Consider the following 69,477-nt stretch of genomic DNA (forward strand, 5'->3'; position numbering starts at 1 on the left):
TGGCCTCGAACTTGCAATCCTGCCTCAGCCTCCCGAATCACTGGGACTGAGATTGCAGGCTGTGCTACCACACCTGACTTTTTTTTTTTTAGTACTGGGGATTGAACCCGGGGTGCTTCACGACTGAGCTACATCTCCAGTCCCTTTTATTTTGAGACAGTCTTGCTAAATTGCTGAGGCTGGCCTTGAATTTGTGGACTTCCTACTCAGCCTCCAGGGTCGCTGGGATTATAATCTGAAAGGGTTCCTAAGGCTGCTTCTCCCCCTGGGCTCCAACTTCCAGACAGGACCAGGAGGCAGTGGGGCAGGACACAGGGAAGCCCCTGCACTGGGGAGGGTATGGCCAGAAGAGGTGGATGCAACCGAGGGATTTGGCCTCCTAGACTTAGGACTTGTTGGGGAAGGATAGCCTCCAGGGTGAGTTGAGGACAAGGTGTTCCCTCCCCCTTTTCACAGTTCCCACAAACCCCTCCCTTGGAGTCCTGCTGTGACCTGGGAGGTGGATGCCTCAGACAATGGGGTGTGTATGTATTGGGGCTCACACCAACAGGCACCTCCACCTGGCCCAGCACCCCGTCTCAGGCCCAGGCCCAGGCCCAGGCCCAGCACTCGCCAAGCTTTTTGGCACTGGCTGGCTTCTGTCCAGCAACACCTGGAGGAGTGACAGGGCTACTGTCTTACAGCAGCAGGAATGCCCAAACATGGAGAGGGGGAGACAGGAGATGGGTAGCTTCAGGGGAGTCAAGCATGAGACAGGGAAAGAGGCAGGCTTTACAGGCTGCTCCTGCCAACAACGGAGCCCTTTGAGGTTATTTGTTTCTGCCTCCTCCAGCTTCCCAGAGGGGCAGAATGAAACCAGAGAGGGAAAGCCACCAGCCAGGAGCTGCAGGAGGCTCTCCACCAGGGAGCCATGGCTACGGTGGGGACTGGGATGGGGAGAATGGGCAGTAAAGGGCTCTCAGACTCTCGATGGTGGTCTCTACACCCAGGGTTGAAGGTGTTCTTCCTCCTGCTTGAGGGCTGAGCTGCCTATCCCTGACAGGTTCTGAACTTCAGTTTATAAAGAAAGGCTTAGAGGGAAATTGTCTGAGGCCCCTCAGCTGAGATGTGCTTGTCTGCAGAGTGGGTAGGTATCTCTGCGCCCATCCCTGCTTCATCTCTGGAAGGCAAGTCCCTGAAGGCTAGCAGGGTTTGGGGGGAAGGGGAGCCTCAGAGGACCAGTTGCCGCTAAATTAGGAGATCAGGCCCTGCCTACCCTGGGGGTGCCACCAGCCATCTTGTTTTGAGAACATAGCACCCAGGTCTCCAAAGCACTTCCCCACCCTTTGATGGCCAATTCTATCCTGTCTCCTGAGGCCAAGTTCTGGGGGAGCCCCAGGGATGAGACAAAACAGGGAAAGCCAGCAGGCTTCCCCCAGCCAGTCCCCAGCCTGGGTGGCCTGTGTGCCCAGCTGTCTCCTGTCCATCTCCCACAGGACACAAGGCCCAGAATAGCAAGGTCATGAGCATGGGTAGGGCCTCCTGGAGATGGGGCAGAGTCTGGGGGCTGAGAGGTGGTGCTGGGGTGGGAGTGAGAGACATGGTAGGAGACGGGGAGAGGGCTGAGCACAGAGGTGGGATTCTCCAGAACCTGAGTGTCCCCTTGTTGGCACCCATCACTCCAGCATTGCAAAGTCCAGGGGTGCCCTCTGTTGGAGGGCACAGCTGTAGCAGAGAAGATCAATCCAGAAAGCTGAGTTTAAAAATGGGGGCACTACAAGAAGAGAGGCCTCCTTAGCTCCATGCCCTCAGGCCAGGCCTGTAGGTGCAGGCAACGAGCTGGAGGGATGTGGCAGATGTGGAGTCTGGACCCACTCGACTGGATCTTCTGACTTTCAAGGGAAGCCAGTAATCTGAACGTGTTTGTGACACTCAAATGGAAACATTATCCAGACCAAACAAATCGCTTCAGCAGCATGACTGAGATGAAACCTCATCTTGGTTAAGGATACCAGGGCCCAGAGCAGGAATACCTGGCTCCCAGGGCACACAGCAAATGAGAAAAGAGCCAGGGCTGGAAGCCAGTGCTCCACCATTCAGCTTGCCCGCGTCCCTCTGCCCATTAGCTCTCTGCCTGCTTTCTCCTCAGGCAGGAAGGGCCTTTAACAATCACCAAAGTCCTGTCCCATTAGGAGACCTTATTGGAGACCCCAAGAAGCACTGCTGAGCTTAGCACTCACCAAGTCAGACAGGTGGAAAGCGACAGAGACCCTGGCTCTCCAGTCGCCCAGCTCTGGAGCTCACAACAGTGAGTGAGTGGCCTTCCTGACTCACCTGTCCTGCTCCCCGCCACAAACACTAGCCACAGCCATCACGGTGGAACTGAGATAAACCCTTTTATTTATTTATGCTTCTCCATTTTGTTTAAAACAACAACAACAACCACCTTAATATAACTGACAGCCCTTCCCCCCATCACCCTTGCTTGGGCTGGGGGGTAGTTGATGGGGAAATGGCCCCCAGGGATGGGGCTGACCATAAGAGCCCCTCAGGGAGGTAATGGAGCCCAAATCCCCTGCCTAGGGGATGGGCGCCTGTAGTGTACGAACTAGGGAGTTGACAGGGCTCTCGAACCTCTGCTTGTACCAGCACATATGCCCTTGACTGACAAGGTCAGGAAGCCTGTGGGAAGGGGACTCCCAAGTCTCCTCTATGTCCCTACCCAGCCCACCTCACGACCCGAGGACTGAAGAGCAAGAAGAGTGGAGAGAGGGTAGGGTGGGGTGTCTCACACCAAGGAGTACTGGTTGTTAATGGCTCTGGGATGACCCCCTTCTTCTCCGTTGCCCCCTAGTGGTAACTGCTGGAGCTGCACAATTGGGGTCACCCCAATGTCCCCACCAGAGCCAGCACCACCCTGGGCCTCCATGCCTGGTGCTATGGCCTCTTCCAATTCGACCACGGGGACCAGCTCAACCACGGGGACCAGCTCTTCCTGGACCCCTCCACTGCCCGTTTTCTCTTTCTCTTGCCTCTCTTTGGCTGCTGGGGCTGCTGCTGCCGCCACTTCTGGCGCCCCCGACGCCTCTTCTGCCCCAGGATGTGGGGAATCTGTCCATGAAGGGGGTTCAGGGGGCTGGGGTAGGTCATGGGAGGTGTTCGGTTCTGGATAGGAATGGTAAGAAGACAGACTGATGGCTCCTGCAGGACCTGCCCCTCGTTCATCTCCCCAGGAGCCATGTGCTATCTCCCCCCAGCCCATCTCCTGAGCACCCCCCCATGGAAGATGGATCATGGGCGGAGGTGAGAGGAGGACCACACTTACACACAGTCACTCGCTCCGAAGGGCATGAGGGTGGAGGAGGCATCGGGGTAGCATCGATCTCCCTCGCACACCCCTGCATGGCTCCCAGCCTGCTCCCGGCCTGGGGGGGAGGGGCAACGTGGGGACAGATGGGACATTGGGGTGGGGGAGAGGGAGAGATCAGACAGGGACATCAGACATCAAGGGAGGAGGGAGGGGGATCAGACCAAGCATCCCCCAGAAGGGCAGGCCCAAGGCAAGGTAGTGACGAGGGGCAAAGACAGGGCTGGGAGGATGGACCAGGAGACAGACGGACGATGGAACGGAGGAGTCCGATGGAATGGGGATGCACCAGCCCAGCTCTCCGCTGCCACCCGGCCCTGGCGAGGAGCCCTCCTTCCTACGCTCTAGCAGCCTTCCTCTGTCCCTTCCAGACCCCTGGCAAGGAGCCTCTGATGCCCTGTCTCCCCAACAGCCTCTCCTCACATCCCCCCGCCCCGGCTTTCTGGCACACACACCTCACTTCTTGGGTGCACGGGCACCTCCTCCCCTGCAGACCTGCTCTGCTCACCCTGCTGCCGCTGGGAGGGCACATAGCTGACAAGGACAACATCACTGGAGCCTCCAGACTCCAGAGGGATGGGGTGCACCCGGAAGTGCTCGAGCATGTCGAAAATGGACTGGAACCACAGGTGCTGGACCCGGCACTGGCCCTCCTCGTTCAGTGACAAGCGCAGGTGCTGAGGGCCGGATGAGCAAGTGAGGTGGGAGCCGAGGCCCCTGCTGCCACAAAACCCTCCTCCCCTGGACAGCGGTGTCCCCCAAGCTCCCCAGTCTGCATAGGACAGAGCCTGTGCCTCAGGGGCGCTCACCTTGGCCTTGCCCTGGAAGTTGAAAGTGAGGACATATTCACCCCGCCTCGTTTCGCTCTGACGTACCAGGAAGACACCGTGGGAGCCGGTGCCTCCTTCCAGCACTAGCTGGGCGGCCTTGAGTCGAGAGAGCATCCCGTGGAACCAAGGATATCCTGAGAGGGGCTGGTCCCCCTCACCTCCCTCTGACTCCCCCTGGAACAGGAAGGACCCTTCAGGGAGGAGAGAGGAGGGAAGCCTGGGTGTCAGGGAAGCTTCCCCATCCTGGAGGAAAAAGCCTTGCCGCCGCTTGTAGTGCCTCCTCCCCTCATGTGCCACTCCTTCCTCCAGGGTCACATCCCTTGGAATCCCACGACAGGAACGTCAGGAAGGCAGGCAAGTGCCCTGGAGAGACACCCACGCACCCCTCTGGTACCTGTGGCTGTTTCCGGAGTGTCCAAGGGAGGGTAGGGGGTTGAGAGGGGATGAACTGTTCCTGCAGGGGGGCCCTCCTCAATGGGGATGCGGGGGGGCAGCTCTGGGGGAAGCAGTTCCATGGAGTCAAAATGGGAGGCAGCAATGGAGGCCGAACTAGGGGAGATGGATGCTGAGGGCCGGTCTGAGAGGCCCCCATATGCCCCTGGAAAAAAATAGGAGGGCAAAGTTGAGAACCGGAGAAGAGTTTGTTCTGCAGGCCTGGCCTCCTGCCCGTTCCCCACCAGCAATCTACCCAGACCCCTCTGAGGCAGTGACCCCTGCTGATTTCTAACTGATGGCTCCTGACTTCCACTTTCTGCACTGTCTCAGGGACTGCAGTTGTTGTAAGAAGGTCCTAGAATCCAAATGTGCCTATAGCTTTTCTGAATCAATAGCTGAAAATTGCTGCAGAGGTGTGGGGATAGACTCTCTCAAAAATTCTCACATAAAAAAGGAGTCCTTTTTTTGGAATATAGGACAAAGTCCCCAACTCTCAGAGGCATCAAAAAGCCTCCTTCTAGCTGGTATGGTGCCACATGCCTGTAATCCCAGCACTTGTGAGGCTGAGGCAGGAGGATTGCACATTTGAGGTGAGCCAGGGCAACTTAGTGAGACTCTGTCTCAAAATACAAAGGGCTGGGGGTGTAGCTCAGTGGTAGAGCACCCTTGAGTTCACTCTCCAGAATCTCAGCAAAAATTAAGACTCTGCCTACTTCATCTTTACCTTAATTTTCATCCATGTGGCTTTCACTTCAGCCTATCCAATTTTTCGAAGTATCCTGAGCCCTCCCCACCTCAGGTCTCTGCACTGGCCTTCACCTGCTCCGAGTCATGTTCTCTTGCCTCACCTTCTCTGTGTAGCACTCCGTCTACTCCACCTTCCCTGTGCTCTTCCTCCTGAGCTCCTAAGGACTTCCTGCTTGTGCTGTTCAGAGGATACTAAGCAGACACTGTTTTGGGACCTGCTTTTTCTCAGGAGTGATGTCGTGCCAACCCATGGAGGGCAAAGAGCTCATCTCAGACATCTGAGTTGCCCCATCCATCCTGCCCCAGGGCCCTGTATGGACTAGGGCCTGCCTGAATGTCTGCCGAGTGGCAGGCCTGGGCCATGCTGAGAAGCCAGGCAGGTGTGGCGAGGAGGGCTGGGGCTCAGGAATGAAGATGATGTAGCCCATCTTTATCAGTGACTCTCAGGTGACCTCAGAAAAGCCACTCCCTCTCTCTGATCTCCGCTACTTGAGTTCTGATGCTGTGTGAATCCATTCTAGCTCCAAGAGTCTATGATTTCTTTGTTCATTTGCTGAATAGAGCCGTGTGCTAGGTACTGTCACATTGAAACCCAGAACAGCGGCCAGAAGAAAAGGGTAGAGTGGAAGTCAAGTCTAGAAAGGCGAGCGGGCTAGGCAGACACGTGTCTTTGTGTTTGGTCAAGCCAAAAGATACAGAGACAAGAGAAAATTTGGCGACCTCAACATATACAGAGTAAGAACAAAACAGAAACGTCTACAAAGTGTTTTGGAAGCTTGGAGAAGAGAACCATTATCTCCAGTAAGAGTAGTGGCCTGTGGGAGACTTAGGGAAAAAGTGACAAGGCTGGGCACAGAAGTTGACAGGGAGTTTCCTTGGTGCCTGTGTGGGATGGTAACAGTGGTGGTGCTAAATGGCAAGCTGTGGCTTAAGAGTGCTTGGCATGTTTGGAGACAAAAGACAAGCAATTGGAAGGGCAGTTGGGGGAGAGGATGGGGTGCCCAGGAGAACCTGGAAAGAGGGTGTGGGGCCTGACAGCAGGAGCCTTGCACAGAAGCTCCAAGGCTCCCAGGTCCGAAGGCCCCACCTTACCTTGTGAAAGGCGATCATTGCTCTCACTGGGTCCCAGAAGCAGATCCTGGCTGGGCAGACTCTCTGAATGGTTCAGGCAGGGCAGCTCCAGGCCATCTGTGTTCTCTTTTGTGAGGAAGGAGGTCCCAGGAGCCAGAGGGAGGGTCATGGGGCGGGGACTGGTAGCAGGGCAGGGTCTGCAGAAACAGGAAAAATGGTGTTGGAGAGAAAGTCACCAGCAGAGAGGCATAAGGCTGCTCCCCACCCCCACCCCCAGGTCTCCTCAGCGACAGACAGAGGCAGGTCCTCACCCTGGGCTCAGGCATTCTTGAATGTCAGACACCCAGGCCTTCACATGGAGAGCATCAGTTGTCTCCAGGATGTACTCCGAGGGGCCTTCCACCTGTGGGGTCAAGGGGAGGACCTCAGCCTGGGCAGGGGCCAGGGACGTAGTCCCAAGGCCACATCCACCCCTAATGAAAACATCTCCCACTCTAACATCTCCTAGGGAAGCCACAGTCCTGCAGACACACTCCTGAGGCACCTGACATATAAATACCTCTTGCAGACAACGATGCTTGCTCAAAAGTGCTGAGAGCTTTCTCCCGGCATAAGCACTGCCGAGAGGCGGGGTGGAAGGCTCGGAGCACCTACCTTGACCACAAACGTGTTTTCTCGGTCAGGCATCTCCAGGGCTGTGGTTGTCCGAACATCCGTGATAGTAGAGCAGGGAATGCTGAGCCGGGGCCTAGAGGCCTAGGTGAGAGGGAATGAGATCCAGCCTTCCAGTGTGCAGAGGCCGATTCTCCCCTCCCTCCAGACATGCATCTTTTCTTCCTCAAGCCTTTCTAAGGCAGTTGGGCAAAAGGCAGGAACACTGCTGTCTCAGTCCTGCCCACAGCTACTATCAGAGACTCAAGCCCACTTTGAAAACAGTCGTGAAGCCATGATTGTGGGCCAGCAGAGCCTGGGCTTATGTGCAGGGCTGAGTAAAGACTCTGGCTGCTCCATCAGTGCTCCCAGGGGCCCACCCTTCTGGTGCCTCACCTTGGGTGGTACAAAGAACTCCAGGCGACTTCCTCCTCCTCCTTCGCCTTCACTCCGGAGCAATAAGCGACACTTCTGCCACTGGGGCTGCCCTCCTCCCCCTGAGGTAGGCCCAGCTGCCCCTCCTCCCCGGCCTGCTCCGGCAGGGTCAGGGGCCGCCTCTTCGGCCCCCATGAAACTCAGCAGCTCTTCCCTCTGCACCACCCCTGCTCCATCCTTCAAGGTCCCCCCTCCCCGACTTAGTCTCAGCCTCTCAAATCGGTGAGTCCATCTTTCCCCCGGGGACGTGCCATCACTAACCAGTCCCCGACCAACAGTCCCAGCCCCACCAGAGGAGTTGGAGTTGCTGTTTCCACCCAGGACTGGGGGGCCCGATGAGGTCTCCAGGGGACTCGCTGGGGAGGGAGGGTCAACAGTTCCCCGCCACTGCAGGATGCCACGGACAGAACCTCGGACCGAGCGACCGACTGAGCGGAGGGAGAAGCGTTTCTTGAGCTTCGGCTTCGAGGAGGTCGTAGAAGAGGAAGAGACTGAGGTGGGGAGGGGGCCGGCCAGGTCCTCGGATGATCGAGAGGGGCCCAGCACAGCCAGGGGCCCGCCCACCCTGCAGCTCTCGAGGGACAAGTCATGTGGCGGAGGGATTTCCACACCGGGACTCAGGGGAGCTATAACTGGTGGTGAGAGGGAGCCGGAGGCCCGGGCCACCTCAGCTTCAAAGTGCTGCAGGAAGAGCTCAGCGAAGCGGCGAGAGAAGGCAGCCTCCGCCCCAGGCCCCGCGTACTGGGGGTGGGAGGCCAGGTAGAGGCGAAAACGGCGGGCAAAATCCAGGGCTGCAGCTCGGGCGTGGGACTCACAGAACTCCCGCCAACTTGGGGGAGGGGGTGGTGGCAGGGGGGGAGGGGAGGGGGAGGCCCCATCCTCTGGGGAGGGGGCGCCATTCATGATGGGCCCCAGGAGGTGGAGAGGGGGAGCCTGTGGGGAGGGGCAACAAAGAGGGAAGCGGCCAGAAGACACGGGGTGAGCGGCAGCAGCTGCAGGAGAAGAGAGAGGTACATACATGGAGTCACTGCAGAGGTGGGACTGGGGGGCATGTCCCACCCCAAGCCAGGGACTCCTTACTCTGGTTCAGACTCCTCAGAGGGCAAGGGTGGAGAGAACCAAACTGCCTCCCTTTCCTCTCCCAGATTTGCATGCTCCCCATGCCCCAGGGTAGTGGTTTCCCGATGTCTAGCCTGAATCTCTCCTGCTGCCTTTCAGGCCATTCTCCCTGTGTGGGATCCAGGAGCAAGAGGACCATGGAGCACCTTCCTCCACAAAAGACGTTCCCCATCACCATTATCCCTTCTCTAAGATGGATCCTCCACCATCTACAGCACAGTCCTCGTGAGCCATGCGAGAGGTTTCCATGGGGTCATCTTACCTTTCCCTGTGAGAGAATTTAATAACCTCTCCAACAGATGAGGAAACCGAAGCTCAGATAACTTTCAGAACTCGGAGTCTACTGTTTTCCCACTGTATAGTCCTTGTTCCCAGAGACTGGCTGGACCAGCCTCAGGGTCAGCTCCTTACTACCCCAGCTCTCAGGGGGCCAATGGGGTGCTTAGAGCTTAGAGATCCTGCCTCCTGCACCCTAGGGTCCAGCTCTGAGGAGGGAGTTCACACGTTCAGAACCATGGATGGACAATGAATTCAAACAATTGTTTTGGAAGTTGACTCCAGAGCCCAGCACCTAAGCACTGCATGAAGGAGACTTGGCATGGCTAGCACCCACTTGAGCTCCCCATCAGTCTAGGGGCACAGCAGCAGCAGCACCACCGGAGGAAGAGATGGTGGGTTGCGTCAGGGTAAGTCTTTGCTGGCCACAAAACAAAACATTACAGAGCACTGGGTCCTAGGATCTGCCTCCCTTTTCTCTTCCAGGGGAGTGTGCCATGAAGGCTGGTTAGCCTAATGGTTAAGGCCAGGGTTCTGGAGTAAACAGATTACACATCCTCTCTGAGCTGTGAAACAGCTAATGATCTCTACTCCCTACAGTCCTTCGGAAAATGGAATGGAACATGTCAGTGCTTGACACAAAATAAGCACGTGAGAAATGACTGCCGTTACTGCTATCTTTATGAGGGAGAGTTCTGGGGTTCCAAGTTTTTAAAAGAGAAATTGGAGAAAGGAAGAGGCTTCTCAAAAGTCTCACCACTACAAAGTGGCAGAGCTGGTGAGGAATTTACAACCCTTGGATCTTTGGTTAGTGCTCCTCCCCCATGCCACACTGGAAATGACTGGCCCCAGGTCTGGGCCAAGGCAGCTCAGGAAGTGTCCCTGATCCATCAGCAACCCCATACTCCTGCTCAAATCCACAGCCAGGCTGCAAGTCTGCGACCCTCCCCTTCCCCTATGGCCTAGGCCTTACATACTCAGATGGACCCCAAAACAGGGACTACTCCAAACCCATGAAAAGCGGCCAGGAGATGCGGGAGTCATGGAGCACAGGGGAACCGAGCCAAGAGGTGCAGACAAAGCAGAGACGGGTCCCCAGCCAGAGGCCACCTAGGCTCCTACAGGCCCACCCAGTCCTCTGCACCAGGCAGACCCAGCCCCCTCAGGCCTGCTGACCCTGTGGCTCCTGAGCGGGTGGCTCAGTTTCTCTTCTGCCAAGCAGGACTCAGAAACATTTTCCCGGTGCACCTGCCTCTTGGCTCAGTTCTGACATTTCCCGAAGGGCGGGTGGTGGAGGGTGCAGTCTCCGCTCTCGGCTCGGACCCTCCGGGCCCCGTGGTCAATCCACTCCGACCCGACCCGACTCGCTGGACACCCCCTCACGCGCATTCCCCCGGGCCGCAGTCTCCTGGGGACCAGCCCAGTCGGCTGCATTCCCCGGGGCAAAGTGCCCCTCCTGCCCCCGGGTCCCCACGCCCACCCCCACCCTGGGCTCTTCTCAGGCTCCGGAGTCGGGTCGCGGAGAGGGAAGAGGCACTTGAAGGGGGGGTTCCGGTTCCGGTCCCACCTGCATCTCGGTCCCCGCGGTTAGCTCCGGCGGTGGCGGCGGCTCCCGCTCCCTGCGCGCCCCCCCTCCCCGCTCCGCGACGAGAGCCCAGCCCGGTGCTGCGCAGGCGCCAGGACCCCTTTTCCCGTCGCTGAAGGAAGCGACCATAGAGAAGAGCGGCGAGAAGGAAGGGCAGCTTCTTACTCACTTCCGCCATCCTCCTACTCGGTGCGGACCCCTCGGGAGCGAAAAGCGGGTGGAAAGGGTTGCAGGGACTTCTCCGGTTGCATCTAAAAGGGGCCGCAGAGGCAGCCGTGGGGAGGCCTTGGGTTCCACCAGAGCGTCCTCTCGGAGGAAATTCCGGACAAAGGAGAAAAGTCAACCATAGAGAAGCCACCTTAGGGGATAGAGTCTCGAGTCACTGCTGAAGGCTAGAGTAGCCGCCGAGTCCTGGAAACCAGAGAGATGCCAAGGCTCTCAGGAGGTCCCGCCGCAGCCTAGAGCGCCTGGCCCTGCAGCTGAGGGACGTGGACATCGCCCCCAAGGAGCTGGGCGAGGGAAGAAGCAGGTGACCTTGGGGAGGCCCCGCGAGGAGGCGGATCCCGAACTTAATTTGGCTGCTTCTGTGAGGAAAGGGGCAGGTGGTCCAGGAGATGACGTCCCAGACTGGGGGGGGGGGGGGAACGGGGCCCAGAAATAATGAGGTGTGTTTGAGGACATCAGGAGGTATAAAATCTATGGCTCAAATAATTGAAAAGTCCAGAGTGGGCCAGGATGGGCTGAATGCAGGGGCCAAAAGATATGAGGAACCTGTGGCTCACTATCCCTAGTTCAGTTTTCCCATGCATTTAGATTCACCCTCAGGCAGGGTATCCTCTCTTGGTGGCAAGATGGCTTTCCCTATCTCCAGACGTAATTCCCAACAGCTTAGCAACTTGGTAGAAGGAGCACACTTTTTTTTTTTTTTTTTTTTTTCCCTGAGATTTCCAATAAAATTTCCAGAACTAACTGATTGGATCAAGTGCCCATCCTGGAACACAGAGGTAAGTAACCCAAGAGATGGAGATAAATGCTCTGATTCGCATAAGACTGAGGGCAGCCAGATGGGGCTGGAAGAACTTACTGCGAAAAAGTAACTTCTGACCTAGCCAATCTGCTGGCTCTAACCAAGCTATCATCATGTCAGAGACGCCTTTGTTAGGTTCTTCATCATCAGCTTTGTCTACCCTGCTTCAGAGAGAGATGCTAATGGGAGGGAATCTCTATCTGTGATCTACCCCTGCATATCTTTATACACCTTCTGTAGTTGGGCCATCCACCTGGGAGAGACACAGCTGAGGAATACAGAAGGGCAAAAGGCTGTTGGTGAGTTAGGTTTGGAAGTGTTGTGTCTAAACTGCCCAGGAAAGTGTGTGTGTGTGTGTGTGTGTGTGTGTGTGTGTGTATGTATGCTGGGAATTGAACCCAGGGCCCAAGCACTCTACTGCTGACCTACATTCCCAGCCCCCAATAAAACCTTGAGATTACTGAAATATTCTACATTAACATTTTGTATTGCAGCCATGACCACATATGGCTATTAAGCACTTGAAATGTGGCAAGGATGACTAAGGAACTTCAGTTTTAATTTTTTAAAATAGTCACATGTAATGAGTGTCTACTGTATTAGATGCATCAGGAGGTGTTCTTGAAGAGCTAGGTGGAGCTGTCCAGCAGAGATGAATTTACAGTCTGAACTGTACAAAGCAGTTTGGTGATCAGACATGAGTAACAATGGTTGAAGCCATGGACATGAATGAGACAGTCCAGGTAATATATGTAGAGAAGAGATCTCGTTCTGGGAAACAACCCTAAACAGGCAGAGAAATAGAAAGTGTTGAGATGATGTTTTGAGTCATATTTCCCACAAGTGTTCTGAGATGAGGATTTGTGTTCAAATGTATTCAAATTATTAAGAAAGTGCTACCTGGAGCTGGACATGGTGGCACATCCCTGTAATCCCAGACGTTCTGGACGCTCAGGTGGCCTCTACATTTTAACAAAACCCTATCTCAAAATAAAGAATAGAAAGGACTGGGAATGTGGCTCAGGGGTAAAGTACCCTTGGGTTCAATCCCCAATATCAAAATGCAACAAAGCTACCTCAACTTGGGGTGTAGCCCACTAATAGAGCATGTGCATCTTGAGGCCCAGGGTTCAATCTGATTGCCACCCCACCAAAATAAATAAATAAATAAAATGCTACCAAGAGAAACCAGTAAGGGAGCAGGAGGAGAAAAAGAGGAAGCCAAGCAAGCACATGATTATTGGGCAGAGAGTACTTCAGTTAGAGCCACAAGGGAGCCCTGGAAGTAAGTTATGCCTCAGATTTGTCCAGAAACAAGGGATTTTGCGCTTTTGTACTTTCACATCCCTCAGCCAAGGGCTTCCCCTGGGAGAAGTCGAGTCCCAGGCACTTCTGTCAAGGCAAAGCCCTCCAGCAGCATGAGGATTAATGAATTAATAAATAATAAAAAGGTGGGAGTTCTAACTGTTGGAAGAGAAGCCATATGCCAAACGTGGGACTGTGGTAATACAGGACGTGTGAGGGGGAAATGGGCAAATGCACAAGTGCATATAGGACATGAAAGGATCCATGGGAGTGGGGCTACGTACTGCCACTGTCTCTTATAGAAGATGTTGATATGGAGAGATTGCTAAGTGACCTTGGGGAAAGTAATTTTAGGGAGGTGGTGGTAGCAGATGCCAAGTAGTAGTGCTTTAAGGAGTGAATGAAGTGGAAGGAGGAATGGGGAGAGCTGTTTTACAGGTTTGCTGAAAAGGGAAGGTCAGAAATGGAGGGTTGGAATTTGAGAAGGTAGGAAGGGGCTGGCGGGGTAACTCAGTGGTAGAGTGCTTGTCTGGCATGCACTGGGTTCAACCCCCAGCACCACTACAACCAACCCCAAAGGTGGGAAGGTTTGCTGAGGGAGTCTTGGAAGTCTAAGGGGAAGGAAGCTAGTAGACAGAATGGCCATTGAAGGAAGGAGTTTTGGGGAAGATAGGACAGGATGGCATCTTGGGCCAAGTTAAACCAAGGTATTAATATGAAGGGGAGAAACGCTTCTTCTTCAGGAATAGGTTAATACTCAGGGTACCACAAATGATATAAACCCCAATTCAAGCTAATTTAAACATGAAGAGTGGGTAGTTTGTCAGTTAAAAGAATTAAATAAGAGGTAATGACTTCAGGCATGGCTGGATCCAGGGGTTCTAACAATGTCATTTTGAACTTGGCCTCTGGCTCTCTTAGCTCTGCTTTCCTCTGGGCTGCCTTTATTCTCAGACAGGTATTCTCCTTGATAGCAAGATGGCCAACAGCAGCTCTAAGCTTTGTTCTACAAGCTCAAGGGAAAAGATCATAGCTTTGCTGATGGCCTCACCAAAAGAAATAGGGCAATCATCAGCTCAACTTTTAGTCATCTTAAGACCATCTCTTGGATAATAATTTGTCACTGGGTATGGTGGGACACACCTGTAATCCCAGCAACTTGGGTGGCTGAGGCAGGATGATCACAAGTTCAAGACTGGCCTGGGTAACTTAGTAAGGACCTATCTCAAAATAAAAAATAGTGCTGGGGATATAGCTGAGTTGGTAGAGTGCCTGCCTCGCATGCACAAGGCCCTGGATTCAATCCCCAGCACCACACACACACACACACACACACACACAAAATAAGAAGAAAAAAAAGGAAAAAGGTGGGGGCTAGGGATGTAGTTCAATAGTGAAATGCCCCTCGGTTCAATCCCCAGTACTGAAAAAATAAGAATTTGTTTATTCTTTGTCCCAGGTTCCTAGCAGAGCTGCTAAAACATGCACAATTTCCTAAGTGATAGAAACAATTTATGAAGAATCCCTTTGGTTATACTGAAGTTTTTGCTAATGAGTATTCATGGCAGCCCTTATGTAGCTTCAGTATGGGGCGAGCACCAGAAAGAACCTGGTGATTTGTGGATTGGAATTTGGAGCCTATGGACCTGGAGATTGAAATGATTCACATGACCAGTGATTTATTAATCACCCATGCCTAAATCATGAAACCCCAATAAAAATTCAGGATGCTGGAGACCAACAGGTGTGAATGCACCGATGTACCAGGAGGGTGAAGTACCTGGAGTTCACAGGGACAGTGTCCTGGAACTCTGCCTTTGGACTCTCACAGAATTTGCCCTGTGCCTTTGCCTGTTATTACTTGGCAGGTCTTAATTTGTATCCAATGAAACGAATCCCAAGTGTAGCACTTCCTGCATTCTGAGTCATTCTTGTGACTTACTGAACCTGAGAGTGTGGCCGCCTCTAAGGCAGCCATGCACGGCTAAGCTACCTAGGCCACCTCTCAAATGCCTTTGATTGAGCAGCTTTTGTGATGTTCACAGTATTTCCAATTTGGATACCTTCTTTCACAGCTGAATGACACAGGTGAGTTCAGCACTGTTTGAAGGGCACCCAGGGTTGGCGTGCAGGGGTGGAGGGCAGGTGGGTAGGCCTGGGGACAGACAGGAAGTTGGTGCAGTGGTCCAGGAAAGGCTGATGCCAACCTGGCAAAGGCAGTACAATGGGGCCTGTACCCAGGGGAATATCCAGAGATTTTTGAGGACATAGTGCCAGGCTGGCTGGTGGGAAAAAGAGTGCAGGATGCCATTGAACTTCTGTAAGGGCCTGATGAGTGGCACTGAGGACAAAGTTTTGGGACCTCTTTCTCAGTTAGCTATTATGCACTCATTCAAATGACAAGAACAAGGCAGGAGGATCACAAGTTTGAGGCCAGCCTGGGCAACTTGATGAGACCCTATCTTAAAAAAAAAAGGGGGGGCTGGGGCTTAGCATGTAGAGGAGGCACTGGGTTCGTGCCTTAGCGCCACATAAAAAAGATAAAAATATATTTAGTTGTTGATGGACCTTTTATTTTATTTATTTGTATGTGATGCTGAGAATCAAACCCAGTGCCTCACGCAAGCTGGGCAAGCGCACTAACACTGAGCCCCAGCCCCAGCCCACAACTAAAAATATTTAAAACAACAACAAACTTTAGAGGGTCTCTAAAAACTTTAGAAATAAAAAAAATCTTATAGATCATATAGTTAACTTCCATCCCCAATTTATAGATAATAAAGCAAGGCCCATATAGATGCAGCAAATCATTTTTATTTACAAAGTGGATATGAATACAAATTTTTTTTAAAGGGCTGCTTTATTTCTAATCCCCCCCTTTTTTTTTAAGAGAGAGAGAGAGAGATTTTTTTTTTATATCCATGAATACAAATTTTGTTTTCCATTAAAAACATCAAGAAACTTGGGCTGGGGATATGGCTCAAGCAGTAGCGCGCTCGCCTGGCATGCGTGCGACCCGGGTTCGATTATCAGGACCACATACAAACAAAGATGTTGTGTCCGCTGAAAACTAAAAAATAAATATTAAAAAATTCTCTGTCTTTCTCTAAAAAAAAAATTAAGAAACCTAAAAAGCCCAACAGAAAGGCTCAACTGATACAAGTCATTTCTTCACTGAATGATTTGTTCATCTAAACGTCACTATTGTTAAACAATAAATTCTTGTTGTCATAAGCTGGTGAGACAGGACAGCAGAAACAGAACAAAGCAAGCTAGTAATTGGGATATCTAGGTGCTATGAAAAAAATCAAGAGGGCTACTTGAGATAAGAAGTGATGTTGTCCCAGGTAGACTGTTGAGTGAGGACAAGCCATGGGGAAAGCTAGGGACAGCATTCCAGGAAAGGGAAGAACATTTGCAAAGATCCTGGGGGAATGGGCTGGGGTTGTGGCTCAGCGAGCACTCGCCTCGAACGTGCGAGACCCTGGGCTCGATCCAAGTGAAATAAAGGTGTTGTGTCCAATTACAACTAAAAAAATAAAAAAAAAAAAAAAGATCCTGGGGAAGACAATCTTAGGATGTTTGTAAAACAGATGACCAGTCTGGGCTGCGGGGAGAGTGAGTGAAATGAGTGATATTAGATAGATTCAAAGGTGGGCAGGGGCCAGATATGCAGCCACAGGGAAGAGTCTTGATTTTGTGTTGACACCAGCCATATAAAGATATAATTCATCTATCACCTGCCCCCACTGAAATGCAACTCACACATTTAAAGTAGAAATTTAGATTTCATTCTAAGTGCAATGAAAATTTACTCAGGTAAGATGGATGTTTGTTTATTTACTTACAGTGCTGGGGATTGAACCTAGGGCTTTGCACATGATAAGCATGTGTTGTACCACTGAGCTACACTCCAACCCCCTGTCCACATTTTAAACACTGTGTGGAGAATGGACTTGACAGATATTAAGAATAAGAACAGAGCCTACAGGACCTACTGGAGAGCTCTTGAGGTAACCTAGATGATGGACGATCCCAAAATGAACCACAGTGTTAATAGTGGTAAGGGTGACAAATGGTCACATTTGAGATCTAGTGTAAGGAGGAAACCTACAGGTCTGGGTACTGGGTTAGGTGTGGGAAAAGGGGAAGAGAGTGTGGTATTGCCTTTTATTTAATGTATAAGAGTGTCAGAAGCCAGGTGTGGTGGGCATGTGCTTGTAATCCTAATGACTTGGGAGGCTGAGCAGGGGGATCCCAAATTTGAGGCTAGCCTAGGCAACTTAGTGAGACCCTCTCTCAAAAATAAAAATTAAAAGGGCTGGGGGTGGAGCTCAGAGGTAGAGTAGCCCTGGGTTCAATCCTACAATACCCAGTAATAGCAGGGGTCAGGGGTAAGGGAGGAGAGTGTGGGAGAAAAATGAGCCCTGTTTTGCATATATTGAGTCTAGTACCACAATACTGGCCCCTTCAGTTGGCAAGACTGATTAGTAGTTCAAATGCACTGCGTGCATGACTGATGTGATTCTGCAACATGTACAATCAGAAAAATGAAAAATTATATTTCATTTATGTATATCAAAATACATAAATGATCATCATGTAACTAATTAGGAAAAACTAAAAAATTAATTAAAAAAATAGTTTTAAGGGCTGGGGTTGTGGCTCAGTGGTAGAGTGCTCGCCTACCATGTGTGAATCACTGGGTTCGATTCTCAACATCACATATAAACAAATAAATTAAAGGTCAAAAACTAATATATATATATATATATATATATATATATATATATATATATATATATATATTTTTTTTTTTTTTTAAATTGTTTTAAGTGCACATACTCACAGAGGCCTACAGATGAAAATGGCCAGGCACAAAGGACAGAGAAACAGATGAAGCCTACCCCCAGCTCTTCTTAATTCACTGTCTCAGGACCAAAACCCAAGAAATACATCTTGGTATCACGCCCTGTTGAGAGATGGTAGTTAAGGGGGCTGAGGATATGGCTCAAGCAGTAGTGCGCTCGCCTGGCATGCGTGCAGCCCGGGTTCGATCCTCAGCACCACATACAAAGATGTTGTGCCCGCCGAAAACTAAAAAATAAATATTAAAAATTCTAAAAAAAAAAAAAAAAAATTCCATTCCAGGGACTGGGTTGTAGCTCAGTGGTAGAGCGCTCACCTGGCACATTTGAGACCCTGGGTTCAATCCTCAGCACCACATAAAAATAAATAAGTGAGAGATGGTAGTTAGGATGTATTTGGCTGCAAAAAAAACCAGATGATCCTGTTTAAACCATAAGGACACTCCTCATTTCACATCAGTAGTCTTCTTGGGCATTCTTTGCTTTGTCCTTCTCTGGGATTTGGCCTTGTCATCACCTGGGAGCAAGATGGGCACAGCAGTTCCAGGTTTCCTATCCAGACCTCACAACATCCAGAGAAGGATGTGCATCTCTTCAATGCCTCCTTAACAATAAGGAATCCTTGCCAAATTATTTTGTTATATTATGTGCATGTATAGATATATAATGAATTTTTTTTTTTGTTTTAGCTATTTTATTCATTTATTTATATGCAGTGCCGAGAATTGAACCCAGTGCCTCACACATGCTAGGCAAGCACTCCACCACTGAGCCACAACCCCTGCCTGATATATAATGAATTTCACCATTATAATTATAATGTTCCAAAAAAAAAAAAAATACATGGGTCAGGGTGAGGAATTCTTCCCCGAACCCCACCCCCACCCCCAAGCAAGCAGATCTCTTACTAATCCCTGGTCCCAAAGAAGTCACACATCCAGCCCTAAACAAAACCCCTGCAAGGAGAACTGGCCCACTAAAATTGGAGTAGACCTGTTAGGATTTCTTCCTGGAGCTGGCGAAAAGGCCATCCTGAACTAAATCAGAACACTGCTGGGAGAAAGAAAAATGGCTGTTAAGCAGGAGTTCAAAGTTTGCCACACAGTAGAAAAAACAGATTGCTGGGGTTGGGAGGTGGAAAGCCATTTGATTTTTTTAAGAGCATCTTTCTAAGGAGTTCAAGATTCTAGGACAAGCAAGGTGGAGCAAACCTGCAATCCCAGTGATTTAGGATTTTGAAACAGGAGGATCACAAGTTCAAGGCCAGCCTCAGTAATTTAGGGAGACCCTCATCAACTTACACCCTGCCTCAAAATAAAAAGGACTGAGGATGTAGCTTAGAGGTAAAGCTCCCCTGAGTTTGATCCCTAGTACAACGAAAGAAAAGTTCAAGATTCTGCATAAAGAATTTTTCTTCCAACTGTAAACACATAAATGTTTGAAAGAGAAAAATCTCCAAGCAAATTCAGCCTTCTAAAGTTGCAATTATTTCAATTTCCTTTGTCTCCATCCCTTATACACATGCTATTTTTCTACAATGGCCAGGAGCTCTTCATTTAACGTTGTTCACAGATGTTTTCACAGGTGTCTGGCTCTCCTGGACTCTACCTCGGAACCTACATTTCACCCCAGCTGCTCAGGAGGCAATTTTGAGGCCAGGTGGTGCAACTTAGTGGCACCCTATGGCAAAATAAAGTGCTAGAGATGTAGAGTTCTTGCCCAGCATGCACAAGGCCCTGGGTTCAAGCCTCAGAACTGGGCAGGGCGGGGTGGGGGACCATGTAACCATATCCAGACTAGACTGGACCTTTGTGCTCTTTCCACTCTTTCACAGTAATATGGTTGTAAGTGCAGAGGGACATCTTGAAGAGACTATGCATCTGAGGAAATTCTCTGTAGTCAAACCTGTTCCCCAATATCAGTGTCAGTCAACTTCTCAGCCTCCACTGATGTAAGAACACTGACCTGTCATTTAAGGTCCTTTGATGAGACACATCCATGTGAGGCTTTGGATATGCTTGGTTTTGGGGTTGGGGAGAGGGAAAGTCACTTTCTTGATGCAAAACAAGCTTTAGTGCCACTAGCAGTAACTGTTAGAGATGAGTCTAAATCCTGGCTTATAGTATTTGTTGGCAGTGGCAGCAGTTTTATTTTCAATTTATTTTTATTTTTTTTTTTAAGCAGTTACCAGATGAGATCCATTCTATGGCTTGGAACTGTTCCTCAAACCTGTGTCCTAAGTCTGTAAGCTGTCTAATACGCTTAATAAATCCGTCTTTGCTTAAATTAGCCAACGTAAGTCTGTTATCTGTAAATCAAGATTCCTGATGTAGGGGGAAATGCTGGGGAGTGACATTGGTCCAGTTATGTTGTGTGCATGTATGAATATGAAGCAAATCATTACAACAATAAGGCACGAATTTAAAAAAGTGAAAGAAAAATCCTTTTATAGAAGTTGCTATGGGCTGGGGATGTGGCTCAAGCAGTAGTGCACTCACCTGGCAGCGTGTGGCCCAGGTTCGATCCTCAGCACCACATACATACAAAGATGTTGTGTCCGCCAAAAAGTAAAAAATAAATATTAAAATTCTCTCTCTCTCACTCTGTCTTTAAAAAAAAAAAAAGTGAGATGCTTTATAAAAAAAAAAAAAAAAAGAAGAAGAAGTTGCTATAGTCAGCAGCTATAGAAAATATTTCCCCCATTTTGGACTCTTTCCTGAGCACTGTGTTTCTCAAATTTCAGGCATTCACACTCAGCTTTCCCCAAAATGTGTCATAGGTTCATAACACTCATTATGTTACCTACCAAATAGTGTGCTTTAAAAATAAATTGATTTTTTTTTGAGGGGGTGCTGGGGATTAAAGCTCACACATGCTAAGCAAGTGCTCTAATTTTTTTTTTTTTTAATTTGGAGACAAGGTCTCACTAAGTTGCTTAGACTGGTTTCAAACTTGGAGATCCTCCTGTCTCAGCCTCCTGAGTCGCTGGGATTACAGGAGTGCAATACTGCACCAGGCTTCCCTCCTCCTTTCTTTCCTGTGGTGCTAGTGTCAAAATTAGGACTTTGCACATACTAGGATAGTACTTTACCACTGGGTTACATTCCCATGGGTATATAATTAGTTTCAGAAACATAACTTAGAGTTAGGCAGCCAACGTCACCACCTCAGGGTGAGGTCACAGAAAGCTGCCATGAGATGATGGATGTGAAAGGTCATTTACTACCTTGCACTCATTCATTCAATCGAAATTTACTGGGCACTCACTCACTGCGAGCCCCATCCTGTGTTAAGCGCTGGGGCCAGGGCGGGACCAAGACTCAGGGCTGTCCTTAAAAGGCTCCCCAAGCCCGGCGCGGTGGCGTATGCCTGTCATCCCAGCGGCTCGGGAGGCTGAGGCAGGAGGATCGTGAGTTCAAAGCCAGCCTCAGCAACAGCAAGGCACTAAGCAACTCAGTGAACCCTGTCTCTAAATAAAATACAAAATAGGGCTGGGGATGGGGCTCAGTGGTCATGAGCTCGAGATCAATCCCCCGTAACAACAACAACAAAAGGCTCCCTAAGGTGGTCCTTCACCCTCGGTGTCATCTGTAAAAAATTCTGTGGGTGGGAGACGACCAAGGGAATTGCTTCTTAGGCTGCAGAAGGGTCCTAGAGGAGTCCGGCAAAGTTGTCCTGGTGGCTCTGACTATGTGAGGTCAGCGTCCCCGCAGGTTGTGAGACAGGAACGCTGGTATCTGAGGTCCGGACTGGACGCCCCGGGATCCCTTCCCAACTCCTCCCAGTTCATTCCTTCTCAGATCTCCTTCTGAAGTGGAAGCCACTATTCCCATTTTGCAGCTAACAGTTTAAAGAGAGACGAGTCACACCTGAGCCCCCGTCCAGGCACTGGTCCTACCTCCAGCTGCGGCAGAGGCCGCCAGATCGCTCAGGGAATTCGGTGCCGCTCTGCGCCGGGCCCAGGATGTTCCCGAGCAGTCCTTGCGGTGGCCGCCCGCAGGCCGGGGCCTTCTTCCCTTTGAACCCAGTCTAGCCCTACCTAATCCCCGAAGTCCGCTGCCCTGGGAACTACAAGCTCATGAGCGGTCGAGCCCCTGGTACATTACGGGGCGCTCTTCAATGCTCCGCCATGCCGGGGGACCTTCGTCGCCCCTCAGCTTGCCAGGCCGGAGAGAGCTGTGGAAACTTTAATCCTTCCCCGCCTCCCTGACACAAACACCCTCCTCTTCCGCCCCACGCCCGGAAGTCGGCTATATGCCCATAGAAACTGGAGGCTAGAGGAACCAAGAGCTGCCATCACTTCCGCCGGATGTGACCTGCGGCCGCAAGTGCCCTTCCTCGGTTGCACGCGCGGGTTCCCGGTACTCACTACTGGCTCTCGGGGGCGGAATACGACCACAATGGCGACCGCCACCCTGCTGCGCGCGACGCCCCGCTTTAGTGGTGAGGAGGCAGGGAGGGCGATGGTGGCCTGGAGGCACGTGCGGGCTTTGCGGTAGCTGGGCTCGGATTCACGCCCTGACTCCGCGCCCCTGTCTTGGCAGGTTTCTGCGCCAGCCCGACCCCATTACTGCAGGGCGTGTTGCGACCGCTAAAAGCCCGGGCATTACCCCTCTTGTACCGCAGTCTGGCTGTGGAAGCCAAGAAGACCTACGTGCGCGACAAGCCCCATGTAAATGTGGGTACCATTGGCCATGTGGACCACGGCAAGACCACACTGACTGCAGCCATCACGAAAAGTGAGCAGGCTTGGGGTGGGGGCGTCCGCCAGAGCCCTATCTACTTGAGGGACTGGGAACCAGGGAGGTGGGGCCACCGCGGTGTCAGTTGGTAGAGTTTACTGTCGCCCCAAGAGAACTCGAAAGTGGGGGAGGTGATTTGGAAAACGTAGGAGCCAGATTTCCCTGAACTTTATACATTAATTATGTAAAAATCCTAAGGATGTACATTTAACTATATCTTTCCTTTGGCCTTGGGAAATGCTGATAAGAGGCTTCCCCAGAAGTCACTGGGTAAGCCCTTGAGGCCTTTTAAATTTTTTTCTGGCCCAAAGTGGTCTCCGCTGGAAGAGATTTTTAATTGGTGCATTATAGTTGTATATAATGGTGGGATTTGTTGTTACATATTGTATATACACACAAAATAACTATAATTTGCCCAATATCATTTCCCAGGATTAACTCTTGCCCCGCCTCTCCCCCCCACCCCGCCCCTTTTCATCTACTGATCTCCCTTAGGTTTACTTAGATGGGAGGGACCCAGGGGTGTGGCCTGAGTTCTGCCCTGTAGCTTTGAACTTGGGCTGAGAGGTGTGTTCTCTTCCCTCCAATTAGTTCTAGCCGAGGGAGGTGGGGCTAAATTCAAGAAGTATGAAGAAATTGACAATGCCCCGGAAGAGCGAGCTCGGGGTATCACCATCAATGCGGCCCATGTGGAATATAGCACTGCTGCCCGCCACTATGCCCACACAGACTGCCCGGGTCATGCAGATTACGTTAAGGTGAGGGCTGCTAGGAACAGGTCCAGAACCTGCCTCCTCTCAAGATAATGATAGGCTTTGTGGGGAGGGGGTGCTTTAGGAGAGATTCAGATGTTTGGATGTGAGATCAAGGGTTTGCCATGGCCACAAGTGGTGGTAAAGAGCTGAGGAGGTTTTCTGTCCTTCTACCCAGAATATGATCACAGGCACTGCTCCTCTTGATGGCTGTATCCTTGTGGTGGCAGCCAATGATGGTCCCATGCCCCAGACCCGAGAGCACTTATTACTGGCTAAGCAGGTACTCAAGAACCTGGATGGGGATGGAAGGAGGAAGAGTGGGAACTTGAGTGACTCTGAACATCGACTCTATTCCTTTCCCATTTACAGATTGGGGTGGAGCACATTGTGGTTTATGTGAATAAGGCAGATGCTGTCCAGGACTCTGAAATGGTGGAGCTAGTGGAACTGGAGATCCGGGAACTGCTCACAGAATTTGGCTACAAGGGGGAGGAGACACCAGTCATCATAGGCTCTGCTCTTTGTGCCCTTGAGGTAAAGGCAGGGGTTAGTGCTGATGGATGATGGGGCCAGGAGGGTATTCAAGGGCTTTGCTGTCTATCTGGGGGAGTGGCTCTTGGTGAGAGAAACAAAGGAAATTTCAGAATCCTACCCCATCCCCCAACAGCAACGTGACCCTGAGCTAGGTGTGAAGTCGGTGCAGAAGCTGCTGGACGCTGTGGACACTTATATCCCAGTGCCCACACGGGATCTGGAGAAGCCTTTCCTGCTGCCTGTAGAGTCAGTTTACTCTATTCCTGGTGAGGACTCTGCCTGTTCATCACCTCCCACAGCAACAGCCTGACCCAGGGTCTGACATCCTGTCCTCCTTTCTCCTAGGCCGAGGCACAGTGGTGACAGGTACATTGGAACGTGGTGTTTTGAAGAAAGGAGATGAGTGTGAATTTCTGGGACATAGCAAGAACATTCGCACTGTTGTGACAGGTATAAGAAGCAAACCCTGGCATCCAGGGACTGGCTCCAAGATGACTTTCTCTTGTGCCTTCCTTCTGCCTGACACCCCTCCCCATTTTCTCTTGTGTCTTGTCTACACCCCACACCCCCCCCCCCACTTTCTCTTCCCCATTAGGCATTGAGATGTTTCACAAGAGCCTAGAGAGGGCAGAGGCAGGGGATAACCTTGGAGCCCTGGTCCGGGGCTTGAAGCGGGAAGATCTGAGGCGTGGCTTGGTCATGGCCAAGCCAGGTTCCATCCAACCCCACCAGAAGGTGGAGGCTCAGGTGAGGGCACTAATGGTGGCAGGGCTGAGCTAACCTGTCCCCTGCAGAGCAGCAGGGCTTCTAGCCAAGCCCAGCTCCATCCTCATTGCTCTTTCCTCCAGGTTTACATCCTCAGCAAGGAGGAGGGTGGCCGCCACAAGCCCTTTGTATCCCACTTCATGCCTGTCATGTTCTCCCTGACTTGGGACATGGCCTGTCGCGTTGTCTTGCCTCCAGGGAAGGTATGGTGGGTATAGGGAATGTGAAGGTGTGAAGGGAGTAATATTCCTACCAGCTCTGTTAAATATCCAGTACCAAAATGTGGTGGGGGGCAGTACCCTACCCTAGAAGCACAGGGTTTCTTGAATAATATGTCTGTGGTCTGATGGTCAGAATACATGAAGCTGTGCTCAGACAGATTCATCACCCTGCTGCGTTTTCCCGTGACTTAACCTCCACAGTAGCCAGCAGTTAAGACTGCTAAGTCTGTGTCTGGTCCATCTCCACCTCTTCTAGGAGCTTGCCATGCCTGGGGAGGACTTGAAGCTCAGCCTAATCTTGCGCCAGCCAATGATCTTAGAGAAAGGCCAGCGTTTCACCCTGAGAGATGGCAATCGGACCATTGGCACAGGCCTCGTCACAGACATACCAGCAATGACCGAAGAGGACAAGAACATCAAATGGAGTTGAGTGTGGACTTCTGCTCAGGTTCTCTTAATTTTAGAGCTGCAATCTAGCCCAGTGCAGCTAGATGGACACTTCCCCTGGTTACATAGGGTGGCCTGCCAGGCAAGATAGGGCAATAAAATTTGTGAATAGTAAGCTAGCCTTTGTGTCTTATGTCCTTTGCATAAATTGAAGTGACAGGAGATTAAGAGCTTAGTTCAGTCCATCTCTATGGGGCTTATATAAACTAAAAGCTCTTCAAAGCCATTTTAACTGCTATTGAGTTTGAGAAGTAGAATCTACTATTGGTGAGCTTATGATTCCTAAAAGATTTGCCTGTCGCTTGGAGACACCATGGAGTCGGCTGTTACTAAGCACTCATCTTCTTTCTTGACCACCCATTTAAGTGCTATGTTGGTGGGGACTATACTGTTCATCTCTGGACCTACCTAGCAGCCAGTGTATAAGAAGTACTAAGTACATAAGTCAGAAAGCCAAGTAATCATTCCTGAAGAGTACTTGAGTGGTCATTACCACTCTATGACTCGTTTCAAGTACAGGAATGAGAACATTTAAGAATGCAGTTAGGGCTGGGAGTGTAGCAAGCTTGGCAGCATGCAGCCACATGTTCAGTCAGATTTGAAATTAAGGAAAAGGGAATATATCAAATATATAAGGAATGAAATGCTGAGATCTTTAAAAAACAATCAACATGGTATGACTGCCACAGAAGCTGATTCCAATTAAAAAAAAGTGGGGGTTTTTATAAATGGGCAGCCTGTCAAGCTTGCATCCTGTTACCTGAACATCTCTTGATACCTGCCCATTCAAGGGCAGACTCAAAACCTGATCTATGACTCCAAAGCAGAAGCAAACTAAGAAAAAATGGGAAAGAGGCAAAGAGGATGGATGCAAAGAAAATCTTTGCAAAAGCAGCATCCTAAGAAGACAAGGCAGGTTTGTTTCAGCACCCTCCTGTTCAAGCAAGGCTGAGAGTTTTCATGGGAACTGCAGATTCCATGAAAGCTAAAGCTCCAACTTTTGAGATTTCTGCCTAAAGATGATAAATCAATCTACAACCTTCCCACAAAGCATCAAAAAACTACTCCATAATATCCACAAATACCTTCCACAATAACTAGACATACATCCTGAGCCCAAATGCATGCAGGCTTTACAGCTGTTTCTATTGCTGCCCCTGCCCCTTTTATACTTGGGGTTGAACCCTGGTGCACACACTACTACTGAGCCACATATTTCATAGCCTTTTTATTTCAAGACAAGATCTTGCTAAATTGCCCAGACTTGCCCCAAAACTTGATGCTCCTGCCATAATCTCCCGCATTGCTGAGATTACAGGTGTGTACAACCACATGGGTTTATTCCCATCTGGAAGGCTCTTTGCTTAGAATTCCAACCCTGGCCAATGGCTCACATTTTTTTTTCCACTTAAAGCCCCTCCCCTCACGCACCCAAGTGGTTAACTCTGCCTGACACTGAGCACTGGTCCCATCTTCACAATCCTAGAAGGAATAATCTCATTTTATGGACAAAATCACCAAAGTCAGATCACAAAGAATTCCAAACTGCCACCTTGAAAAAACACCTCTTCTGAAGCCTATTACCATTTTCAACACCCCATGCTTCTTGTCCTAACTCCTACTCTCTCCCAATCCCCTTCTCTCCCCTTCTAGCAGTTTAACTCTAGGTTTTTACCCACACCGAGACCTCTAAGCTGTGCACCAACCAATAAGGCTGATTATTTATAACTTTTCAATGGCCAGAAACAAACTGCATTCAATAAAGAGATAGACACAACATGGGTGGAGTAGTACAAGAGTATAATCCCAGCACCTCAGGAGGCCAGTTTTGACAACTTAGCAATATCCTGTCTTAAAAAGAATAAAAAAGGCTAGAGCAGTAAGTAGTTCAGTAGTATAACATCTGCCTAGCACGTGGGGCCTTGTGTTCTGCCCCACTACCAAAAAAAAAAAAAAAAAAAAAAAGACTCCCCTGATACTTGTTCTTTTCACCATTCAGTAATACAAAAACTCCATCAATAATCACAACTCCACATTAAGACTGGAACCCACTTTTCAAATGAACAGCACACAACTCGAGGTGGTTCCTTATCCTAGGTTCAGAGAAACTGCTACTTTAGACAAAAGGAGAACAGGTGACATGATGAATGTAATCCTAATATCACCTAAGACTAAACAACTATAACCAACCTCTCATCTCTAAAGAGCAAACTATAAGTTAAGTTAGTTTAAAATTTTATTTTTTTTATTTATTTTTTAATATTTTTATGTAATAAAAAGTAAAAGTCCTTGTCCAACCATCCTTGTGGGGCATCTGTCTGTCTCTCACGCAGGTCACTCAAGTTAATGGGGAAGAAAGAACAGGGGGCCCAAGTCTGAGGTTATAAATAATAGAAAATAAAAGATCTTCCGTCTCCAGCGGGAGGAGGGAGGAATAGATGAGAGGATGGGAGGGCAAGATTGGGTGGGAACAGGCAGGGGCAGAGCAGGAACCCCCCACCCCTGCAGGACCCTGGCCCTGCCCACTTTGAGGCCCCTCCCATTCAAGGTGCTTGGCAGGAATTCCCCAGCTCCCCCAGGGGAAAGGGGGGGTTGGGGGGCTGGGACTGGTCCGAGCTGCTGGGGGAAGAGACATAGATCACTCTTCCCTCCACTCATGGAGGTCTCAGGTCGCGGCCAGGACAATCTTCAGTTCCCCGGGGGGTGGAAGGGGAGCTGCTGGGAGGGATGAGATTGAACTGGTTGGAGGGGAAAGAGAAGAGAGCAGGAGCATTAGAACCCAAGCAGCTGTCCCTTCATCAATGCGTCCAGGGGCTGTGGGGGTGTGTGGGTAGGAGCGGCCTCCTCAAGGTGTCTCATGGGGCTGTCAGAAGCACAGGTCAATCGCTGTTTCCCAGTAAGCCAGAGCCCTTACTTGTGTGCCCAGCTCAGCCCCCCACACCCCAGTCTGGCCCTGTCTGCTGCGCTGACCTTACCTCGGCTAAGTCAGGAGACAGTCGGGGTCACTGAGAGCTGGGGAGGCAGTGGGGAGGGGGGCTGCTGGATCACAACTGAGCGAGGACGGAGGGAAGCAAAGGACAGAGCCAGGAGCAAGCCCCTGGCGGCGGCGACTGTGGCTTCTGCCCACCCTACATACTTCACAGACAGGTGCAGGTCGGCGGGCGCCCTGTGGGACAGCCCTGCCTCCAAGACCCCTCACTCCCCACCCAGAACCCGTGCATCCTGCCCCACCTGCAGCCCCTCAGCTCTTCCATGCCAAATTCCCCCAGCTAACGAGAACTCACGAATCCTGTCATCGGCTCCTCCTGGAAATCCAGGCGCCTGGCCAGGCTGCTCACCTTGGGGGTGTCCGATGTAGGGGTAGGGTGAGGGTGTGGAAGCTGAGAGTGCAGGCACCCCACTCTGGGGCACCGCGCCTTGGGGGGGCCCCCCATGGCTCTGGGGTGGGTGCAGCAGCATCACCTGGGGCGGGTGGGGAGCCCCAGGGTGAGGGGGCGGGGCTGCTGTGATTCCAGTTTGGACATGGGCCTGTCAAGGAGAAAAAGCAGCTAGGAGAACCACAGAAGTCTGGGATGGAACCCGAGAATCCTAGCATTGGGGATACTCCTGTAAAAGAGGTATAGTGTCTCCGGAAAAGGACAATGTCAAGGCTCATTTCCATCGGCACAGAGACCCAGCCGGATCAGTCCCTTGGGTGCTTACCTGGGTAACATGGGCCATATTGGTAAAGCCGTGGGGCAGCTGCTGGTGGGGATGGATGGCATACACAGCGGCTGGCTGGGGGAAGCTGCTCTGAGGGGACTGGGCAGAAGGTCCCGGTGGCAGAGAGGGCGGCGTGCCTGTCAGGGCCCCTGGGTGGTACAGATTCTGCTGTGGCTGTCCACTGCCCAGGTGTGGGGCCTGCCCCGCCTGGTGCTGTTGGAGAGGTGAAGGGAAATATGAGTGCCATGTACTCCCCTCTGGTACCAGGCCAATCACTTCTGACCCAATCTCCAAATGGGAAATAATGCCAGGCTCTCTGTTCTTCTAGCCACCCTTCCTGCCCCAATCATTCAGATTCCCAAGAGCAGGCACCTGGACGGGACTGGGGGCCGCATGCTGTGACTGCGGCTGGCTCCCAGTAGGTGTGGTGGCCGGCTGTGGCTGGTGGGCATGGAGTGGCGTGGCATGGTGTGGATAGGACTGGTGAACAGTGGCTGCAGAGGAAGAAGGAGAGAACCAATGCTGAGCACGCCAGAAGCCACTAGGTACAGCCTAGAGCAGACAGGAAAAGCACAGAACTCACCATAGAGGGCTTGGGGGGTAGGCTGCTCTGCAGAAGGGTACTGAGGAGTGGAGGATGACACAATGGCCTGGGGATGGCTACCCGACGTCAGCATGCGTGGGCTGCTTTGAAGCATGGGGGCAAACACCGGCTAATGGGACAGAAAGAATTTAGTTCAGCCAACTAGGGAAGTTGGTAAACGTGTGCATAGCACTGCTTGGGCCTTAGCAGATACCTTATTTATTCAAGGTTTACAGTAATCCTGTCAAGCAGATGCTAATTCATTTACACTTCAGAAGAATAAACTCAGAAGTAGGTGTTCAATGACTGTTATAGGCATTAAGCCCTGTTAGAGCCTGGATTTCAGCACAAGTCTGACACTGTCAATCATGCAACTATCTCCCTCACCCAGCACCTAAGTGGTGGAGACAGAGAAGGTGGGATCCCTTGCAAGGGCTCTGTACCACCCCCCTTCCCTCCTGTGCCATGGTCACCTGTGAGGGGTAGTGGGCCATAGGCTGCATCATGGCAGGCTGGCCTGGGAACTGCTGCGGGTTGTAGGGGATGTAGGAAGAATAAGGTGTGGCAGCCACCAAAGGTGGGCCAGCAGCTGCAGCAGCCTGCATCATCGGAGGGGCTGAGGCTGGCTGGTGTTGGTCTGAGCGCTGGGGCGGGAGGGAGCCTGAGGGTGGGGGGAAAAGAGCGCAGAGCTCAAGCTCCATCTGCCAGGAGATACCAGGCAGCCCCACCAACTGCCCCTCCTCACCCTGCTCACCTTTTGCTCCTCGGTACTTGCCCTGCTGCCCAGGCACCGAATTGGATACAGGATACGGATACATCTGAGGTGCCTAGGACAAGGACACATGAAGCTTGGCTTGTTTATTGACATTCAGGACTGGCCTGACCTGGTCCATTGGTTTGCCCAACAAAACTCTACTTCTCTTACCCTAGGCCCCAGGTTCTTCTCTCCTACCTGTACAGCTGGTCCCATATGGATCTGAGGTATGTAGGAGATGTACTGGGGGCTGTAGAGCCCACTCTGGCCTGCTGTCAGCACCGGGATGGAGGGAGTTGAATGAGTTCGGGGCCCTGGAGAAGTTGGGGTACTGGTGGATTTGTTCTGTAAGAGACAAGGGAGGACAACATTTTATTTCTATATCCCCACTCCTACCCTGGCCGTAACAGCCATTCACAATGTCGTGTACCAAACACATTCTGCACGTTCTAAACTTCCCATCAAACCCTGACATGGACATTCACAAATTACAGGTGGGGAAACAGATTAAATGGCTTGTCCAAGACCTATAAACTACGTAAGGATACAGGTTCAAGCCAAGTCAGTCTAAATGAAGCCCAAGCTCCGAACAGTCTCGCTCAAATACTCCAAATGCTAAGAATTTCTTGGAGAAACTAAAGCCTATCAGATTCACCCAACCCTCGAGACTCCTTTCTTCCCAAACCAGCATAACTGCTGCTGCTCTACACTTCTGTATTATCTCCTTTGCACTGCTGGACAGCCCAGTGGTCCTGGCAATGAAGTGCTCCCCTCCACTGTGTAGTGCCTGCTCCCAAAATTCCCTCATGGAAACCCAAGTCCCCACTCTTCATGCCCATCTCACCACAGACAGCAGAGGCTTTGTGGGATTAAACTCCTTGGCATTGGGGTTCAACGTTGACTTCTTTACTTGTCTGTGAGATAAAATAAAGCTAAGTCCTCATGGTTTCCCCTCACCACCCGACATCCACCCAGCTCCCCACCTTGCTTACTCAGCAACAGGGCCCTCATCCTTGTCATCTCCCTTGATGAGCCCCACCGGGGGGCTGCCAGTTTGATTTGGGCAAGGTGGTGGGGGCTGCTCTGGCCCCTCAGTGCTTCCTGCTGGTGCCAGGGGGGGTTTGTCTTCCTTATCCGATACGGATTCTGTCTTAGATGAGACTGGGGACCCCATAGGTTCTGAAGTCAATAGACCATCAACCTCCTTCTCCTTCCCTTTGACCTCCTCCTTTAAAATCCGAGGAGGAAAAGGATCCAGGCTGGTCTCAGGGGAACTACTGGGCTGAAGCTAGAAAAAGAAAGATATGTATCATGATCCAGATCCCAGGCCGGACTCCTCTTGTCAGCTTCAGTTCATCTCTTCTACCCAGCTGGCCCTTTTGTCTCTTCTATAAATCCTCCATACCCCCTCTGCTGACATCCAATTCATTTCCACATTTCACATACCTTAAACTGGGCCCCAAACTTTCTCAGTTCTTCTAGTTGAAATCGTTTCTGCTCATTCTGAAGGCCAGGGACTATGAAAAAATGATGGAAAAAGGAGAAAATATAACATACACCTTTTTCAAAGGTGTCTACACAATACTAGTAGCTCAAGAACAAGAAACCAAAGACAAATGAGGAGAAATCCAAAGAAATAATTATAAGTGAAGGGGTAACAGGTAAATGTCTGTTCCTAAATTCCAACAAACTTCCTGAAATGCTCTCCTCAACAAAGGGGCATCAGACCGCAGCACAACAAACCGCACTCACCTTTCCCAGCTATCCGGGGCAGCTCCTGGGACTCCAGAGTTCTGCCAGGTTCCTTGGTTGGGAGGTCTTTTACTGACAAAGAAAGAGAGATGCCTGAAGGTTCTCCTATCCAGAGCCACATTTTACATTGTCCACAGCACTCAACCATCTGACTCTTACCATCAGTGGGGGCCAGTGAGATCTTTGGAGAAGCTGGGGAAATGGAACCCACTCCAGGATCCACAACTGATGATGTTACAGGAATAGGGGCTGAAGAGGTCGCCACTGCAGAGCCAATAGGAGGTTCAGGACAGGAAGCAGAGATTGGGGCAGGGGCAGCAGACTTGGGAGAGCGTGGAGGGTACATCCGGCCCACTGGAAGAAAAGGGAGAGCTGTACAATGGTTACTGCTGGTCAATAAGCAGCAAGTACAGGAAACTTACTAAAACCCAAAGCATACACATTTCCAAGGCCAAAGTAGATAACAGAAAGCAGGTTAATGGCCTCAAGGGCACCATGAAGGGCTGGAATGCTTAAAAGAAACAGGTGTGCTTCTGGGCCAGCTAGAGCTATGCAGTAAGACAGGCTCAGTGTTGGCAGAATTTCACGTATTTCAAAAACGGTCTTAAAAATTTCTGTGATTTCTCATGTTTTAAAACTGTTGGTCAAATTCAAATCTAAACCAAAAAAAAAAAAAAAAGACACACCTGCCAGCCAATATACAACCCATGAACTGCTAGGTTAGATTTCATACTAGGAAAACTGAAAAATTTCCTCGCCTAAAGGATAAGACCAAGCTCTCTAAAACAACTTAATTCTCCCATCCCAGCATTCCAAGGGACATGTTTATCTCCCTGTACAAATTTCTACCCATTTCTTCACATAACAGCACTGAAGCTTTACCTGCAGGAGGAGGTGGAACAGAAGATTCTCCAGAAGGCCTGCTGTTGGGTGAAGACAGAGTCTTGGCACCTCTCAGAGGGCGCTGTGCCTTGGGGGACATGCGGGAAGGACCTATTTTCAAAAGACAGATATGAAGGGACAGAGAACCTGCATTATCACCAACTCATCATCTTTTCCAAATGGTCTAAATCCTTTCAATCGCCTTTTCCACTTTCTTTCCATCCCATCTGTCATACGTCTGCTTTATAACTCACCTCCATTGATACCACGTGCCTCAGAACCTGGGCCAGGGCTGCTATTGTCAAGATGATGAGGGCCACGAGGTGGCAAAGAGCTAGGGCCAGGCCGGCCACCCCGAGAACTGCTGCACCGAACTCCTCCCCGGGGACCTTCTCGAACTCGTTGAGGCAGAGGGATATACTTGCCCTCCCTGGGAAAAGAGTTTAAATAAGGGAAGGCAGCCGCAAAACCCACACATTTTGGCTAGGGATGCAGCTCAGCAGTAGAGCACTTGCCCACTTGCCTAGCATGTTTGAGGACCTAGTTTCAATTCTCAGTACCAAGAATACCTCACACAAATTGGCAACATGAGACCTTTCTGAAGTCCCCCTGTGGACACACTTCCTGGCTCCAGCTTTTGTCACTATTCTACCTGAAAATCAGAGTTAAATGTTGAGGTATAGGCTTATGACCTTGTGTTACATGAACCCTGACCCAAACAACGTGGTCAATGCTCCACAATTCTACCACTTCTGACTCTTAGGAGGAATCAGACTACATTAAGGAGAAGCTTTCACAAGAAACTGATGGTACAGTTTGATTTTTGGGGGGGGGTGGGGGGGGAGACGACGACTGGGAATTGAACTCAAGGGCACTGAACCAACTCAACAACTGAGCCACATCCCCAGTCCTATTTTGTAGTTTATAGAGACAGGGTCTGAGTTGCTTCGAGCCTTGCTTTTGCTGAGGCTAGCTTTGAATTCGCAATCCTCCAGTCTCAGCCTCCTGAGCTGCTGGATTACAAGCATGCACCACCACGCCCAGCTGATTTCATTTTGATAAACAGAAAAAACACAGTATAACATTTTTTTTTTAAAAGGCTCTTTTTTCCTAAATCTATAAGCCTTGGCCTTGTTGCAAATTAATCTCCCTAGTTTCAGTCTCCTAACTTAGAAATTGAGAATAACAAGGCATTAACTTTTATCTAACAAAGTGGTGAGATTTAACAAACTGTACAAAGGTCTTAGACCAGGTCCTGAATCCTATTGTTGAGCCTCAAAGAGTCCTGGCTGCCCCCACAAATACCTGGATGCCAAGCTGGGGCTCTCTCGCCCTGACCCCTGCCGCTGAACTGCACTGTGCTTCTCCTCCTCAGTGCGCCCGTCGTCATTCTCCATGGCGATCCGCAGGCGGTACTGCGGGCTTGACTCAATCTCCCGAGCCAACTGGGCTGCACGCAGCTCCCGCTGACGGAACTCTTCGGAGTTGTCCTTTTCTAAGGGCACCCTGAACAAACACCCACAGACCACCATATCCCATCACCCACCAGGGAACAAAAGAAGAAAATGGAAAACATTCTTATCAGTCCCATTACCACTTCAGGCATTCAGGCATACGGTACTTAATTCCTTCAATAACAGTTTTCTCTTCTGCAGTGCTGGGGATCAGGCCTAGGGTCCTATGATGCTAGTTAAGTGCTTTATCACCGAGCCACACTCCATCCCAGTCAACAAATATTTAAATGAGTATTTACTGGGTATTAGGCAGAGAACCAAGTTATGTTCAAAATCTTTTTTTCCAGCCCAGGTGATTGAACCCAAGGGTGCGCTGCCACTAGGCCTTTTTACTTTTAGTCAAGATGTCGCAAAGTTTCCCAAACTGGCCTTAAACTTGCCATCATCCCGTCTCACCCTCCTGATGAGCTGGGATAACATAAATGCATCACCATGCCCAGCTAGCATATCCTAAATGTAATGCTTATGTTTTTTATACTCTAGAGAAAAGGTAGGGGTAGATGAATAAGCAAGTAGCTAGTTCTATACATGGGTGGTCTGGAATCAGAATACCTTTCAGGGAGCAGTTCATAAGGCAGCCAGGAAAGGAAAGGGGGAGGGTTACCTAGATACCCAGAAAAGCATGTGTAAAAACTATGTTCCACCTAGAGATCTGTCTTCTGTCGGTGACCCCACAACCCCAACTGTACCTCCTAGAAGCACCAAAATACTCACGTGTAAGAAGAGAGACTACTATCATAGGTGGTCTTTACACCATAGTTCTCCTCATTGAACTTGAACATTTCATTGGGGTCCCATCCATTGGACTAGGGAAGGGAAAGGGAGAATGTTTTAAAACTCAGCAAGAAAAGGAACGTGGTTTTTCCACCTGGTAAAGAACAAAAAAGTAACCAATCCAGCACAGGGCTGGTGAGAGCATCCATCAACTAATAATGCCAATTTGTAGCATAAATAGGCAATAACTAATAAAAATGGAAAGTCCTAACAAATCCATTTCCAGGTTTACATCCTTGAAAAATTCTAGCTTGTATGTATGGAAATACATGTTCTAAGGTCCAGTAAGACACTATTGGGCAAGCAGTACTGGGGCCTGAACCCAGAAGTGCTTTAACATTGAGTTAGATCCCTAGTCCTTTTTATTTTGAGACAGGGTCTGATTAAGTTGCTGAGGCTAGACTCAAAACTTGTAATTCCCTTGACTCAACCTACTGAATCACTGGAATTACAGGTGTGCACTACCACATTCAAAAAGATGCTATTTTTTTTCCTTCTTTTCGGTACTGGAAAATTTAGCCCAGGGGCCCTATTTATTTTTTGAGACAATCTCGCCACATGGCTTAGGGCCTTGCCAAGTTACTAAGGCTGGCCCTGAACTTGTGACCATCCTTCCCAAGCCACTGGAATTACAGGAGTGCACAGCTGTGCCCAGTGAGACACTATTTTTAATAACAAAATAATGGTAACAAACCAGATAAGTAAAAGAAGAAATACAATTTGTTGTGTATATACACTGATACACGTATATAGTGTTAAAAACAACCAACTAGGGCTGGGGCTCAGCGATAAGGCACTTTCCTGGCATGTGTGAGGCACTGGGTTTGATTCTCAGCACCGCATGTAAATAAAATAAAGATCTATCAACCACTAAAAAAAAAAATACTTAAAAGAAAAAGCAACCAACTAGACCTGTGTATGAGTATGAAAAGTTGGAATTAAAAAGACTTGTGTTCAAATTAAACATAAATTTTTCATTCAGAAGATTCTAAAAGTATGAAGGAAGTTGTTTTACAAAGACAATGGATCTACATTAGTCAATCTCACTTCTACTTTTTGTCATATTGGAAAAAATAATGCCATAAAGCAAAGTTAATCATTGTCAATTACAAAGAGTAAAAGAACTGGTACTTTTGTTTAGCTGTTTTCTATTTTACCACAAAAAAAAAAACCAAAAAACAAAAAACAGGCAGCAGTCAATATTTTCCTCCCTCATTTTCAAGAATCAACTCCTTGTTCTAACAATGTCACTGTCATCAACCCACACTGTAGCTGCCCAGTTCTCAAGGAAGGAAACTATACCATGTCAGACTCGAGGTCATAATCATCACTGTTGCTGTCACCGCCCTCCCAGCGCTGAAGCACTTTCTCTTTGTGTTCCCCATTCACCTTCGAGTTCATGGCAATGGCTGAGTCAGTGAACTTGTCTGTAGGAGCAGAGTTGAAGATCAGAAGGAATCAGCTTTCTTTCCCCTCACCTTTACCCCCTCCCCTCATAAATAGTTCAGGAACAAAGGTATTCTATAACAAACCCAGATTTAGGGTATCTATGCTTATGGGGCATGGAAGGTAGGGCAGAGCATGAAAACCTAGATCTCGATAGTTCAAAAGGAATAGTAATTTGAAAACTAACCAGAGAAAATATGAAGAACCACAACACAGGCCGGAATATGCCCCACCATATATTAGATATCAAGACACATTTTCAAGAAGAAAAATTAAGCCATCTCCCTTAGTTATGAAGGGTAGTAAAGAAAAAGTTAATATACTCCACCTGCACACAAACTTCCCTCTACAAAGCCTGATACAATAGCCTAGAGCTATAATACCTTTAGTAGCATAATTGAAGTCAACATTCCGGAAATGGACAAGCATGACATCACTGGGTTTAAACACCATGGTGTCTACAATGTCTTCTCGGCGAGGGCCACCTGCTGGCTCAGATGCTTTCCGGTGCACAGCGTCTACTGCCAGTTCAAACTACAAAAGTCCCATTCCCCAACACCCAAGAGTCAGTATCAAGAAATGTAAAGGCAAAATATGACTTGTATTTCTCTTAACCCTTTCCATATTTTGCCCTACATCTCATTCTCATGTGCCTGTATTCAACATCAGCCATAGAACTCAGCAAAGGCTTAAAGTTAAAATTTAAAATTTTGGGATTTTAAACATACTTTCTACATAAATGATTGACAGTACTTTCTAATACCACTGAAAACACACCCGAAATGTCATTCTCTCCCTCCTTCTCACATGCAGCACCAAAACCAAACTAATTCGAGTACACTGACCTTTGAGCTCAGAGTCTTGAAAATGCCTTCATAGGTGGTGCCATTTTTCACCTTTACATCACAAGTGGAGCCCTAGGAGAATGGAAGATTAAGGAGAGTGACTCTAGAAAACTGATGCACTGCATTCCTCAATCAACCTAGGAGTTAAGTCCTCACTTACCACAACAGCTGTCAGGAAATGCAGCATCCTGGAGTTGTTATAAACACCTTCAAACACCTGTCAGTAACATAAGAAAGAGAAATAAAGAAGCAGTGAACAAACACTCCACTTTCTAAATGGCCACACTCTACCCACACCCACCTCATTTGTGCAGTGCCTCTGGCCCTTCTGAGTTCATTTGACCATCTCAACACCTATTCTGCCCTATATTCCCACATATTTCGCTTTCAGGTTTTTGAATCTTATATAGGAAGGAAAAGGAACTCACAGGTGATTGTGGGGGTCCCTTTCCTGTGCTCTGTCCCCTAAAAGAGGAAAACAAGAAACTAGTTACTAGTCAGCATTGCTGATTTAGCCTACAAGGCAATTAATCAAAAATATTCTTATATTCTAAAAAGGAAGAAAGTAGACATTAAATGCCAATAAAACATTTAATCTTAATGCCCGTAAAAAAAAAGACCCCAGTCAACAATGGCTGTCAACTGCTATAACAGCCAATGCAACACAGCCCTCTCACTTTCTCCAAGGGGATAGGGCTGCATGCTTCCAACAGACAAATGCTATAGCATTCAATAACCAGTAACCCTCCCCAGATGTGAAGGTGAATGCTCAGGGGCGCGATGCATAACTACTCAGCTCAGGCACACTACCTCCCAAACGGTTAAAAAAAAAAAAAAAATCATTTTCAGTAGCCTTATGCCCCAAACCTTGGGAGGAGGGGGTGTTCCCTCCATACCCCACCCCATCACCCTCATTATTCATTCAGCCTGTTACCCACACTGCAGGGGTCACCAATCGACAGGTAACACTGCTCCTCGATGGCTGATGTAACCGGCAGTTGAGGAGGGCGATGAGGGGGCCGTTGGCGGGGCTGGGGGACAGCGCAGCCGCAAAAGCCATCCACCGGGAGGCCTCGCCCGGTCTGCGCCTGCGCACTAAAGCCCACGGGCCTCTTCAAAATCCCCCCTCCCGTGATCAGAACCCACTGCGCCTGCGTGCACCGCGACTCTCAATCGTATTAGCACACACAGAGAAGAAACTGAGTGGTGCGTCCACTACTCATCCACCCAACACCAGACGAATCCCTCCATGCACACTCCCAGCCCCTGCCCTAAGAGTTACCAGGACACGCGAATGCCCGGGTCATAAGACAGAGCATCCGCGCGCACGTACGGCAAGGGCGCGCGCGCGCTGGAGGTTCCCGGCCCGCAGTCCTCCCAGTAGTCGCTCCTTCCGTGCCCCCTCCCACCCCGCTCCCCTCCTACTGGCCAGACCAGCAAAGGGGAGGTAGCAACCCGCTCCCAAGTCCCTCCCTCCCCATTGGCCAAACTGTGGGCCGCGCGCCCCCCTCCATTGGCTACGGCCGGGGACCCTTTCCCGCAGCTGACTCCCCATTGGCTGAAGCCGGGGACCGCGAGACCCTTCGTGGTAATGGAGCCGGGGACCCCGAACACCTCCTCACCCCCCCCAACTCCCGGTTCCGACGGCGCTGGCGGGACGCGCCCCGCCTCCCCTCAGGGCCTGAGACCCGAGCCCCAATTAGGCCCCGAGAGCCAAGCATGGCTCCTAGATTTCCTGGTGGTCGCTTAGGGACCCTTTCCCTTTGACCTGTTGGGACCGGAGAGGCCAGCCCTAGCTTCACAGGGATCCTAGGCTCCCGGCGCCACTAAAGGCGCCGGGCTGGGGCCCGCCCCGCCGGAACCGAGTCGCCGCCGCCTCCTTGGAGCCTGGGTTCCCGCGCCAGGAAGCCCACCCCTCCTCACCTGGCGCTGCCGATGGCGGCTGCCCCTGGCCTCTCTTGATGCTGCGGCGGCGGCGGTTGCGGTGCCAGGATGCTTTCGGCTCCCCGGCGGAGCCCGCTGCCGGCAGCAGCCGCAGGCCCCAGGCAGGGAGAGGCAGCCGCGGGAGTCCCTGGGGGAGCAGCGGCGGGGGCCAGCGGCCCCGGGAGGCCGCCGTTGGGAGGGCTGGTGCCGCCGGGAGGCCGGCGGGCCACGGCCTGTTGCGTGGGGGGCGGCTGCTGGGGCTGGGAGGTCTGTTGTGGCGGCTGAGGCTTCAACATGATGGCAGCGTCCGGAAGGGGAATCGGAGGGAAGGGAGGGAGAGAGGGGGCCGGGGCTGGGTCCCCGCCAAAGAGCGCGGGAAGCGAGGGGGATCGGGAAGCTGGGGACCCGCCGTTGGCGGGCGGGGGGAGCCCCGCGGTGTCGGGGGTGGATAGAGAAGACCGCGGCGCGAGGCGGAAGGGGAGGGGGTTCTCGCGGGCCGGAGGAAAGCGAGAGGGCGCGAGCCGGTCTGGCGCGCGTGCGCGTCGCCGGGAAGAGGAGAGGGGAGGAGCGCGCGGGCGGGAGCTCCGAAGGGGGGGCGGGGAGGAGGGATCGCGGCGCGAGATGCCCGCGCGCACCGGGCGGTTAGCTCCGGCGAGAGGCTGGGAGAGAATCGAATAGGTGACCCTCGCACCCCTGGCCTTTAGTGTGGGTAAGGAGCAGCGCGGGCGCTCACGCGCACCAAGGACTTAGGGTCTCTAGGGCTCAAACCGCCTTAAAGACTGGCGGCCGCTGTCGCTTCACAATGAGCGTGTGAAGCCCTGGGGGAGGAGCCGAAGAAGCGGAGAGGAAGGACCGGCCGCCCCGCCCACGCCTCCGGCGTAACGTCAGGATGCCTCCGCTGCAGTGTGAGCTGTCACGTCTTGGCGTGAGGTTCTTCCGCCACTTGAGTACTGGTGGGCGGAGTTAGGTGCCAAAAAATCCCTGGGACTGGACGACTTAGCCGCTGCTCATTTAGGCAGGTTGTAGGTTTCCCAATGAGCTATGCTTCATTGTATCTACTTTAAATAAAAAGATTGATGCATATTAAAGTAATTAGTTTGATCTGGGTGTGGTAGTGCACGCCTGAAATTACCCGACTCGGGAGGCCGAGGCAAGAGAATCACAGGTTCGAGGTCAGCCTCAGTAATTTAGCAAGTCCTTGCCTCAAAAAGGACTGGCGATGTAGTTCAGTGGTAAAGTGCTTCTAGATTAAAAAATAATAATAATAAATAAAAGAATTTTTTGAGCGTGCTGTACCTATGCCCAATCCTAAATTTTAAATTTCAGTAAGTTTAAACCTAAATTGTCATTTCTCCGTGCCTGAGAATGAACCCTTGAACCATAACATGGAAGGCCAGAGTTCCTAGGGTCTACTTCAAAGCCCTACACTGATGATTGGTGGTATCCGTAGCTCAGCGGTAGAGCCCTTGCCTACCATATGCTAGGACCGGGGTTCGATCACCAACATCGCAAAACAAAACTAAAAATCCTTTGCCCGAGTCTACAATGAAGGCAGCCTTTATTCATTCGAAATGAGTTGAACATTAATCTAGATGCCTTGCACGCAAGAGTAATTAAACCACTTCTTGCTCTCAAAGAGTTCAAGTTAGTGGGGGTTTAACTAATTGATGAAATCTGTGAGCTGAAGCAGGGAGCACTATGAGAGTAGGTGAGTGTATCACCTAATCCAGCACTAGGTGACATCTAAATTGAGAAGCCGGCAAGGAGAGGATTTCTAGGCAGGAACAGGATATGACAAGATATGAAAAATTCAGCTTGGCTGGAGCATAAAATTAAAAGGAGAAAAGAGGGAGTTTAGATGAAAGACTGGAGCGGGGCAATGATGGTGCTTGTCTGAATTCCAGAGCCTGGGAAGGCCAAGGCAGGAGAATTGGAAGTTCAAGGTCAGCCTTGGTAATTTAGAGACCCTGACTCAAAATAAAAAATAGAAATCGATCTGGGGCTATAGCTCAGGGGTAGAGCACCCCCGGGCTAAATCCCCAGTGCTGCAAAAATATATACATAAATACAAATTTTGAAAACCACACTAGATGAGAGGGAGAGAGGAAAAAGGGGAAGAAATATGGAATGAATTTTAACAAAATCATATACATATATAAATGTACCAAAGGGAATCTCACCTTTAAGTGTTATTTAGAAAATATCAATCAAATAAGGGTGTGGAATGAAGAACAATAAAGGAGGAAGCAAAGAGTGGGTGTGGGGGTGCTAGCCACTGAGCTGACAGAGGGATAGAGGAAGGGTGGGCAAGAGGAGAATGGGAATTGAAATCATTTCTTGCATATATAATTTTGCCAAAGTGAATCCAAATACTAAAGACAGGGAGGTGGCTTAGCCCAGGTTTTTTGTTGTTTGTTTGGTTTTGTACTGGGGATCGAACCCAGGGGAACTGAGCAACATCCCCAGTCCTTTATTTACAGGCATGGTTGTTGAGGCTTGGCTAGAATATGGGATCCTCCTGCCTCAGCCTCCTGAATTGTGAGTCGCTGGGATTACAGGTGTGTGCCAACTCACCTGCCATTTAATCCCAAAGTCTCACTCTCTGCTCTAGGCACCAGCACTGGGACTCTTCCCAACTCCTCCCTCCCAAACACAAACACGCCTAGCTGTGAGTCTCTCTTACTCTTTGGGAAATATTGTCACCTCTGCCTCAGTCAAATGTGTTAGGCTCCTCTCATGGGTGCCTGCCCAGCAATTTACTCTCATCTTTTTCTAAGCTTGCTGAATTCTGTCTTCCTGCTAATGTAAACTCCCTAATGGCTGGGCCCTTGACACTTATTCCCTCCTGTGGCACCAGCGTAAGGTAGGCAGTCAGTTGAATATTTGTAAGGTGAATGGATCCAAATGGTATTTTAAGGACCTTCTCATCTCCCTGGTACCATAACAGTGCAGTTTTTTTATCTGCACCACTTGTGAGGCACCAGCTCTCTAGCCTCTCTGTGGGTCTCTAACTGCTCCCCACCCCTTCCTCCTCCCACACCCAAGTTCTAAGTTTTAGCAGGTTCAAGTCCTTTTTCCACAACAAGTGTTGTCCTTATTCAACTCCGCCTGCCTGAGTACTATTTCTACACACAGAATTCCCTTCTTGGTTCTCTGCTTTCTCATTTCAAGCTCAGGTGTCAGTTCTTTCAAATGTCTGTTGTTTTGACTCCTTCCTCCAGGCCTCAAAAGCACTATGTTTTTGTGCATTTGTTTCTCTTGGAGTCTGGTATCATGAAGGGCATTTCTCTATTCCTCTATCCCTCTATCAGCTCAGTGGCTAGCACCCACGCACTCACTAAATTGGTAATTGCCCTCTTATTGTATGCGATTTAAAAATTAGAAAAGAGAGCTGGGCACAGTGGCTCACGCCTATAATCCCAGCTACTCACGAGGCTAAGGCAGGAGTATTGCAAGTTTGAGGCCAGCCTCAGCAACTTAATGATGATTTAAGCAATTTAGAGAGACCTTGTCTCAAAAATAAAAAGCACTGGGGGTGTAGCCCAGTGACACAGCACCCCTGGTTCAATCCCCAGTAATAACAACAACCGAATTAGCTGAGGGGCATACACCTGTAGTCCCAACTACTTGGGAGTCTCAGACAGGAGGATTGCTTGAGCCCTGGAGTTTAGAGCCATCCTGGGTGTCATAGCAAGACACCATCCCTTAAAAAAGGAATAATAATAATAATATGCTACAATGATTGACAAGACATGTTGTTAAGAAAGCAAAGTTCCTAGGCTGGAGCTGGGGCTCAGCGGTAGAGCGCTCGCCTAGCACATGTGAGGCACTGGGTTCTATCCTCAGCACCACATAAAAAAAAATGAAATAAAAATATTGTGTGTCCACCTATAACCAAAAAATAAATATTAAAAAAAAAGCAAAGTTCTGGGCTAGCTTTTGTATAAGAAAGGAGAAAAAAGAAAGCAGATGGATATGCAGGTTTTTACAAAGAAAAATACAGAAAGAATAGACCAAAAATGAGTACAATGAGTTACTTATGGGATGAAGGGGAAGTGAGGATTTCTTGGGTTACAGTCTTGTTAAAGGAAGCTGTAGAGCTCTGACTGGGGCGGGGAGACACTGCTTTCAGTAGATCTTTCTATGGAGTTTTTACTTCAAATCGTGTTAACATTTTCCACAAGTTAAAATCAACAAGGGTGGGGTTAAGTACTTTAGAAACTGAATGCATATATAAACAAAAAAACTCTTTTTTTTTTTTTTTTTTTTTTTTTTTGGTGTGTGTGTGTGTGTGTGGTACTGGGAATTTAATCCAGAGGTGTACTCTACAACTTAGCTTCATCCCCAGCTCTTAAAAAAAAAAAAAAAAAATTTTTAAGATTTTGAGACAGCACATGTGACGCCCTGGGTCCCATCCTTAACACCACACAAAAATAAATAAACAAAATAAAGATATTGTGCCCATGTGTAACTAAAAAAAAATTATAAATAAATAGTGTGTCCAAATACAACTAAAAAAATATTTTAAAAAAGGATTTTTGAGAGAATTTCACTAAATTGCCCAAGCCAACCTCAAACTTGTGCTCTCCTGCTTCAGTCTGCCAAGTTGCTGGGATTACAGGTATTTGCTACCAGGTGACTCAACTCTTTATTTTATTGGTACTGGGAGTTGTACCTGGGGCCCTCAATCACTGAACCACATCCCTGACCTTTTTTATTTTTTATTTTGAGACAGGATCTTGCGAAGTTGCATAGTCCTCACTGAGTTGCTAAGTCTGGACTTGAACTTGTGATCCTCCTGCCTCAGCCTCCCAAACTCCTGGGATTACAGGTGTACCCAGAAATTCTGTACCTATTTTGCCTGTTTTATAGGATGAAGCACATGAGTAAATATGGATGTTGTTGAGAACCAGAGACCTCAGCTGGAGAGAAGGGAGGCACAAAAATTTCTTGTGATTGAATTGCAAGAAGTATCAGTACAAAACCCGTGGATAGACAAATACCTAGGGCTCAGATCTTGCTTTCTAAATTCCATTTTCCCCTACGAGCACCTGCAGCTCTTTGAAGAAAGGCTGATTCTAGCCAGGACAAGAGCAAGGAAGGTATGAGATGAATTTGGAACATTTTGTTGTCAGAAACAAAGTATGTAGGCTGCGGGGTTAGCTTCGTGGTAGAGCACTTACTGTGCACATCTATGAGGTCCTGGGTTTAATCCCAGCACTAGAAAGAAAGAGAGAGGGAAAGGGAGGGAAAAACTTAAATTATGTGACAAAGAAACACAAGGGCTAACTTAAAAAATTATCCCACCAGTCAAATCTGGGACAATTTAAGCTGCAAAATAAATAAGAACAGAAATAGGTGATACCAGTAACTGTATAAAACCATATCATCTGATGCTGGAGACCAGAACTTTTGACCCAGTGACAAATAGAAATGAAACCAGGCCAAAGAGTATTAGCACACAAGTAAAGCTCTGATTGAGGGATTTTACCTTAAGGATGGGGGAGACAATGGAGAAACAGAGGGGAGAGAGAGATATGGCTGCTCCCCAAACATGGAGAAGAAAGCCTTTTATCAGCCTTTTATTGGAGTGGACTGGGGTCTGGTTGCTCATTACCTCATTCTGGTTTTGCCAGTTGTCTCTGGAGAAATCCTTATCACTGAGGGGTAACCTCCATTTGTTTCACAGACTGTTTATCAGTGGGTCCTGCAAAAAAGGGGACAGGCAACTTGGTTCCCATGAGGTGATTGTTTCCACCTTGGGGAGCAGTCACCACCATCTGCCTGCAAGACTGCACTGTTGTTCAAAGTGTGGGGCATGATGGGAGGATTCTAGGTGCCATTCCAGAGTCTGGGAATTTGTAAAAGCTGGCAGTTGGGTACCCTGCAAATCCTGAAAATCCATTAATCACTCTTTCTTGTTGTTCCCGGGATTGAACCCAGGGGTTTTACCACTGAGCCCCAGCCCCAGCCCTTTTTATTTTTTATTTTGAGACAGGGCCTCTCTAAGTTAGTAAGGCTGGCATCAACCTTGTGATCCTCCTACTTCAGCCTCCCAAGTCGCTGGGATTCCAGGAGCGCAGTACCATGCACAGCTGCAGTAGTTTCCCTATCTCTGATTCTTCAGCCTTGAAGCAGGTGGTTGTCAGCTTTAGATGAACATCCTTCAAATGACTAATATGCCCATGTGCACAGCGGAATAGGTATCAAACACAAGGTTTAGAATAATAAAGAAGCCGAGTGCGGTGGTACACGTCTGTAATCCCAGTGACTCAGGAGGCTGAGGCAGGAGGATCGCAAATTCAAAGCCAGCCTCAGCAACTTGGTGAGACCCTGTCTCAAAATAAAATATAAAGAAGGACTGGAGATGTGGCTCAGAGGTTAAGTTTGATCCCTGATACTAAATAAATAAAGTAATAAAGGGGACAGACGGATAAGAATAAGGCAGAGATGCCAAGCATCTCAGTAACCCATCAAGCATCTATAAAATAAGAGAAGAGTGAGCTTCTTAGCGAAAGAAACCTCTATAAGTTCTTGTTATAGTCTAGTTTTTGTGGTACTTTTTTAAAAACACATTTCTTATACCTTTATTTTTATGTGGCACTGAGGATTGAACGCGTCCTAGGCAAGCACTCTACCAGTGAGCCACAACCCCAGCCCTGTGGTGCTTTCAATTAGTAGATCATGAGTTAAGGACTTGGGAGGGCATCTGCCCTTTGACCCTGTAGTAGTCTCTAATCATCTCACAACTCTGTTGTTAACAGGTGTTAACATCCACGATGAATACATAAAAAGAAAACCAAGCCTAGGGCCATAGCTCAGTGGTGGAGTATTGCTTTGGATTTATGAGGCACTGGTTTCAATCCTCAACCCCACATTAAAATAAAGGTATTTGCAGGGCATGATGAAGCATGCCTTTAATCCCAGGGGCGGAGGCTGAGGCAGGAGGATCACGAGTTCAAAGCCAGCCTCAACAAAAGCAAGGCACTAAGCAACTCAGTGAGACCCTGTCTCTAAATAAAATACAAAATAGGGCTGGGGAAGTGGTTCAGTGGTTGATTCCCCTGAGTTTAATCCCCTGTATGCCCCCACCCCAAAAAAAAAAAAAAAAAAAAAAAAAATATATATATATATATATATATATATATATGTTCATCTATAACTAAGAATACTTAACAAAATAAAACATTATTCTAGTGACTCTACCAATCAGATAATGGAGATAAGTCAGCCAGCCTGAGGATCCTAAGAACTGTTGACCACCATCTTCTCTTTTGGTCACCAGACTGATGTTATCCCCACATACCTTCCTATGCCTGCCCTCACCAAATTTCCTTTAGTAGCTGGGCTTGGTGGCACACCAGGCAACTCCAGAGTCTGAGGCAGGAGGATTGCAAGTTCAAAGCTAGCCCCAGTTTAGCAGGTCCTAAGCAACTGAGTGAAACATTTCAAAATAAAAGAGTGGCTCAGTGGTAGGGCACCCCTGGGTTCAATCCCCAATAATAAATAAAAATTATTCATGCAGGAGCTCACTGGCCTTTAGAATTCTTCCCTTTTCTTTTTGCTTATGCTGCAGTTGTGGAATTAGCTATAGTAGATTCTCAGTTCTCTACCTGGTATCTGTCTCCTAAGGTCTGTTATCTTAATCAAGAACTGGAATGTAAACTTTGTGTGAGTCATTTCTCAGATTCCTTTGAGATCAAAAGACAAATAAGGGGTTGGGGGGTTCTCTTTAAAAATCCAGAGTGCTGCTGAGCACAGTGGCACGGGCCTGTAATCCAAGCAGTCAAGAAGGGAAGATGGTGGCAGAACCAAAGCCAGCCTCAGTAGTTTCACGAGGCCCTAGGTGACTCAGCGAGACCCTGCCTCAAAATAAACAAATAAAAAGGGCTGGGGATGTAACTCAGTGGTAGACGTGCCTCTGGGTTCAATCCCCAGTACAAAAACAAACTCCTTTAAGACTTAGGCAGGTGCTCTTAATTTATTATTTAGGATAAGAACATCAACCATAAATAGATCATCTTCTGTTGAAGTTTTCCTAACTCTGTCCTACCCTGGAATGCCTCCAAATCCTATTTAAAACTCTGTAAAAGTTCTTTGTGTCATCATCTTAAAAATCATAAATTTTCAAGTGCATCTAGATGATTTCAAGTCTTTGTGATATTCTTTTCATAAGGGACTAAGATGACTTTTTCTCTTTTTGGTACCATGGGTTGAAGCCAGGGGTGCTTTACCACTGAACTACATCCCCAGTCTTTTTTATTTATTTTTATTTGATACAGGGTCTCACTAAATTGCCAAGGCTAGCCTCAGACTTGGGGTCCTGCTGTCTCAGCCTCCCAAGTCACTGGAATATAGGCATGTGCCACCATGCCCAGCTAAGACTTCTTTTTCGTGAGGACATCAAAAGTATAGTTTGGTGGATCCTGAGGCTATGTCTGCTTTTTGGAGGTGAAGATGCTCAAACCACCAATAATTTGCAAAAAGAATGATCTTGTTCTTGTTTTGTTTTGTTCTTTAGTTGTAGGTGGACACAATAACCTTCATTTTTATGTGGTGCCAAGGATGGAACCCAGTGCCTCATGCGTGCTAGGCAGGCGCTCTACCACTGAGCCACAACCCAACCCCTTGTTCTTTTTTCTTTTCAGAAAATTTTCAAAGTGGATAAACTTCAAGATAATTGCTAATTCAGTATCAATCCCTGAGATCTCACCCCTCAGGTACATAATAATAGCTGGGATTGTTTATTTCGGTGTTACTACACATTGAACTACACTACACATTTTGGTGGCACTACACATTGAACCAGAGACCCTATACCCCTAGCCCTTCTTTCTTTTTTTTTGAGGCAAGGCCTTACTAAATTTCTGAGGCTGGCCTTGAACTTATGATCCTCCTGCCTCATTCCCTAGAGTAAATGAGATTATAATAATTGGTATTATTTTAAAGCAGAAGTTTTAAAATAATTTTTTTTCTACCAAGGATTGAACCCAGGGATGCTTAAACACTGAGTGACATCCCCAGTCCCCTTCTTTTAAATATGTTTTTGGTTGTTGGTGGACATTTATTTTACTCATTTATTTATTTTTAAATATTTTTTGCCCTTTTTTTTTTTTTTTTTTTTTTTTTTAGAGAAAGAGAGAGAGAAAGTTTTTTTAATATTCTTTAGTTTTCGGCGGACACAACATCTTTGTTTGTATGTGGTGCTGAGGATCGAACCCGGGCCGCACACATGCCAGGCGAGCGCGCTACCGCGTGAGCCACATCCCCAGTCCATATTTTTAAATATTTTTTAATTGTAGGTGGACACAATTTTATTTATGGGGTACTGAGGATCAAACCCAGGGCCTCACACATGCGAGATGAATGCTCTACCACTCAGCCACAGCCACAGCCCCTTATTCGTTTATTTTTATGCAGTGCTGAGAATCGAACCCAGTGCCTCACATATGCTAGAAAATTGCTCTACCACTGAACGCCCCCCCCATCTCTCCAGCCCCCCACCCCCAGCCCTCTTATTTGTTATATTCTGAGCTGGGGCTTGTTTAATTGCTGAGGCTGACTTTGAATTTGGAATCCTCCCACCTCAGCCTCCTGAGCCATTGTATTACAGGCATGTGCCACCACACCTGGGTTGATTGTTTTCTTTAACACAGTTTGGACCAATATAAATTAGAGAGTGAGGAAACATGGCCTACACATGGGACTGTACATTTTAATTTAACATTTCAGTTTGACTTGTTCTGTAAACAGGAAGGAAAATGGACAGATCTGACTAACTACCTGGTTCTTTTCCCTGACGTTTTTCTTTTTTAAAAAAATGGTTATTCTAGTTGGGCATGCTGGCCCATACTTGTAATCTCAGCAGCTTGGGAGGCTGAGATAGGAAGATCTGAGATAGAAGTTCAAAGCCAGCCTCAACAACAGCAAGGCGCTAGGCAACTGAGTGGGACCCTGTCTCTAAATAAAATACAAAACAGGGCTGGGGATGGGCTCAGGGGCCTAGTGCCCCTGAGTTCAGTCCCTGGTACCACCTCCCCAAAAAAACAAACTTATCGTAGTCAGGCATGATGGAGCATGCCCGTAATCCCAGCAGTTTGGGATACTGACGCAGGAGGATCACAAGTTCAAAGCCAACCTCAGCAATTTAGTGAGGCCCTAAACAACTTAGCTTGTCCCTGCCTCAAAACAAAAAATAAAAAGGCCTGGGAATGTAGCTCAGTGATAAAGCACTCCTGGGTTCAATCCCCAGTACCAAACAAACAATTATTCAGGGGTTATTATTTTAAGCAGTTATTTAATGGCTAATTCCCAAATGAAAAAAAAAAGAAGCAGGGATCTTCCCCCTTAGAAAGCCCTAAAGAGGAGGGTAAACAGGGGGATGTTGACTTGGATCTGCCTCGTGGCTAATAAACAAGTAGTCACCTGAACCACTGCTTCATAGACTCTGCCCCGACCATCCCCAGCTAGATGGGCCTCCTCCATGTCTGTGTCCCCTGTGGTGTAATCTGTTGCTCAGTGTGTCATTTGATAACCTTCTGTGTCAGAGTATGTTTTGATTTTTGGTATTCTAAATCTGGTGCATGCTCCTACCTATGAGGACCTAAAATCTAGTAAATGATAATTATAAAATGTTTGTTTTCTGCCTTTTTATGCATGTTTGCATACCTATATATATTGTATGTTTACTTGTATGCTTGTGTATATATCTGTATTCATGGTACCAAATTGGTTTAGAGATAAAGGAGTGATGATAATTTTAAAAAACTGAATTTAAAAATGTCTCTTAGTGGGCTGGGGATGTGGCTCAAGCAGTAGCGTGCTCGCCTGGCATGCGCGGGGCGCTGGGTTCGATCCTCAGCACCACATAAAAATAAAGATGTGTCCACCAAAAACTAAAAAGTAAATATTAAAAAACTCTCTCTCCTCTCTCTCTCTTTCTCTCTCTCTCTCTCTGTCTCTTTAAAAATAAAAAAAATAAATAAAAACAAAAATGTCTCTTAGTTCATTTGACTTAAATAAATCTTTGACAAATAAGTTAATTTAAAATTTTTGGTAAAGTCACAGTAAAGATGTTTTTAGAATTATTAACATGTTTTTGCCCAGATTGCTACCAATCAGGATTACATTTGTCTCCATTAGGATGTTTAAAATATTGTGTTCATTGCTTTTAGGGATTTCATTTGACAAAAAATTAATAACTATTAACTATGCTTATCGGAGATCTTGGTTTTCATGGGTAATTTTAAAATAGGTGTTGAGCTGAGCATGGTAGCCCATGCCTGTAATCCCAGCGCTGACTAAGAGTGTCAGGCCGCCTCAAACAAAGGACAAAGGTCTATAGCTTTATGGTATCTGCCAGGTAGGTAAGAACTTGGTCTCAACGTCATCACATGTAGAGGTGGAATTTTAATAGTGTCTGAGCTGCTCTTTATCATATTTCTTTGTGCGGCCTGTGTCCCATTGCCATCTTAAGTCTCCATCCAGGGGTGTGCATTTTACTAAGCTAACAAAGTAAAGGTAGCTGCCGGGTGTGTATGTGACTGATCGACACGTGCATTTGCTCTCATCACCGGGAACTGCTCCTAATCATCTGAGAAAATCCCTAATGTTATTTTCAAAACCGGGCAGATTATTTATTGTCCTGTCTCAGTGAGTTGGGTTTTAGAGACCTTGACTTCTGGGCTTTCTGAAGTCTCTGCTAACCACATAGTTTCAAAAGACTGAGCTGGCTTCTCAGTCTCCCATCTCTTGGTGTGCTCTCTTAAATCCAGAACTTCCACACTGGTCCACCTTTTTAAGTCCTGATTCTATAGTATGTCTCTTAACCCTGTAAGACTGCGCTAGCTTGTCTTTCTCAAGTCCACATTCAGGATCTTTCTCTGTTCAGCCCCACGTCAACCAGCCTTTTTTCCTTAGATACTACTCTCATTCTTAGATCTGTAATAACTTCCCCAGTGCCCCTCCTATGTTTATTTGATTTCTTTTTTTTTTTTTCTCAGTGCTAGGGATTGAACCCAGGACCTTGTACATGTTGAGCAAATGCTCTTCCATTGTACCACATCCCCAGCCCTCTGCCCTCCCATTTTTCATGGCTCAGATGCCACACACTGACTGAGAGTTCATCTCTTCATTGACTTCAGACGCCTTCTGTTTTCTCTGGTTTTCTACTAAGCTCTCCTTCTCTTCCCCTCCCCATTCCCAATTCTCTTCTAGTTATATTCATGTACTTCAAAACATTTTAAGTTTTAATTGATGTGTGATAATTGCACATATTTGTGATGCACAATAGGATATCTCTATAGACAATGTGTAATATTACATCAGGGTAATCAGCAAATCCATCGCCTCAAACACCTTTCTTTTGTACTGAGAACAATCAAAATCTCTCCATTAGCTTTTTTAAAAAAATTAAGGGTCTATAAATATCAGCACATTTGGTAATTTTGAACTATTTAATTAATTGTTGTCAAGCTTAGTTATCCTACTGTACTTAAAATAGAAGATATCCCTCCTATCCAATTGCACTTTGTACTATCAATCATCCTCTCTCCACCCTTCCCATTCCCCATTTGTGTGAAGAATAAGTAAAGTTTTCACCCTTTCCCTAGAAGGAGTCCCATAGTCTCAAAGGTCAGCCATTGTCCTTCTGAATATTCTGCTACATAACACTAAATTGTATAAACATAAAATGAAGAGAGAAAAAGGAAATAGTTTGCATATACAAATAAACACATGCCTATTAGGAAAGAGAAAATACATCAAGCTGCTAGAGTCCCCATTTCTGTAATTGGTCATAAGTTCCAAGTTGGATACTATGGTTCCTTCTTTAATTATTCAGGTCATATTTACCTGGACATCACCTAGAATCTTAGATAACTAGAATTTTACCTGGCAAAATGAAGCCAAACTCCATTCCTGAAGGTCAGCCATCATCCTGCTGTCTTTTAGTTACTGTAGTCTTCCATTGACCTTTGCCATTGGGCTTGGAAGTAGTCAGAGCTACCTGGCAGAACCCCTGGGTTCCCATATACCATTCTTGCCCCTACTCATAGTGGGGCCCACTTTCCTCCTACTCAAAAGAATCAATGACTTTCGCCAGTAGAGTTATCCTTTTGTCTACAGTTTGTTCAGTGGCATGAAAAGTCCACAATGGCCAGGTGACAGTCTCATCTTCCAATACAATGAAACCATTGTTGTGTCACCTGGAGGAAGAATTTCTCCCTTGGGAAATAAGACCTCCAAATCATCAAAGCTCAAATTGGACAAGATGGGAAGCAAAAGTTCTACAAATGGGTTGTTCAATAGAGTAGAGAGAAGAACAAGATCCTTGGTTCTGACTCATCTGTTCGGGCTATACAGGAGACAGCACCACGTAATGGTCTCTGATTAAAGTACATCCTGCTTCCTATAAAATAGAACCTCATTTTTTAAGGATGTGATCTCTCAAGTAATGCCTGCATGAAGTTATTGGTTAATTGTTTGATTGTGGAACTGGGGATTGAACCCAGGGCCTAATGCATGCTAGAGCCAAGCATTCTACCATGGAGCTATATCCTCAGCAGCATCCCCAGCCCCCACTGACCTTTTTTGTTACCAGAGATCAAATCCAGGGTCACTTCATAACTGAGCCACATTCTCCAGCCCATTTTATGTTTTTATTTTGAGACAGGGTGTTACTAAGTTGCTGAGGCTGGCTTTGAACTTGCAATCCTCCTACCTCTGCCTCCTCAGCTGCTGGGATTACAGGCATGTGTCACCATGCCCAGCTTCTTGGCCCTTTTTAAAAGTTTGAGACAAGAGTTTTTGTAAATTATCCATGCTGGCCTCAAACTTGGAGTCCTCCTGTCTCAGACTTCTGAGTAACTGGGATTACAGGCTTGTGCCACCACCCTAATTATGTCTGGGTTGTTTCTTCTCCCTAATGCACAGTTACTCTAGTAAACGGGCACTGTCCCTTTATCAAGGAGACTCAAACTTCTCTTCAACTGAAGGACTCTGGATATATGCTGACTTGGGTCTGGAAACTGGGAGAGGGATCATGAATCTCCATTGTGGCAACTCAAGTTGGGCTTTTGGCTACCAGGGTAAGATTTCATTCTGTTATAGAAATCAAACAATTCTTTGGTGGCTGCCCATCCATTTAATCCTAGGAACGTGGGGAAGAGTTATCCACTGCCAAAGATGGTTACTGGGATGTCCCTGCTGCCCTTTAACACATGCACCTATCTCATCTTGGGTGACAATGTGCTTGATCTCTGCTGTTTCAGGTTCCCATCATACCACTGACATTTCGTTGGTGGCAACCCTGTGGTCATACCTTGCTTACACAAACACTGAGCAACAGCAGGGCACTTCAGAAATACAGATGTTTTCCTCAGTGATCTATTTCTCAATGCCTTCATGAAAGAAGTATCTTCTAGGTCTTCTCAGTGAAAGTATTTAAGGGATGATTATGTCAGTTGCACATGATGTAATCTCCATAATATTGGAGATCAACTCCGGCATTTCTATTCCCTTAACCCTTTGGATTCCGTCCTCCAAATCTCGGCAGGGAAGCTCCGGCATCTCCATTAAAGTTATGCCATCGTTGAGGGCATTTTTTTCAGTAAACTGAGTAAATTATTAGAACCCCCTCCAACTGCATGAGTTAAATTAAATACAGACTTCTAGTAAATGCACCGATGTCCAAGACTTCAACCCAATATAGTGCTCTGTTTTGCTCTACTTAGTCTAACACCCTTTCATACGCATTGCCCAGCATTCTGTCCACATATTTTAGTAGTCTTGCAGTTATTTTGTTGTGTAAGTTATTTCTTTCTAGATGATACCATGTATATAAACCTAAACCCTCCAGAGCATCCTAAGATTTTACTCTTGGCAGATTAAATGTTTTAGGTTTTTTTTTGGTTTTTTGGCTCTGGGTATTGAACCCAGGGGAGCTTAGCCACTGGGTTCAATCACTGAGCCACATCTCCAACTCTTTTTATTTTTTATTTTGAGATAGGGTTTTCTTAAGTTACTTAGGGCCTCACTAAGTTGCTGAGGTTGGCCTCTAACTAGCAATCCTCCTGCCTCAGCCTCCCAAATTGTAGGGATTACAGGCCTGTGTCACCACCCTGACTTTAAAGATTTAATTTAATGGCAATATTTGTGGTAATCTTGAGGAGAACGCTTTTTTTTTTTTAAGGAATATGTTGCTGATGAAGTTGTCACAGAGATTTTTAACAAAGAACCTCAGTTATTAGAAGGCAAGGCAAGATCTTCTTCTTTTTTTAACATTTATTTATTTTTTTTTTAGAAATAGTTGGACACAATACCTTTCTTTTGTTTAGTTATTTTTAAGTGGTGCTGAGGATTGAACCCAGTGCCCCCGCACATGCTAGACAAATGCTCCACCACTGAGCCACAATCCCAGCTCCAAGATCTTCTTCTTTTACTTTTTCTTCTTTTTTCTTTTCTTTTCTTTTTTTCCTTTTTGGTACCAAAGATTGAACCCAGAGACACTTTGCCACTGAGCTACATCCCCAGCCCTTATTTATTATTTATTTATTGGGTGCCAGGCTTTGAACGCAGGGGCACTCGACCTCTGAGCCACATCCCCAGCCCTATTTTGTATTTTATTTAGAGACAGGGTCTCACTGAGTTGCTTAGCGTCTTGCTCTTGCTGAGGTTGGCTTTGAACTCATGATCCTCCTGCCTCAGCCTCCCAAGCCACGGGGATTATAGGCGTGCACCACTTGCTTATTTTTTATTTTGAGACAGGGTCTCACTAAGTTGCTGAGGCTGTGTTTTGATCCTCCTGAGGCAAAATACTAAGGATGGCAAGAGAGGCTCAGAAAACTTGAGTGTTCACATTTTCAGTTGGGTCCATGTTCCACAAGGCATTTCTCTTCTAACTTTCATGGTTCCATCGTTTGCTAATGGAACCCTTGAAGTTTCTTCATGACCTTTCATAATCTTTCTTACCTGCCATATTCATTTGCTCACCCGCTAGAGACCATTGATCTGCTCTCTGTCACTATAAATTGGTTCACATTTTCTGGAGCAGGGGGTTTGGCAGATATTTTTTTATAAAGGGGCCAAATAGTAAATATTTCATGTGTTGTGAGACAACAATCAAAAATTAGGATTTGTAGCCAGGTGCAGTGGCACACACCTATAATCCCAGTGACTCAGGAAGCTGAGGTAGGAGGACCCAAGTCTGAGGCCAGTCTCAGCAATTTAGTGAGACCCTGTCTCAAAAAAAAAACAAAACAAAAAAAAAGGTGGTGGGGGTGGGGATGTGGCTCAGAGGTAATGTGCCCCTGGGTTAAATCTCCAGTACAAAAAAAAAAATGGATTTTATAACAAGAGAAAACAAATTTTGTTTGATGAGATTCGAAGTATAATAATTGAGTACATTTTTTTTTCTCTTCAGTGCTAGGGATTGAACCCAGAGTCTTGCCCTGCTAGACAAGTGCTCTACCACTGAGCCACAAACCAAGCACATAAGTAAATACTTTTGGAGGGGGCAGGGATTGAGGTTTCTTTTTTCTTTTCTTTTCCCTCCTTCCTTCCTTCCCTCCCTTCTCCTCCTCCTCTGCCTTTCTCCTGCTTCTCCTTCTTCTAATTCTTCTTCTTCCTCTCCTCCTCCTCTTCCTTCTTCTTCCGTCTTTTCTTTTTGGGAGCTGGGGGTCAAACCCAGGGCTTCACCCATATGAGGCAAGTATATTACCACTCAGCTACACCCCAGAAAATTAAGTTGCTGAGGCTGAACTTAAACTTGTGATCCTCCACTTTAGCCTTATGAGTCTCTAGGATACAGGTGTGTGTCCCCCATGCCCAGCTACAGTTAGTGCTTCTTATCACCAGAATCGATCACAAATTTTTGTCTGATCTATAATTGTTTTATTAAAATGTTTTTCCACGGGGATAGGTAATGCTAAATCCAAATACAACCTACAGCTGTGGTTTTACTTGAGCACATTCATCATTTGGAGGCATATATAGAATTTTTTTAGATTATTCACTTGATCATTGTGTTTTAACATGACACTACACTGCAGTTTAATCACTTCCAATTAAAAGTTATGCATAAGTTTTTCAATTAAGCAGTTTAAATAAATTTTGAAAGATAGATATTTCCTTCCTTGCATTCTAAAAAGTTCTGAAAATGCTACCAGAACTGTAGTTTGATCTTGGAAAATATAATTACTGCAAATTTATGTTGGAATGGAAATCTTGTTTCTTGTTGTAGATTTTGACATTGTGGGATATGTAGAAAGCAGCTTGATATATTACATGTGTCTCAAACAATATGCTATCATTAAAATTGCCTTACAGCACCGTAACTTATGTGTAGATGTACTATTTTGTTTTTTGTAATTTTAGGAAATATTATCAAGTCTATAACTAAAAGTAGTTACCAAAGCCATTCAGTTAGGAACGGTTGAGTGTGGTTCTTCTCATTCAGAAAAATTTCAAGAAAAATCCAGCCCCAAGTTAACAACAACAGGGCTGGGGATGTGGCTCAAGCGGTAGCGCTCTTGCCTGGCATGCGTGAGGCCCGGGTTCAATCCTCTGCACCACATACAAACAAAGATGTTGTGTCTGCCGAAAACTAAAAAATAAATATTAAAAAATTCTCTCTCTCTCTCTTAAAAAAAAAAAAAGTTAACAACAACAGCAAAAATCTACAACAACCAAAATCAAAAAAGAAAAAAAAAAAAAAAAAAAAAAAAGCAAAACCATGAAACTTCAGCCCAGTTAAGACATCAAACAACTGTGTGATAGGGCAGGTCAGGGATAATCAACTTCTATTTCTAATAGAAATTCATAGAACTGATGATGGCTAAGTCTATACAAGCAAACAAAGTTCACAACACTGGTTCAACATCATATGACAGATTTTAAATTTCTTGCAAAATGTGGTGAACCAATGAAAAACAATTATCAGAAGTTTTAAACATGGCCGGGCATGATGGCACACACCTATAATCCCAGTGGCTTGGTCAGTCTCAGAAATTTAGCGAGGCTCTAAGCAACTCGCTGAGAATTTGTTACCCCTGGATTCAATTCCCGGTAACAAAAAAAAAAAAGAAAAGAAAAGAAAAAAAGTTTTAAACATTTTACATTTTAGTAACCTTTGTACATTTGTCCAACTAAGGCTTTCTCTTCTTTATATATTTTTACCAACATTACTTTTAACACATCTTTGTAGATTCCACTTCCATTCATACTGAATTAGTATTTTCTCAGTTTCTAAAAGAATATTCTTGGGCTGGGGTTGTAGCTCAGTGGTACAGCACTTGCCTCGCATGTGTGAAGCACTGGGTTCAATTCTTAGCACCACATATAAACAAATAAATAAATAAAGGTACATTAATAACTTATAAAAATATTTTTAAAATAATATTCTTTAAGACTATCCATAGAGACTAATTTTGGGGTCATTTCAGTTTCAACATTGGTTCTTCAAATAAACAACTCTAGCTGAGCAGTATTGATAAAATCTGTTAAATCAAGAGTCAAGAAAAATCAAAATAATTCACCTTTTAAATTGTTATTGATGTTTCTATTGATTTCTTCAACTCTTTGAGCAACTGTTCTCACATAAGAGTTTTGAACAGTTTATCTTCTCTGGATACTGTAATCAAGAGTAATTTAATCAACTCACCATCAAAGAGTTTTGCTCAACTAGCCACTTGGAATCTGACTTTTGTTGTAGTCACTTTGTTTTTCTGTTTTGTTTTGTTTTCAGGCTGGGATTGAAACTAGGAGCACACTACCAATGAGCCACATCCCCAGAGCCATTTTTATTTTTTGTTTTGATACAAAGTCTTAAGATACAAAACTTGAGATCCTCCTGCCTCAGCCTCCTGAGTAGCTGGGATCACGTATATATATCACCACTTGTATCTCACTTTTTTTGTTTTTTAATTTTTGGGAAGAATTTCTCCTATGGTTAAATATTCTATTTCAGTTTCCTAAATTTTTTGACTGTTGCCTTCCTATGAATTAGAAATATTATGATGAATGCTTAGTCTGGTAAGGTCAATGTGTATTATATCCTTCTAAAATCTCTATAATGTTTGTTGTTTAATAAACACAAGGACTTTCCATTGAATTGAATTACAAAATAACCTACTCTTTGAATGCCACTTTTCTTTATTGACTTGATGGGTATGAATCAGTGTTTGGGGGAAAAGATTGCAGTACGATGCCATGCTTGGCGTTTGAAACACTGTCATGTTAAATTGTGCTACTGTGATTCTCAGTGTCCCTTGGATCAGTATGAAGTGGTGAGAACACCAGCACATACAGTCTCTTCAGCAACTGTGGAAGTCATTGTTGCAGCTCAAGAACAGCAATAGACAATTGTGGCTGTTTCTGATAAAATTTTAATAGATGCTAACGTTGGAGTTTCATGAAATTTCATGCGCCCTTCTTTTGATATTTTAAAAATATCTTTGTTTAATTTTTTGTATGTGGTGCTGAGGATGGAACCTACTGTCTCACTCATGTGAGGTGAGGGCTCAGCCACTGAGCCCTAGCCCCAGCCCCTCTTTTGATTTTTTAAAACCAATCAACCAGGGCTGGGGATGTGGCTCAAGCAGTAGCGTGCTCGCCTGGCATGTGTACGGCCCGGGTTCGATCCTCAGCACCACATACAAACAAAGATGTTGTGTCAGCCAAATACTAAAAAAAATAAATATTAAAATTCTCTCTCTCTCTCTCTCTCTCTCTCTCTCTCTCTCTCTCTCTCTTAAAAAAAATAGACAAGTTCTTGTGGGCAATAAAAAAAAAAAAGCATTGTTGTCTAGTGCGTACATTTAAAAATAAATAAATAAATAAATAAATAAATAAATAAATAAATAAAACCAATCAACTGGCTGAAAAAAAAAACATTGTTGATTCACAAACCATTAAAAAAAAAAAAAAAAAAAAAAAAAAAAAAGGACAGACAGTAAGCTGGATTTTGCCCACAGGCCGAGCCCTGAATGTAAACTCAGTACACTTATCCCTAAATAATTCAGGATCTATATTGTTAAGTAGAGTGCAATGTTTCTTTACACTTTCCTTCTTTTGAGGTATAAGTCACGTATAATGTTCTAGATTTTAGTAGGGTGTGGTGGCACATGCCTGAAATTCCAGCAATTTGGGAGCCTGAGGCAGGAGGATGGCAAGCCTGAGGCTCTGAGGCCAACTTCAGCAACTTAGTAAAGCCCATCTCAAAATAAAAAATAAAAGGGATGGGGATATAGAGCAAAGGTAGAGTGCCCCTGGAGTCGGTCCCCAGCACCACCCACGCACACACACACATGTGCACACACACGCAAATGTTCTAGAGTTCATATAAATGCAGTCATGCACTCTTTTATGTCTGGCTTCTTTCACTCAGCACAATTATTTTGAGATTATTCCATGTTGTTTGTAAGAATAGCTTAAATCATGGAGTAAATACTCCATATTGTGAAATTTTCACAGTTTGCTCATCCATTCATTTGTTGATAGACATTGGATTGTTGCCAGTTTGGGGCTATTCTAAATAAAATTCCTGTGAGTATTCATGTACATTCTTTACATGGGCATATGTTTTCTTTTTCCTTGACTGGCGCATATTGTATGTATATGTTTAACTTTTTAAGAAACTGCCAAACCATACTACCTCCAATGCATGAGGGTTTGGTTGCTTTAAATCTTTATCTGCACTTGACATGGTTAATAACTTTTTTTTTTTTTTTTTTTGGTAGTGGGGAATGAACCCAGAGTTGCTCTACCACTGAGCCACATCCCCAGCCCTTTTTATTTTTTTGAGACAGGATCTCACTAAGTTGCCCGGGCTTGCCTCAAATTTGTAATCCTCCTCCTTCAATCTCCTGAGTAGCTGAGATTATAGGCATGCATCACCACACCTAGATATTATTATTATTGTTGTTGCCATTATTATTTTTATAAATATTCTCAGTTGACAGCTTATTTTTTATTTCACTGGAAATCTTTTAAACAGCATACGTTTTTGACTTTAATAACATATAATTTGTGGATTTGTTCCTGATCTATTGTAGTTTGGGTGTCAAATCTAAGAAATCTTTCCCTAAACAAAAGTCACAAAGATTTCCTCCTATTTTCCGACTCCTCCATGTCTTCCTCCTCAGACCCCGTCTCTTGTCCTCCTGTGTTTCTAGACAGAGTCCTGCTATGTTGCTTAGGCTGGTCTTAAATTCCTGGGTTCAAGGGAACCCCCTGTTTTAGCCCTGTGAGACACTGGGACTACAGGGTAAATTGTAATTATGCATAATAGTGGGATTTATTGTTACATAGTTGTACATAAACACAATGTAATATATAATTTGGTCAATATTATTATTTTTTAGTTGTAGTTGGACACAATACCTTTATTTTATTTATTTATTTTTACATGTGGTGCTGAGGATTGAATCCAGTGTCCTGCACTTGCTAGGTGAGTGTTCTGCTGAGCCACAACCCCAGCCCCAATATTATTCTTTTAAAAAATATTCTATTTGTTCTAATTAGTACAATTGATTTTTGTACATTGAGTTTTTATTCTACAATCTTACTAAAACAAACCTCTTAGTTCTCATAGCATTTTTTAGATTCCACTGGACTTTCTGCACACTGATTGGGGGTCTATGTGGGGAATCTCTGGGAAATTAGACAGTTTTCCTTCTTCCTGGGTAAATCTATTCCCTGTTAATCCATTTTAGAAGCAGAACTCTTCCACACAATTTTTATTTTTTATTTATTTTCACCAAAATCAGCTCTGTGGCTAAAAAAAAATAAAAACAATGAACAATGAATACTCTTAGGACTCTCATGGGATCGCTCTTGTTCTCAGATCAGGACATGAGCTGGGAGTTCAAGAACCTGAACTTGTCATGTTCATTCTGGAGCCATCTAGTGCCCTAGAAGAGCCCACTCTAGCCCACAGCCCTGGTGGTAAGCACTGTTGACCTAACAGGTGCAGCAGCCCTTTGACTCCCAAGGCGCCTGCTTTATTTGGTAGGTCATCAAAGTAAGCAAAGGCGATAGCTCGACTGTGATGTCACTATAAAGTGTGGATCACTAACCTCACATTTCCACTGTCAAGGAACTCAGACCACACTCACATTGAAGGTGAATATTCAGTATATTCACTTATATTCAAGGGCACGACCAAAATGACTTCCAGGTTCTTCCCTTGTAGCTCTACCTGTGGGCTACACACCTGGTACCAGTTCTTCTTTCTGCGTTTCTCAAAGGCAGAAACTACAGAGTCATTTATTTTCTTAGTAAGAGACAGAAGTTTGCTAATGACAGGCTGAATGTCCTGCCTCAGTTTCTCAAGTAGCAGGGACTATAGGCATGAACCACTATGCTGGCTGCACATGGTAATTTAAACAGGGAAGGTTTAGCAGGAAGAATAATGAACTAAATCAAACCTAGAGGCTCAGGAGGCTAAGGCAGGAGGATCAGCAACTTAGTGAGACATTGTCTCAAAAATTTAAAAAAGCCAGCCTCAGCAAGATAGCAAGGCTCTAAGCAACTCAGCAAGACCTTCTCTAAGTAAAATATTTTAAAAGGGCTGGGATGTAGCTCAGAGGTAGGGTGCTCTCAATCACCAGTGCCACAACCAAAAAAAGAAAAAAAAAAAACTCTTTACAAGGATACTACTAACTGTGAATAAGAGAGAAACAAAACTAAACAAAACCTGTGGTAGAGCACTTGCCTAATATGATGAGGCCCTGAGTTCCATCCCAAGCACCGCAGTCAGGAGGGAGAGCCATACCCCACACACACACTCACACACACACACACACACACACACACACACACACACAATGCCCCAAAGCTAAGGGAGGACCCAGGTAAAGCAAACCTGAGAGGGCAGGTGCCCTCCCCAAGGCTGGGATTCAGACCCCAGGGGAGAGGTGTGACTGCAGGCCTACAATGGTCCACAGCCAGCAGAAAGAGGCTGGTGGTCAGGGAATTGCAAGCAGGAAACCTTCCCACTGAAGTGCTGTCTGGCAGGGAGCAGGGGCCTGAAGGCCACTGGGCGTCCCAGACAGGGGTGTCTGTCCCCAGGGTGAAGGAGGCAGCAAGGAAAACAAGGACCAAGAGAAGCCTCTTTCTTCCTGCTGCATCCCTCTGACGCCCTCTACAGGGAAGAAATATTACCAATTTCACATCTAGTAGCCAACAGAGGAAGAAACGGGTACCAGACCAAAAGCAATAAATTGATAACTGGCGTGAATAAGTACTCAGGAAAAAAGAAAAGAAAAACAAAACAGTTTCACTTCACAATGTCCTTTTTTGAAATTTTTTTTTATTTGGTACTGGGGATTGAACCCAGGGCTGCTCTGTCACTGAGCTACATCCACAGTCCCCTCTACCTTTTGAGACAAGTTTCTCTAAGTTGCTGAGGCTGGTCTCCTGCCTCAGCCTCCAGAGTCACTGGGATTACAGGTGTGAGCCACTACACTGGGCTCCCCCCCATATTGTTAACTAACTTTTTAAAATATTTATTTTTTAGTTGTAGTTGGACATAATACCTTTATTTTATTTATTCATTTATTATTTATTTTTATGTGGTGCTGAGGATCGAATCCAGGGTCTCTTCGCATGTGCGAGGCGAGTGCTCTACTGCTGAGCCACAACGCCAACCCCTTAACTAACTTTTAAAAACAACTCTGTCAAACTGTATGGTAGTATATCCACAGTTATTTGAAAAATACCCTTCCTTTTCCAACTATATATCTGTGTGAGGCTGGATTTTCTTTGTACTTCAACTAAAACAATACGCAAACCATATTGTACGCAAAAGCATATATAAGAATTCAGCTTTTATTAGGCAACACATTAAAGAGATTTGCAAAAAGATAACATGTAGTTAATTTGCTATCTGTATTTTTATTTATTTATTTATTTATTATTATTACTATTTTAAAATTAATTTTTATTGTTGGTTGTTCAAAACATTACATAGTTCTTTTTTTAAATTAATTTTATTATTATTATTATTATTATTATTATTATTATTATTATGTACCAATGGTTGGAGTGCTCAACCACTGAGTAACATCCCATCCCTTTTTATTTTTGGAGACAGGGTCTCACTAAGTTGCTTAGGGCCTCTCTAAGTTTCGGAGGCTGGCTTTGAACTTGCGATCCTCCTGCCTCAGCCTCCTGAACCCCTGGGATTACAGGCATGCACCACTACACCTGGCAGACTAGAATTTTAAAATATTTCTCTCTGTTTCTCTGGGACCCTGCATCTCAGGCAGGCCAGCCAGGGAGAGGTGGGCTTCGGGGAAGCTGAGAGCCATGGAGAAAGGATCTCAGAGTTTGGCGGGGATCAGTCTCATTTTCAAGAAGAGGCCCATCTTGAGGACGAGGTGGGTTGAAGAAATAGAGCTCTGTCTCTACCTAAGAGGGCTCAGAGAGCAACAATCCAGAGGCCAGAGGGCCACGGGGCAAGGGGAGCCTGCAGAAGAGGGTCTCCGAGCGCTGACCATCACTTTGTGGGCGGTGCTAAATTCAGCTGAGCGCTGGGCACGAGTGGAAGCTTTGCCTTCAGGAAGAGAAGCTGATGGCATCCTCCTTGGACCCTTCATTCTCTTCTTTTTCCTCCTCCTCTACATTAGGCCAAAATGTGTCCCACAGGGGCACACCTGCCCAGGGCTGTGCCTCACTCTGATGGGCGGGGAGCAGTGCAGGCCTGTCAGGTCTGCAGGAGGAGCCTGGGGGAAGGAGGGATGGTGGGGAAGTCCAGGGAAGGGAAAGAGCTAGTGAAGGCAGGAAGGTCAGAGCAGTGCAAAGCAGAGGATGACAGAAGCGGGGAAAGACGGAGATGAGATGGGAAGGAAGGAGGACTCGGCACAAGTCGGCATCAGCTCAGAGTCCCAACTCCACGGCCAACAATCACACCCCAACAAGCTGGGTAAGTTAGATGGAAATAGACATCTTCTTAGAAATGCACAATCAAAACGGATTCGGGAAGAAATAAAAATCTGAATATATACCTGTCTCATTCACACCCAGTCGTGTCAGGGCACTGGGGTAGGCCAAAGAAAGTGCATAGGAGATGTAGGGTTTGTCGGGAAAGGCTCACAAGAGATCAGAGAAGGCACCAAGAGGAGTTCAGTGGCGACAGGCTGAGCAGACAGCACCTCTGTCCCTGCAGGTGCTTCACCAAGCAGTACCTTCTCTCCTTCCTGGTGGCCAGCTGCGTGAATGACATATACCTTCCCATAGTGCCCTGGGGCTCATGTCCGACCCCACTGAGGGGGGATTTTGTCAGTCAGGCTGCAGGAGCAGTGACATCACCAGCATCAGCCTTCTTGGTCTGCTTGCATGACCAGCACCCCAAGGAGCAACTGCCCAGGAGCAAGAAAGCAGCTTTCTACAGATCGCAGACTTACCGCAGCTCCCAGGGTGCATAAGAGACAGTGTCCTTCAAAGCATTCCTGGCCGGGCGTGCTCTCATTGTTCTCTTGGGTAGGTTTTGGGGAATAGAAATTGGGATTCAGGGACATGGTATTTTAATGTCCCCTTTTCATACTGCAACACCAAAACTTTAAAAGTTAATATCATATTTATTGATGAAAGACAAAACTTTTCCCTGGAAATCAGGAACAAGACAAGAATACCCACTATTCTCAACATTAAAATCAACATTAAAATCTCTAGTTTGAGCAATTAGGCAAAGAAACAAGTAAAAGGAATCCAAACTGGAAAGGAAAAAGTAAAGTTATATTAGTTTGCAGATTACATGATTTTATATGTAGAAAACCTTAAAGATCTCTCTCTCTCTCTCTCTCTCTCTCTCTCTCTCTCTCTCTCACACACACACACACACACACACACACACACCCCTGTTAAAGCTAATAACTGGGCTGGGGATGTGGCTCAAGTGGTAGCACGCTTGCCTGGCATGCGTGCGGCCTGGGTTCGATCCTCAGCACCACATACAAAGAAAGATGTTGTGTCCGCCGAAAAACTAAAAAAAAAAAAAAAAATTAAAATTCTCTCTCTTTCTCTCTCTCTCTCTCTAAAAAAAAAGCTAATAATTAATTTAGCAAAGTTTCAGAATACAGTCAACACAACAAAAATGAGTAGCAATTCTATATGCTAACAATGAATAATCCATAAATCAAATTAATATATAGTGGCACACATCTGTAATCCCAGAGACTCAGGAGGCTGAAGCAGGAAGATCGCAAGTTAAAAACCAACCCAGCAACTTAGCAAGACCCTAAGCAACTCAGTGAGAACCTGTCTCAAAATAAATAATAACTTATACTCTGGGCTGGGGTTGTAGCTCGGTGGTAGAGCATTTGCCTAGCACGTGTGAGGCCCTGGGTTCGATCCCCAGCACCACATAAAACTAAATAAACAAAATAAAGATATTGAATCCATCTACAACTAAAAAATAAAAAATAAAAAATTTTATACTCCATGTATGTGTAATATATTAAAATACACTCTACTGTCATGTATATCTAAAAAGAGCAAATTAAAAAAATAAGGGACTGGAGATGTAGCTCAGTGTTTAAGCACCCCTGGGCTCAATCCCCAGTGTGGACACACACACACACACACACACACGAAGAGAGTCTTGAAGAAAAAGAAAATTTGGATTTCAAAACTTACGCGGTGGACAGACAGCATAAGGACAGACATACAGATCAATCAAATTGAGTAGCCCAGAAATAAACCCTCACATAAACCCTCACAACTGAGCTTTGACAAGTATCCCAAGACCATTCATGGAGAAAAAAGTCTTTTCATCACATCTCATGGGACAACTGGACACCCCCACACAAAGCCAGGAGATTAGAACTTCACCTAAAACCAGGAATGAAAGTTGTGAGGCACTGGGTTTGATTCTCAGCACCTCACAGAAATAAACAAATAAAACAAACATCCATTGACAATAATTTTTTAAAAAATCAGTTGACTGTGTATGTGAGGGTCTCTCTCATTTCCCTATTCTATTCCATTCGTCTCTTATGCTCATATCACGCTGAGTACTGAAGCTTGTGGTGGCAGTGGTGCTGGTAGTGGGCATTGAACCTGGGGTCTCTTGCATGCTAAGCACATTTCCTTGTCCGATTGCTTATTGTTAGTGTACAGAAGTAAGGCTGATCTTTGTCTGTTGTCCTCATATCCTGCTAATTTGTTGAATTAATGAAGGGGCTCTAACAGTTGTTTGTGGCATCTTAAGTATTCTCTACCTATAAGATCATACCTTCACCTTTCAGTCAGAACCACCATCTTCCAATAATTTGCCAAATGTCAAACACAAAGGGAAAGGGGAGAGGCACCCACTCCGTGTTCTTCAGACCTTTTGGAAAGCACTGATTCTTCGTTTTCTGTATTACTGTCTTCCTTTTTGTTCAGTTAATTTTTGGACAGTAGTGAGATAATTTAATTCCTTTCTCAATTTATTTAATGTATATTCTTTTTTAATTGCAGAATGCATCACAATTCTTATTAAACATATAGAACACAATTTTTCATATCTCTGTATATAAAGTATGTTCACACCAATTCGTGTCTTCATACATGTACTTTGGATAATGATGTCCATCACATTCCATCATCATTGCTAACCCCCTGCCCTCTCCCTTCCCCTCCCACCCTTCTGCCATATCTAGAGTTTGTCAATTCCTCCCATGCTCCCTCTCCCTACCCCATTATGAGTCAGTCACCTTATATCAGGGAAAACATTCTCCATTTGTTTTTTTGGGATTGGCTAACTTCACTTAGCATTATCTTCTCCAACTTCATCCATTTACCTGCAAATGCCATGATTTTATTCTCTTTTATTGCTGAGTAATATTCCATTGTGTATATATGCCACATTTTTTAATCGATTCATCTACTAAAGGGCATCTAGGTTGGTTCTACAATTTAGCTATTGTGAATTGTGCTGCTACAAACATTGATGTGGCTGTGTCCCTGCAGTATGCTGTTTTTAAGTCCTTGGGGTATGGTCCGAGGAGAGGACTAGCTGGATCAAATGGTGGTTCCATTCCCATATTTCCAAGGAATCTCCATACTGCTTTCCATATTGGCTGCACCAATTTGCAGTCCCACCAGCAATGTATGAGTGTGCCTTTTTCCCCACATCCTCACCAACATTTATTATTGTTTGTCTTCATAATAGCTGCCATTCTGACTGGATTGAGATGATATCTTACAGGAGTTTTGATTTGTATTTCTCTAATTGCTAGATGATGAACATTTTTTCATATATTGAGAAGTGTCAAGTCTGTTCATGTCCTTGGCCAATTTATTGATTGGGTTATTTTATGTATATTCTATGGCTTTTTTATTTTTGATTACTATGAGGATTACAATTGATATCTTTAAGTCATAACATTCAGCTGGGTGCAGTGGCACATGCTCATAATTCCAGCAACTCAAGAGGATGATGTAAGAGGGTCCTGAGTTCAAGGTCAACCTCAGCAATTTAGCGAGTCCCTGTCTCTAAATGACATATAAAAAAGGGCAGGAGGTGTGGCTCAGTGATTAAGTGCCCCTGGGTTCAATCCCTGGTACAAAAAAAAAAAAAGTTATAACATTCATTTGAATTTATAACAGCTTAATTTTAGTTACATACAAAAGTTCTTCCTTTACAAATCTGTCCTCACCTCTTTCATATGTTAACATCATAGAATTATATCTCTTTGTATTGTGTGTACAAAACTGCAAACTAGTAATTGGGTCCCCACCACCCACACCGCCCCATGGTACTGGGGATTTTTAAAAAAAATATTCTTCTTTTTTTTTTTTTAAGAGAGAGAGAGAATTTTAATATATATATATATATATATATATATTTTTTTTTTTTTTTTTTTTTTTTTTTTTTTTTTTTAGTTTTCGGCGGACACAACATCTTTGTTTGTATGTGGTGCTGAGGATAGAACCCAGGCCGCACACATGCTTGGCGAGCGCGCTACCGCTTGAGCCACATCCCCAGCCAATGGTACTGGGGATTGAACCCAAGGGCACTTTACCACTGAGCTACATCCCAGCCCTTTTTATTTTTTATTTTGAGACAGGGTCTCAGATAAGTTTCTGAGGCTGGCCTTGTACTTGTGATCCTCCTGGCTTAGCCTCCTGAGTTGCTGGGATTATTGGTGTGCATCACCCACCTGGCCTCCTTTAGCATTTCTTGCAGAGCAAATCTAGTGATAACAGATCTTTCAGCTTTAGTTTATCTGGGAACATGTTAATTTCTTCATCACTTTGGAAGGATAGCTTTGCTGAATTCTTGGTTAACAGACTCTTTTGTTTGTTTAGCATGTTGACTATATGAGCCTACTACCTTTTGTTTCCAAAGTTTGTAATGAAAAATCTATGGATAAGAATGCTGTGCATCCCTTGTATGTGACAAGTCACGTCTCTCGCTCCTTTTAAGATTCTGTGTCTTTGACAAGTAAGATTCTGTGTCTCAGTCAATGTAGTAGTTATATTTAGGTGTATGTCTCCTTGAGTTTATTCTATTTGAAGTTTATTGAGCTTCTTAAATATTTATGTCTTTCATCAAACTTGGAAAGTTTTCAGTCATTATTTTTTCAAAGAATCTCTCTGCACTTTCTCCCTGTTCTCCTTCTGGAACCCTAAAATGTCTATATTGGTTTCCTTGATGATGATCCAAAGGTCCCTTAGACTCTGCTTGCTTTTCTTGAATCCTTTTAATCTTTGTTCCTCAGGCTAAATAATTCAAGCATACTGTATTCAAGTTTGCTGATTCTTTCTTCTGCCTTCTCAAATCTGTCTTTAAATTCCTCCAGTGAATTATTCATTTCAGTTGAGACCAGATCTCACACCTAACTCCACATTCAACCTCACATGAGATGCTGTGAGTTTGACCATCAGCAAGAGGGCCTCAGGACAGCCACCTTGTAGCCTACCCATTGGACATCACGTCAGGAACTCCGAGTGGGCAAACTAATTGGTGACAAGCATATCCTAAGGAACCTCACTATGAGGAAATTAGGATCAGATTGTATCATCTGGCCCACCCACAGTGAGAAGGTACCCACCAGTCTAGGAACACTCCTCAACCACCTGAATAGGCCACACCTAAATAGCTTCCTAGCAAGATGTACTTTGGACAGAAGTCTTCCATCTTTTTATCCAGTCAGCTT

General features: G+C 46.4%; 3 protein-coding genes across 25 annotated transcripts; 1 reads left to right on the forward strand and 2 right to left on the reverse strand.

Moving 5' to 3' along the window:
• Positions 1-3,038: 3,038 nt before the first annotated feature.
• Sh2b1 (SH2B adaptor protein 1) lies at positions 3,039-21,886 on the reverse strand. Of its 4 annotated transcripts, XM_076840825.1 has the most exons (11): positions 21,594-21,886; positions 10,665-10,906; positions 7,477-8,507; positions 7,084-7,185; positions 6,741-6,832; positions 6,451-6,626; positions 4,571-4,774; positions 4,156-4,367; positions 3,802-4,023; positions 3,305-3,404; positions 3,055-3,144 (listed from the first exon to the last, which is right to left on the reverse strand). In XM_076840825.1, coding segments are annotated over exons 3-11 (2,052 nt in total). In that variant the 5' UTR covers positions 8,419-8,507; positions 10,665-10,906; positions 21,594-21,886; the 3' UTR covers positions 3,055-3,142. The 4 variants fall into 4 exon arrangements, with proteins under 4 accessions (XP_076696942.1, XP_076696940.1, XP_076696939.1 ...); XM_076840827.1 differs by lacking the exons at positions 10,665-10,906; positions 21,594-21,886 and adding an exon at positions 10,478-10,619 and having other exon boundaries at positions 3,039-3,144; positions 3,855-4,023; XM_076840824.1 differs by lacking the exons at positions 10,665-10,906; positions 21,594-21,886 and adding an exon at positions 10,478-10,620.
• A 105-nt stretch (positions 21,887-21,991) lies between these two features.
• Tufm (Tu translation elongation factor, mitochondrial) lies at positions 21,992-25,274 on the forward strand. The gene is made up of 10 exons (XM_076840579.1): positions 21,992-22,138; positions 22,240-22,434; positions 23,029-23,195; positions 23,368-23,472; positions 23,562-23,726; positions 23,860-23,992; positions 24,072-24,176; positions 24,322-24,473; positions 24,575-24,694; positions 24,969-25,274. Exons 1-10 carry the CDS (start codon positions 22,096-22,098, stop codon positions 25,140-25,142), a joined length of 1,359 nt encoding a protein of 452 aa, XP_076696694.1. The 5' UTR covers positions 21,992-22,095; the 3' UTR covers positions 25,143-25,274.
• Positions 25,275-27,377: 2,103 nt separating this feature from the next.
• On the reverse strand, positions 27,378-40,011 carry Atxn2l (ataxin 2 like). Of its 20 annotated transcripts, none has more exons than XM_076840559.2 (24): positions 39,335-40,009; positions 37,840-37,876; positions 37,572-37,628; positions 37,412-37,483; positions 36,950-37,100; positions 36,423-36,547; positions 35,061-35,152; positions 34,138-34,338; positions 33,087-33,262; positions 32,833-32,943; positions 32,110-32,322; positions 31,951-32,022; positions 31,645-31,715; positions 31,191-31,486; positions 31,043-31,112; positions 30,397-30,543; positions 30,199-30,271; positions 29,918-30,105; positions 29,445-29,574; positions 29,234-29,355; positions 28,862-29,074; positions 28,444-28,687; positions 28,135-28,294; positions 27,378-27,874 (listed from the first exon to the last, which is right to left on the reverse strand). In XM_076840559.2, exons 1-23 carry the CDS (start codon positions 39,628-39,630, stop codon positions 28,140-28,142), a joined length of 3,312 nt encoding a protein of 1,103 aa, XP_076696674.1. In that variant the 5' UTR covers positions 39,631-40,009; the 3' UTR covers positions 27,378-27,874; positions 28,135-28,139. The 20 variants fall into 20 exon arrangements, with proteins under 20 accessions (XP_076696674.1, XP_076696689.1, XP_076696679.1 ...); XM_076840574.2 differs by having other exon boundaries at positions 28,135-28,171; positions 28,498-28,687; positions 39,335-40,007; XM_076840564.2 differs by lacking the exon at positions 39,335-40,009 and adding exons at positions 38,350-38,506; positions 38,694-38,782 and having other exon boundaries at positions 27,378-28,294.
• Between the last annotated feature and the right edge of the window lie 29,466 nt (positions 40,012-69,477).

Source organism: Callospermophilus lateralis, chromosome 19 (assembly GCF_048772815.1).
Source record: "Callospermophilus lateralis isolate mCalLat2 chromosome 19, mCalLat2.hap1, whole genome shotgun sequence".
NCBI classification, from domain to species: domain Eukaryota; kingdom Metazoa; phylum Chordata; class Mammalia; order Rodentia; family Sciuridae; genus Callospermophilus; species Callospermophilus lateralis.

What these genes read in the sequence shown, in the direction of transcription:
- Sh2b1 (XM_076840825.1), bottom strand. Translation starts at nt 8,418, where the DNA reads ATGAATGGCGCCCCCTCCCCAGAGGATGGGGCCTCCCCCTCCCCTCCC. An exon ending in CAAGAATGCCTGAGCCCAGG is followed by an intron (nt 6,627 to 6,740) that starts GTGAGGACCTGC and finishes CTGTTTCTGCAG; the next exon opens with ACCCTGCCCTGCTACCAGTC. An exon ending in CAATGATCGCCTTTCACAAG is followed by an intron (nt 4,775 to 6,450) that starts GTAAGGTGGGGC and finishes ATTTTTTTCCAG; the next exon opens with GGGCATATGGGGGCCTCTCA.
- Tufm (XM_076840579.1), top strand. Translation starts at nt 22,096, where the DNA reads ATGGCGACCGCCACCCTGCTGCGCGCGACGCCCCGCTTTAGTG. An exon ending in GACTGCAGCCATCACGAAAA is followed by an intron (nt 22,435 to 23,028) that starts GTGAGCAGGCTT and finishes CCCTCCAATTAG; the next exon opens with TTCTAGCCGAGGGAGGTGGG. An exon ending in TTGTCTTGCCTCCAGGGAAG is followed by an intron (nt 24,695 to 24,968) that starts GTATGGTGGGTA and finishes CACCTCTTCTAG; the next exon opens with GAGCTTGCCATGCCTGGGGA.
- Atxn2l (XM_076840559.2), bottom strand. Translation starts at nt 39,630, where the DNA reads ATGTTGAAGCCTCAGCCGCCACAACAGACCTCCCAGCCCCAGCAGCCG. An exon ending in AGGGACCCCCACAATCACCT is followed by an intron (nt 37,629 to 37,839) that starts GTGAGTTCCTTT and finishes TGTTACTGACAG; the next exon opens with GTGTTTGAAGGTGTTTATAA. An exon ending in CAAAGCCTCTGCTGTCTGTG is followed by an intron (nt 30,544 to 31,042) that starts GTGAGATGGGCA and finishes TGTCTCTTACAG; the next exon opens with AACAAATCCACCAGTACCCC.